Source organism: Ornithorhynchus anatinus, chromosome 2 (assembly GCF_004115215.2).
Source record: "Ornithorhynchus anatinus isolate Pmale09 chromosome 2, mOrnAna1.pri.v4, whole genome shotgun sequence".
NCBI classification, from domain to species: domain Eukaryota; kingdom Metazoa; phylum Chordata; class Mammalia; order Monotremata; family Ornithorhynchidae; genus Ornithorhynchus; species Ornithorhynchus anatinus.
Window position 1 is genome coordinate 90,955,813 of NC_041729.1, and position 72,089 is coordinate 91,027,901.

Genomic DNA, 72,089 nt, shown 5'->3' on the forward strand with positions numbered 1-72,089 from the left:
GAGTGAGGCCAATCTTTGTGTGCCACTCTGCTTGAGAGTTTGCCCTGATTTGCAGGCCCAAATAGAGTTTGGAAAAACTGAACTGCTATAGGGGAACTCCACCAAGAATTCTCATCCCTTTTCTCTTTCTCTGTTTTTTTCTTATCTGGAAATGAGGCAGTAAATTATTGCCTTTTCCCCTCAAGAAAATATCACCAGAAGAATTGTGAAAGCATTTGTTCATAGATAGAGCCATTTCATCTTACTAAGTTCAAGGAATATTATTATATGCTATTGTTATCAACATCAGCAGCAGCAGCAGAGTATTTACTGAGTGCTTGCTGTGTGCAAAGCACTGTACTAAGTTCTTGAGAGAGGACAATACAACAGAGTTGATAGACATGTTCCCTGCCCACAATGAGCTCATTGTCTAGAGGGAGACAGACATTAAATAGGTAATTTATAATACTGGCAATAACAGTGAGATTACTGAAATACAAGTTGCCCTATTTTGTTGAGGCCAAACACAGGCTGATAATGATGGGTCAGGGAACTGTACTGTACTAAGCACTGGGGAAAGTAAAATATAACAGAGTTGGTAGACATGTTCCCTGCCCACAAGGAGCTAACAGTCTAGAAGTAGATGGCCTGAAGGTACATTATAAAACTCACCTACTATCAGTCGAGAATTCCATAGTCCAGACAGTCTTTTTAGGCTAGTTGTGGTGATCATATCTGTTAAGCATGTACCGTATGCAGAGCACTGTGCTATGCACTGGGAAAGGAGAGATAGGTTGGAATTCAACACAGGTCTTGTCTCTTGGAGTGCTCAAGGACCCAAGAGAATGAAATATATATGTTGTGAAATAGTGTTACTGATAATCCATCAAACCCTTTACTAGCTTCATGGCGTCTGTTTTTGTTTTTGTTTTTTACTTAAAATTGGAGGGGACCCTTGTTGAGAAGCAGCGTGGCTCACTGGAAAGAGCCGGGGCTTTGGAGTCAGAGGTCATGGGTTCAAACCCCGGCTCTGCCACTTGTCAGCTGTGTGACTTTGGGCAAGTCACTTAACTTCTCGGTGCCTCAGTTCCCTCATCTGTAAAATGGGGATGAAGACTGTGAGCCCCATGTGGGACAAACTGATTCCCCTGTTTCTACCTCAGCGCTTAGAACAGTGCTCGGCACATAGTAAGCGCTTAATAAATACCAACATTAACATTATTGTTTATGAGAATATAATAAAAAACAACAAACAACCACCACAACTCCCCTCAAATCCATAGTCAGGGAAATCAGGAAAGTCTGTGGCCAACTGCCATTAACTCAGGATCCTCAACTCCAGGAAATAATGAGCAAAGATGACTCTATTTCTCAGCTCTCTGAAAGAATATGGGAAGATTCTAATGAGAGAAGAACGAATGAAGAAAGAGTGGACGCTTGGGCTTAGAAGAAAATATTCGGTGTGAGAATTCATCTCCAATTTCCTTTCCTTCTATTTGTCTTCAGTACTCATAAAGGACCTTATTTTCTGAATTCTCAAAGAACAACTAAGTAACAACTCTTAGAATTTAAAAGAGAAATACAAGCACTGAGGAATTGAATTTTTCACCCTCTCATTATATCACTTCCCCACCCAAAATGACTGGGGACTTTCAATCTTGGATTGCAAGAAAATATTTTAAGACTGTGGGTAGGTTACAGAGAGAGTTCCCTCTTTCAACTCACTCTTAATGGCAACCCCAGCTCTGGTCAATAAGAAGTGAATGTCAGATACATGAAATGGGCCCATGATTCAGCCCAGACCTCTACACAGGCGAAGCTGTGACTCAGAGAGGAAGGGGCTGTTGGATACATAGGTACTTCTTGCTCCTCAGCCGAATCAGACAGCCCCTGCAAGACATTTCGGGGAAATCGATTGTTTGGACCAGCCTGCGTGGGAGGCTCCAGGATGAAGCTCCCAGCTGATCCCTTTGATTACTCTCACATAAACAATGAAACCACCACATGGGGGAAATTATTGTAACTGCGAACATGCAATCAAAGGTTTCCTGGGCATGCCCGGCTCCGATGCTGGTTTCTTTATTCCTTCTATGGACTAAAAGAGAATGGCAGAGTCACTTGAATACAGTGAATGGACCTGAAAAAAACCCAGGCCGAGGGGCGTGAAGGGAGGAATTACTGACAAAGTCATCACCATCATGAATGAAAAGTGTCCCCCCTCCCCTTTATTTTTAAAAATATCCATTTTCAGTGTGAAATGAAAGACTTTTTGCAAGAGATGAAAGACCACTGGCATCTCAAAAATCGCCCATCACCCTCTGTCCCATCATGGTGGGAATCAAAACCTCCCTCAGACCGTTAACTAATTCCTTTCTCAAGGAGTAGTCTATGAAGGGTATTAGAGAAGCAGCATAGCTCAGTGGAAGAAAGATCACGAGCTTGGGAGTCAGAGGTCATGGGATCTAATCCCAGCTCCGCCACGTCAACTGTGTGACTTTGGGCAAGTCACTAAACTTCTCTGTGCCTTAATCTGTAAAACGGGGATTAAGACTGTGAGCCCCATGTGGGAAAATCTGATTACCTTGTATCCCCCCAGTGCTTAGAGCAGTGCTGGCACATAGTAAGCACTTAACAAATGCCATTATTATTATCATTATTATTCATGTATGATCTAATTTGCTTTACTTTGGCTGATCAAGCCAGAGTACCAGATGGAGCAGCGTGGACTAGGGGAAAAAGTATGGGCCTAGGAGTCAGAGGAAAGACCTGGCTTCTAATTTCTGTTCTGCCACTTGCCTGCTCTGTGAACTTGAGCAACTCAATATCTCTGTGCCTTAGTTACCTCATCTGTAAAATGGGGATTAAATCCTCTTCCCCCGATTTAGACTGTGAGCCCTATGTGGGATCAGGATTGTGTCCAACCTAGTTATCTTGGATCTACCTCAGCACTTAGTACAGTGCCTGACACATAGTAAGTGCTTAACAAGTACGAGTAAAAGAAAAAAGAAAAAGAAAGGACCTGGATTCTAATCCCAGCTCTTCCACTTGCCTGCTGTGTGACCCGGGGCAAGTCACTTTGTTTCTCTGTGTCTCATTTTCCTCAGCTATAAAATGGAGATTCAATACTTAGAGTGTGGGTCCCATATGGGAGAGGGACTGTATCCCACCTGATTGTCTTGTATCTATTCCAGAGCTTAGAACAGTGCTTGACGTATAGTAAGCACTTAACAAATACCATTGAAAAAAAAAGCCCCATTGCTTGACCAACTGAAGTATATCCCTTTTTCTTTGGGTATTTTCCAAATTTGACTATGCCCTGGGCCTTGCTGCTTCTGCTCGATATTCTTTGTACTTGGCCCTGGTATAGGAAGAGAAAGAGTAATATTTTGTGACTATTTTGTGACCTAATTTTTTTTTTTCTTAAAGGGTCATCCTGTAGCCTGGCAAGAAGAAATTATCCAGGCTTCTTTTCCCGTCCGACCCAAACTTTCCCATTCAGCAGTGTTGCACGAACCAGCGTGAGTAATCTACACTCAAGAGCAAAGTTAGGCCCTGCACCTATAGTAAATCAGGTGTTATCAAGCGACCCTCAAACATCTTTTGAAAGAGTAGAGACATCATTTCAGAAAGAGCATTTTAGTTTCTGAACATTTTGAAGCAGGAGGGAGCTATTTTTCTAATTGCCTTTCTGACATGTAGAGTCAGGCACACTGATTTGTGTAGTAAACACTTCTGCTGAGGAGAATGCCTTTAAATTTATGAGTTACAAAAATTATGTTTTGAGCCTTTTATCCTTATAGCAATAACTTTCATAAACTATGCAGTTTCAACTGAATATGCATTTTCCAGTGGTCCAAACACCAACCCCAGTGAATGCTCATTTTCATATTAAAGAAGGAAGACACTTGGTAGAAGATGTTTCCTAGCCAAAAGCAGAACTTTTGCTTTCAGAATAATGTAACTCCTGGAGGAGATTCATTTCTGCCTTTAGAAATGTCCTTTTAGGTTTGTGCAATCTACACTGCAAACTACTTCTTGAAAGTAAGTGATAGATGAATATCAAATTAACTTGCAATAACAACTTGATGCAATTTACTAAAAATATAGGTTACAACAATTTTATTGAGAAAAGTACTGAAGGAGAGATGATTAACAAAGATGGCTGATTATGCCACTGCCCTCTGAGAATACTAGTCTTGAGAGATATAGCTTTTCACAAAATTCAACTGGTAAACCCTGAAAAGAGCCATAAATCTCAAGATAGTTCAGTTCAAGCCATTCTAAATTCTAATTTCCCTTTGCTGTCTAGTGAGACAACAGTAAAATCAGAAAAAGCAGAGATTGACCTTTTCCTTTGTTTTTCTTTAAGATTTGCATAAAGAGAAAGCTATTAGTGTAATTAGCAACTGGCATTGTTGAGAAAGTTCATATTGTACTCTCCCAAGCTCTTAGTACAGTGATCTGCACACAGTAAGCACTCAGTAAATATGATTGAATATTGACCTGCAAATCCAGTCTACCTTTCTTCTTTCTGGCTATCAACTCTGCATTCATTCAATAGTATTTACTGAGTGCTTATTATGTGCAGAGCAATGTATTAAGCGCTTGGAATGTACAATTCTCATTTTAGTATTTAATAGGATTTTGTAGCCACCACTCTATAACCAAAGTCCAAAACAACTCCACAAATGACCTTGCCGTAGGTCTAATGGAATCAGTAAATGGTGAATGATCGCCCGTGGCATTTAGAAGTCTATAATTGCTTGGTGCCTTGCATTTTTGCATATGTTACAACTAACAGTGTGGTGTTGTCAACCCTGCGTAAGATCAACTGCATACTCATGATGCTTTCTCCTCCACATGTCTGCTGCATAACCATGGGTAAGTCACTTAACTTCCCTGTGCCTCAATTCCCCTCTTCTGTAAAACAGGGATTAAGACTGTGAGCCCCATGGGGGGTAGAGACTTGGTCTAACCTCATTTGCTTGTATCTGCCCCAGCACTTAGTACAGTGACTGGCACACAGGAAGTGCCTAACAAATACCACTATTATTATTATTATTTATGTGCCATGGATACGGGCTTTTGACATACAGCTGAAAATTATTTGCCTGTCAATGGGGCAACGTTGACCTATTGTCTCTTCCTTGCTGTCTACTTACTGACATTTCTCAATGGAAATGTCTGATTGCTGTCCCTCCATTTGCTTTGATGCTTCCTAGGATCCCACAGCCATGCTGTTCTTTGAAGTTGTGTTTCAATGTATTATGAAAAAAAGCATTTCTCCTTTCCTCTCTGTTTTCTGGTGCCTTGTTCAGTTGACCTCAAAGCACCTGCTGAGGTAGGCTTCTATCGTCTAGACTATAGGCTCCTAAGCGCTTAATACAGTGCACTCCACATGGTAAGCTCTTAATTGTCATCCACGCATTCCAGCTTTGTGTTACAGCAAGGAGTGTTTCTAAGCTAACTGGACATGTTAGCTGAGACTACTGATGGTGACCCAGTATATCTATCTATCAATCAATCAATGGTATTTGTTGAGCACTTACTATGTGCAGAACACTGTACTAAGTGCTTTGGAGTGTATAATACAACAGAATTAACAGACACATTCCCTGACCACAAGGAGTATATCGCCATAGTTCTTGGGAGTTTTTGAAGTTACTACCTTAAAATTTACTCCTCCAGCTGTATTCATAGATGAGAATGACCATCACTCTTTAGAACTCTAGTTTAGTATGGAGTTTGATGTCACATAAATAATGTACTCTGTCTTTCCATCTGTCAAAAAGCAACTGTCTGCCTTGATTTTGTTTTCAGTCTTAGTATGCTTCCTAGACAAAAGAATTCACCGGCAGATTCATTGCTGCAGCAACTTTGTTTGCCTAGATGGTTTCTCTAGTGCACTCAGGTACATAATCTTGGGCCTTCTTTAGCTTCTCTTCAGCTAGTAATGTGCTGATTCTCCATGTGCATTTGGCTGTATACACCTCCAGAGTCCAGTTCTCAGCCTACAGAAGCTCCTGGATAATTACATGAAGATCTCATGGCAATATGACAGGGAATGTTTCTACCAACTCTGTTATATTGTACTCTCCCAAGCACTTAGTACAGTGCTCTGCACACAGTAAGCTCTCAATAAATGCATATGATTGATATGCATGGTCTCTGGAGCTCATTTTCTTAGAATACCAGAAAAATAATTTTGCACCACTTTTCAGGTCCTAGTTTCTCCTTCAAGCATGGCTACATTAAATCAATCGCAGGAAACAGTATTTATTGCACCATCCTTTTATAAGCTCATTTGCTACTACTACTACTAATAATAATTTCTATTTGTTAAGCACATACTATGTGCCAAGAATTGTTCTAAGCACTGGAGAAGATACAAGGTAATTAGATCACAAAGGGTCCCTGTGCCACATGGAGATCACTGTCTAAATCCCCATTTTATAGATGAGGTATCTGAGGTAGAAAGAAGGGAAGTGACTTGTCCAAGGTCACACAGCAGACATGTGATGGAGCCAAGATTAGAACACAAGTCCTCTGACTCCTAGGCCCATACCCTTTCCACTAGACTGTGCTTTTCCACTAGGAGAAGGTGTCATCTACTCTGATCTTGCTAACCATCAGCAGTGAATACTGGTCCCAAAATGTGGTTACCTGGTTCAGGGTCACACTTTCCACCCTCTGTATGTGGGTGTGCATGCTCTCTTTCTCTCTCTCTCTCTCACACACACACACACATCCCTCCCCCAATCCTACCCACCCCCACAACTACTCTACATCACTCCTTACCCCCACAACCCTCCATTCCACCTCAACCAGACTGTAGTCCTGAAAATTCTTTCCATCGGCCCTATCCACCCCATCTTTTTCCAAGTCAATAATGCCTGTTCTATTCATCATCAATATGACTGACCAACCACGACATGAAAATGCAATGCAATTCAATTTATGTGAGTCAGTGACTCTAAACTGTAGAATGAACAGTCCTCTAGTCTATAAACTCGTTATAGGCAGGGAACATGACTACCAACTCTGTTATACTGTACTCTCTCAAGCACTTAGTACAGTGCTCTACTCACAGTAAGTGCTCAGTAAATATCACTGATTAATTGATTGACTGGGGCAGGCATATGCACATGCCACCGGAATTCTGCAGACTCATCTTGAGCAGCAAAACCTGAAAACCAGAGCAATCCTCTCCCCAGGGCTGCTTGTGTCAACAAGTACAAACACTTTCTAGGATGGTTACATTATTTAAATGAGCTCTAAGTAGAGAAAAAAATACAAGTATAGAATCTGGAAAATTTTCGCTAACGGGGCATTAATAGCAAACTTACAGAAACCACCACTTCTGATATTCCTAATAAAGGTAAAAATAATCATTATAGTAATCGTTAAGCACTTAATATGTAGCAGTGTACTAAATGCTGGGGTAGATACAAGTTGATACGGGTAGACACAGTCTCTGTCACACATGGGGCTCACAGTCTTAATCCTTATTTTACAGATGAGGTAACTGAGGCACAGAGAAGTTAAGTGACCTTCCCAAGGTCATTCTGCAGACATGTGGTGGAGTTGGAATTAGAACCCAGGTCCTTCTGACTCCCAGGCCTGGGCTCTATCCACTAAGCCACGTGGCTTCTCATTCCTCCGTGGATTCTGTACCATTGTTAACTAAACACCATTGAATGATTGATTGATTGTATTAACTTTAAAGCCAACAAGTTTGGCTACCAGTGGGATAATTTTTTTTTAATGGCACTTGCTAATTGCTTATTATATGCCAGGCACTGTTCTAAAAGCTGGGGTAGACTCAAGGAAATCAGGTTGGACACAATCCATGTCCCAAAAGGGGCTCACAGTCTTAACCCCCATTTAAAGATGAGGTAACTGAGACCCAGAGAAGTTAATTGATTTGCCCAAGATTATATAGCAGATAAGTGGAAGAGCTGGGATTAGAACACAGGTCTTTCTGACTCACAGGCCCATGCTCTAACCACTAGGTCACAATGCCTCTCTATTGGTGGCTGAATACTGCATGTGACAAGGGGACAAGGATGCTGCACCTTGAAATTTTCATGGACAAAATGTGCAAGTGTGCAAGATATTGTACCTTGTATATTCACAGTCATCAGTACAGTATTTTGGTCAACAGCATCTTCTTCAAAACATAAGATAATAATAATAATTATGGTATTTGTTAAGGGCTTACTATGTGCCAAGCACTGTTCTAAGTGATGGGTTACATACAAAGTAAGCAGGATGTCCCACGAGGGGCTTACAGTCTTAATCCCCATTTTACAGATAACTGAGGCCAAGAGATGTTAAGTGGCTTGTCCAAGGTCACAAAGCAGACAAGTGGCAGAGCTGGAATTAGAACCCACGACCTCTGACTCCCAAGCCCTTGTGCTTTCCACTAAGCCACGCTGCTTCTACAGAAACTCTTCAAAATGAATAGTCAAATTTGCTTAGATCATCACGGTTTCTGAGCATGGAAACAAAGATATTTGTAAAATTAATGAAAACAGTGAAGTAGTTTTGATGTACTTTCTTATCATTCTCCTGTTTCTCCTGCTGGCTGTATCACACTGCTACTGAAAGCTATCGTGAAATTCCAGGAGCATTTATTTGGCAGAGTTGTATTGCGTCCATGATCTTGCAGGGGCCTGAGAATGGTGAGATGCTTAAAATGGTTGCTACAGTCACTATTTCACTGCTCTGGATGGCTTGCCTCTTTTCTTGAAAAGAATGTTCAGTCCTTATCTCCCTGCTTCTCAAGAATCTTCAGTGGCTGCCTATCCACCTCCACATCAAACAAAAACTCCTTACCAGAGGCCTTAAAGCATTCAAAGAGGAGAGTCCTCCTCTCTTCTCCCATTTCCTTCCGCACCACTCATACTTGCAACTTCATTCATCCTCTCTCCATTTCCCATGGCGCATATGTATATATCTGTAATTTACTTATCTATTTATTTATATTGTCTATCTCCCCCTCTAGACTGTGAGCTCATTGTAGGCAGGGAATGTGTCTGTTTATTGTTATATTGAGTATATATATACTCTCCCAAATGCCTAGTACAGTGCTTTGCACACAGTAAGTGCTCAATAAATATGATTAATAATTCAATTAGCTCTCCCATCCTACCTCACCTCACTAATTCATTCATTCAATCAACAGTATTTATTGAGCGCTTACTATGTGCAGAGCACTGTACTAAGTGCTTGGAATGTACAAATCGGTAACAGATAGAGACAGTCCCTGCCCTTTGACGGGCTTACAGTCTAATCGTGGGAGACAGACAGACAAAAACAATAGCAATAAATAGAATCAAGGGGATGAACATCTCATTAAAACAGTAGCTAATAAACAGAATCAAGGCAATGTACATCTCATTAACAAAATAAATAGGGTAGTGAAAATATATACAGTTGAGTGGACGAGTACAGTGCTGAGGGGAGGGGAAGGGAGAGAGGGAGGAGCAGAGGGAAAGGGGGGAAAAGAAGGCTTAGCTGAGGGGAGGTGGGGAAGGGTAGAGGGGGAGCAGAGGGAGCAGAGGGAAAAGGTGGAGCTCAGTCTGGGAGTAATCTCCTATTACAGCCAAGCCTGCACACTCCACTCCTCTAGAGGCAGTTTACTTGCTGTGCTCCAATCTCATCTCTCACCACCAATCCCTTTTCCACATCCTCCCCCTAGCCTAGATCTGCCTCCCCTTCCAAACATGCCAGACCACCACTCTCTCCACCTTCAAAGCATTACTAAGGCCACATCTTCTCCAAGAGACCTTTCCCATTTAAGCCCTCTTTTCTTCAGCTCGCTCTCCCTTCTGCATCGTCTCCGCATTTGGATCTGTGACCTCTGGACTTTTGATATTCACCCCACCCCCCACCCTACAGCACTTATGTACATATCTTTAAATTATATATTATAGCTTATTCATATTAATTCCTGTTTCTACCTCTAGACTATAGGCTCATTTTGGGCGGGGGACGTGTCTGTTAATTCTGCTGCAAGTACTCCCCAAGCCTTTAGTACATTGCTCTGCACACAGCAAGCAATCAATAAATGCACTGATTGATTGACTGCCTCTACATAATTTCCTTAGTATTGCTTAAATGGAGGAAAAGTATCTAAGTGACTCCTCTCAGCTTGAAAATCACAACCACCACATTTGTCCAAGCACTTGTCATATGCTATAAACTGTGAGCCTTATGCGGGAGAGGGAATGTGTCTGACCTGATTATCTTGTTTCTACCCCAATGCATAGTGCAGTGTTTGGCACATAGTAAGTGCTTAACACATACCGTTCTCATCATTTCGATTATTGCTTCAGCCTCCTCACTGATCTCCCTGCCTCCAGCCTCCTCCTTGTCCAGCCTATAACTCAACAGTGTGGCTTACTGGAAAGAGCATGGGTTTGAGAGTCAGAGGATGTGGATTCAAATCCTGACTCTGCCACATGTGTCCTGTGCGACCTTGGGCAAGCCACTAAACTTCTCTGTGCCTCAGTTACCTCATCTGCAAAATGGGGATTAAGACTATGAGCCCCACTTGGGAAAACCAGCACTTAGAACAGTGCTTGGCACATGGTGAGTGCTTAACAAATACCATCATTATTCCAGCTCTTAGAACAGTGCTTGGCATATAGAAAGCATTTGACAAATACCATCATTATTATTGCTCCACTCTGCTGCCTGGGTCATTTTTCTAAAATAGCATTCTGAGCATGTTTCCCCACTACTCAATAAACCTCCAGGGATTGCCCATCCCTCTCCACATCAAAGTAGAAACTCTTTTCCATAGGCTTAAAGGAACTGGATCAACTGTCTTCCTCCTATCAATAATCACCCCCTTCCCACAACAACCCGGATTGTGTATTTTTCTCCTCTAACTTACTTTGCCTCATCTCCTCTTTTTTTCAGTCAACCTTTTGCTCACACCTTCCCTCCTAGCTGGAACTCCTTCCCTATTATCTGACAGACCACCACTCTCCCCATTTTTAAAGCCCTATTAAAATCATAACTTCTTATCTGTTGCCGAATTGTACATTCCAAGCGTTTAGTATAGTGTTCTGCACATAGTAAGCGCTCAATAAATACTATTGAATAAATGCATGAACTTCTCCTGGAAGCTTTCCCTGATGAATCTATCTTCCCACCTTATTCGCCCTACCTACTAAAACAGCTTTATATTTAAATCCACACCCTTAAGGACTTTGAAACTCACTCCATCCCCACCCCAAAAAGGGCTTATGTATATATTTTTTATCGTGCTGCTTCCCTTCATGTAATTTATTTTAATGTCTGTCTCTCCTGCTAGATTGCAAGGTCCTTGAGCCCAGAAATCATCACCCAAGCCCTAAATACAGTATTCTGTTCACAGGAAGTACTCAATAAAAGCCACTGAATGATTAATACATTCAGTTTTTGTCATAGTGCATGTTTCCACTATGAGTTTTTACTTTGGTCACTGATAGGGAAATAGGGAATATTCCTGATTGCACACATCTTCTTAGATTTATCCTGCCACAGTGTCAGAAGAAACAACCATATGTAATTAAGAGGAAAGGATGATCAGTACAGCATGAATTTTCCTTAAACTAATCTTCGCAAGAATGCAAAGCCATGTTATAGGAGAACTGGGTATACTGGAAAAAATGAATCCTCAGTTGCCTATGAAATCCTGAGAGATTCGCTTGCTTGGGTTTTTGGATTAGGTAGAGGCTAGAGGTGGAAGAGGTTCAGTTCCTATTGTAAATGATAAAACTTGAGTGAAAGACAATTTCCAAATAGCAGATAACCTGTGGGGAACCTGCCACTCAAGATACACAGATTCCTTCATCCCTAGGGTTGGTTAAAGAGGAGCAATTTCCACCTTTTCTGCTGAAAATCAGTTCTCTGATAGTCAGTGCACTGCAAAGAATGCATATTCTCTTCAGTACAGGACATATAAACCAAACATTCTTTCCTTCTGATTTTCCATGATGAATGTAGAAGTTAGAACTGTGATGCTTCACATGTATTAAGCCCCTTTAATACCTCCTACTGGCTCTGAAAATAAATTATGTTGATAAAGGATTCTGCCTCTGTGTCATTTGTGGTATATTCTTCCTTTCCTTTTTTTTATCAGAGGGATATTTGAATAGAAACCAGGTCCCATATCTGTTTGGAGACAGTTTTCTTTTGGTGGAGCCAGGGAAGGAGGGGGTGTGGGGGTGGAGGGAGGGGTTAAGAGTCCATGTCCTATTTTCAACTCCAAAGTCCTTCAAAGCTCTTTAACAGATCAGACAGGGAATTCGCAGGCAGACTCCAGGAAGAGCTTTCCCGTTGATGGAATGGCAAAACAATTGTTGAAGTACAATGGGATACAGAGGGGAGCAGTCTTCAAACAATAAGAAAAGGGAAGGTCAGCAGCCATGCTGAAGGAGAACCTGTGAAAGCTGATTTCCTAATGTCAAAACACCAGTACTGGGTTAAATGCAAAACTACCCCTTTAGTAGCTCTTCTACTAAAAATAAATACAAAGGTACAAAGTATATAGCAAATGAGTGACCCCGAATGAGAAAAAAAAAGAAACTAATAGCAGACATTTTAGTCATGCGGTTTATGGTCTCTTCTCCTGGTGTTCATCTGAGCATCAACAGAGCCAATCAAATACCTGAAGAAAGCTACAGGATGCCTGCATGTACCAGATTGTTACAATGTTTCAGGCCCTATTATTATATACACATTTAATCTCTGGGTCATCTCTGGGAGTGATACATGTATCTGATGAAACAGATCCCCATTTATTTAAAGTCTTTGAGATAGCAAAGGGAGAATTTCATGCTAGAATTTAGGGGAAGATAGAAATGGTTCTGAAATGCCAGAAAAAGGCCCTGTTGAGTTACGGCCTTCTTTGGATTCGCCCTGGGGGCACACCTCCAGATAGCAAAATCCACCAGTCTACCGTACTTATTGAGCACTTACTGTATGCAGGGAACTGTACTAAGCTCTTGGCAGATTGCAGTACAACAGAGTTGGTAGACATGTTCCTTGCCCACAGTGAGCTTACAGCCTAGGATAGTTATCATCTCCAATTACCTTTCCAGTGTTGCTGGCTGGTCTAGCAACTTGGGATGGGTCAGATGAAAAAAAGAGACCGGGCCTAGTTCTATTGGATGCTTCCAAGGGCCCAGAGCAGAGCTATGCCCTCAGTAGGAGCTCAACAAATACTGTTGATGATGCTGATGGGGATGACTGGGCTGGATGTCTTCTTGGGGCTGGACCACAACTGGTTTCGGGCCCTTGACCGCTCAAGGCAAGGAAAAATTCACTGTCCCCTCCTGTTTCATATCAGGTTGCACCACATACATATTCAAGAGTTTATATGATATCATCATATTAAACTGCATGAATACTCAGCATAATGAAATAATAATAATCGTGGCCTTTGTTAACCATTTACTATATGCTCAGCACTGTACTAAACACTTGGGTGGGTACAAGTAAATTGGGTTGTACACAGTCCCTTTCTCACTTGGGGCTCATAGCCTTAATCCCCATTTTATAGATGAGGTAACTGAGGCCCAGAGAACTGAAGTGATTTGCCCAAGGTCACTCATGATGAAATATAATAACATCATGTGGATGCCCACTCAAATCCCAAACCTAGAGAACCCCTGTGCCTGTCCTCCATTGCTCTTCTCTTCCAAGTCCCTCCTACTAGGTGTACACACTAATACTATATATATTAGTATATGCATCTAATATAAAATAAATGTATTTGTTTAATTTAGAAAAGTATATTAAGATAGTCTGCTTCATCTCTGCCAGCTATCCACTAATATTAGACATGAGACCTTATAGTAGACACAAGAAGAGGCATTGACTAATGGAAAAAGCCCGGGCCTGGGAGTAAGAAGACCTGGGTTTTAATCGTAGCTCTACCATGTTTATTGTGTGGCCTTGGGCAAATCACTTAACTTTTCTGTGCCTTATTTACCTCATCTGTAAAATGGGGATTGAGACTGTGAACCCTATGTGGGAAAGGGACTGTGTCCAAACCCATTATTTTGTATCTACCCCAGTGTTTAGAATAATTCCTTGCACAGAGTAAATGCTTAATAAATTCCAGCAGCGTGGCTTAGTGGAAAGAGCACAGGCTTGGGAGTCAGAGGTCATGGGTTCTAATCCTGGACTCTGACACTTCTCAGCTGTGTGACTTTGGGCAAGTCATTTAACTTTGCTGTGCCTCAGTTACCTCATGTGTAAAAAGGAGATTAAGACTGTGACTTCCACATGAGACAACCTGATTACCATAAATCTACCCCAGTGTTTAAAACAGTGCTTGGCACATAGTAAGTGCTTAACAAATACCACCATTATTATCATTATTATTATTATTACTGGGAAGGAGAGATTTGGGGTGTTTATTCTGTTTTGGATAACATCTTCCTTTTTCCTTTCTTTCCCCCCACTTTCATTTGCCTGATTTTTCATTCTCCATCAGTGTGCTAGCTGAGATATTTTTGCTCACTCCTTTCCTCTTCAAAGAAAGGGTGACAAATTAATGAAAGAACACATCCACACTACTTTACATCACAAATCTGAAACCTTCAATAAAAATACATGCAAAACTACCGGAAGAAATGATGCTTCAGTTGAAGAAATATGAATCCATACTCCATTTCCCTTATTAACTAAAAGTGAAGAGATAGGGGAGAGGGGGGCATATGGATATGCTGAGGTAATTACTCATTCATTTTTAATTAATAAAGGAGCATAGTATAGTTCATAAATGTAAGGAAAGCTATTTGGTTAGTTAAGATGGGTGAATAATCAATCCTTATCATAACTAAGTACAAATTAGGATTCCTCTTCCCCAAATATATCTTGGTCTAATCCTACCAGTGAGAAGAAGATGAAGGTCTCCCTTTTGAGAGGTGGTGTTATTCAGTCTTTGCCACCTATAGGGCCAGTTCAACGTTACTGGAAATGGAACTGATGCATTAAAGGGCAGTTCAGTTCCAAGTCCACAAGAAGTCACTGAAAGACATGACCTGTTTCATTCATCTCATGCTAGATATCACAAAAGCACTTTGTGCTCTACACACAGTAAGTGATCAATAAATACCATTTCTTGATTGGAAGGATCAGCAAATTTCTAGGAGCACATTAAAAATATAGCTGAAATGGACAAGTTTCCCATTGTTTTAAAGAATGTGGTATTTGTTAAGTGCTTGCTATGTACTAAGTACTATACTAAGCAATGGGGTAGATAAATGCAAGATAATCAGTTCCCACATAGGATTCACTATTTAAGTAGGAGGGAGAACAGGTACTGAATCCACATTTTACAGATGAGAGAACTGAGGCACAGAGAAGTTGTGACTTGCTCGAGGTTCAACAGCAGGCAAATAGAGTCAGGACTTGAACCCAGGTCCTCTCTCAGGCCCATGGTCTTTCCACTAGACCATGCTCCTTCTCAAGATGTAGGAAGACAAGTTAAGTCACATTATCACATATATTTCAAGTAGGTAGCTCAGAGCAACTCTAACCATATCAATAAATAAAAGTACTTTGATGTACCAGAGTTGCATTCTGGGTCTTTTGTTCGTTCATTTAAAATACAAGTTAGGGAACATTTATATTCATGCTTGTTGGAGATAACCTGAAGAATGTATATGAGGTCAGAAGCTTCCCAGAAAGTTTAGTCATTGTCAAAAGTTGAACTTTTTCTTAAACTCCTTTTCTAAGAACTGGATAAAAACCTGAATAGAATTTGTTTGGAAAAATGTTAATATTTTCATTTGAAAATCCTTTGAAATCTGAGGTGAACTTCATTTAACAACTGAAAAACACAATTACCGTTTGTGAAGGAATCATCTAGGCTACTGTTCTTTTTACTTGACTATGAAAGCGACCATGAAAAGCAAAAACATATTTCAGAAGTGCTCTGTGAAGGGAGAAATGGGCTCCTTGCAGGTGATGAGGACTTGATCAGGGAAGCAGTGTTTTCTAGTGGAAAGAGCACAAGTCGAGAAGTCAGAGAACCTGTATTCCATTTCCCACTCTGCCATTTGTCTGCTGTGTGACCTCGGGAAAGTCACTCAAGTTTTCAGTAATTCAGTTACCTCATCTGTAAAATGAGGATTAAGACTATGAGCCCCATGTGGCATATAGTTGATGTAACTGAGGCCCAGAGAAGTTAAGTAACTTGCCCAAGGTGACAGTGGCAAGTGGCAGAGCTGGGATGAGAATCCAGGTCCTTTGGACTACCAGGCCTGTGCTCCATCCACTAGGCCAAGCTGCTTCTCACACTGCTCTGCCTCCTGAAGTCACATAGATGTTTGGGAGTAACACTGATAGGGTGACGGGGGGGGTGTCATACATCTCCTGGGCTGGCAGGTCTGGAATGACCCTGCTTCCATTACTGAATTTTGACAAAGACATAGAGAAGCTACACTTGACCAAAAACCACATAATCCAAGTAGTGGCAAAAAGAAAGAGTGCAAGGAGAAACTAGAAAAGGCTGGCAGAACAGAGAGAGAGACAGAGAGAGGGGGAGGTGTGAGAGGCAGGAACAGAGACAGAAGCACAGTCACTCCAATCCAGATAAGCAAAGTCACCCAAATGGGGAGAAAGAGAGGGAGAGAAGAAAGACACACATACACACACACTCAATCTAGGAGGAGGAAAACAAATTATTCCAGCACAGCCACTGTTGCCAGTGGCTCTCTGGAATTCCCATTGCAACTGTGTGGGATAAAGTCCATATCCAGCTTTTTCCAGGGCCAGTGGAAAGGGAAATCCTGGGAGTTGGGAGTGAGATTATGCTTAATTACGGCTGCTGTTGCTTCTGTTACTGCTATACTTCCTCTTTCCTGTGATATTCTGCTCTGGGCTGGTTGGCCTCCATGGCCACATCACTGCCATATCCAGAGTAGGGATATGGGACAGAGACTGCATCCGACTTGATTATCTCATATCTTCACTAGCTCTTAATACAGTGCTTACCATATAGTAAGTGCTTAAAAAATGCCACTATTGTCATTATATTATTATTGTGAGCAGTTTTGCTGACTTTCTGGCAGACGGAGGGAACAGGGATCAAAAATGGTCATCACTTCACCTATACAATAATCAGACATACTTTTTGAGGTGAAAAGAACAAGAGCATTTAGAAATAGCCCACCTCTTGCCTTAGCTGTGACTTGTGAACTTGCAGAAGGTCATATGACAAATCCTCAGTGAGGTCAAAAATTATTTTAGTATGCATTGTGCTCTTCAAAATGGTCAGATTTTTAGACTGAACTTTGCAGAGGAAGACAGAGTAAAAAAAAAGAAGGCTAATTTGAGAACACCTCCAATGTATGTTCTAAAAAAGTGACTGCTGAATCAACTTTGAAACAACTGCTCTTCCTTTTTTGCCCATGGAGACATTGACATCTACTGAGTGAAATACTAACCAGGCAGATATTTATTACTGTATCAGCTTTGGTAGATGAGTTGGGGGACTTAGACACATGTACCATGTAATTGGATATTTCCTGTAGAAGGACTGCTTTGACTAAAATTAAACAATGGAATAATTATTATTTGCACTGGCTGCAAATTGTAGAATGGTATCTCCCCATCTTGAGTCTGATGGATTCTAATGGCCTATTGGCTTGAAAATGTTCCCATTAAGCAGTTTGACAATCTCTTCACCACAACCCCACATCACCCTTGAACACTTTGGTATTTGTCCCAGCCACAGCTCCACACACTTCTCTTCATATCCCTTAATTTCTTTTAATATCTGTCTCCCCCACTAGACTATAAGCTCCTTGAGGGCAGAAATCATGTCTACTAACACTATTTTTAATAGGGTATATGTAAAGTGCTTATTATCTGTCAGGCACTGTATTGAGCACTGAGGTAGATACAAGATAATCAGGTTGGACACAGTCCGTGTCCCACACAGGGATCAGAGTCTTAATTGCCATTTTACAGATGAAGTTACTGAGGAACATAAAAGTTAAGTAACTTGCCCAAAGTTACATAGCAGACAAGTGGAGGAGCCAGGATTAGAACCGAGATCTCTGACTCCCAGGCTGGTGCTTTTCCCCCTAGGCCATACTGCTTCTTACAATACAATACTTTATTGTATTGTACTATCCCAAGCACTTAGTACAGTACTCTAATAATAATAATAATGTTGGTATTTGTTAAGCGCTTACTATGTGCAGAGCACTGTTCTAAGCGCTAGGGTAGACACAGGGGAATACAGTAAGTGCTCAATACATATCAATCAATAGTATGCACTGAGTGCTTACTGTTTACAAAGCACTTTACTGAGCACATGGGAGAGTACAATGTAACAGAGTTGGTTGACACGGTCCCTGCCCACAAGGAGTTTTATCAAAATAACTTGCCACCTCCCTTTTTCCCTTCCTGACTTCCATCTTCAACTGTTCACTCTCCAGTGACTATAATCGCACTGCTTTTAAAGATAATCATGTCTCCCCTATCCTAAAATTACCCTCCCTTGGCCTCAACGCTCCCTCCAGTTAGCATGCTATCTCCCTCCTACCATTCCTCGCCACCTTCAAAACTTTATAAGAATCACATCTCCTCGAAGAGGCCTTCCCTGCCTAAGCCTCATTTCCCCTACTCCTTCTCCCTTCTGTAACCCTTTAACCTGTTTTTGTACCTTTATTTAACCCACCCTCAGCTGCGCAGAACTTACGTATGTGCCTGTAATTTATTTTGATGACTGTCTCATTCATTCAATTGTATTTATTGAGTGCTTATTCTGTTGACTATAAGTTCACTGTTGGCAGGGAACACAACTACCAACTCTGTTAAGTTGTACTCTCCCAAGTTCTTAGTACAGTGCTCTGCACAAAGTAAACACTCAATAAATATGAAGGATCAACTGATTAATTGACTGACCAAATCTAGACCATAACTCACTGTGGTCAATATCACTTGTGTTTTGAAGAGTTCATTCCCAGAAGTTGAATTTTTGATAATTTGGAATTACTCCATTATCTTGGGGAATTTTGGTCACTTATTTTAATCTTAAAATTGGAATGTGTCAGATAACACATGGTTGGAAGTAGCAGTGAAAACCCATTAAAAAGTAGACTGATTCTGATCCAGATTCTTTTTTGCTTCACTTTTGTCTACATTTTAATAAAGTTCAAGACCAGCTAATTATAAATCCATAAGATAAAATGTCAACAAACCCAGCAACCTGCTGAAATTGAATTCTAACCTAATACTTAGGACTTGAGGTAAAATGCAGAACTGATTTTTTCGTCTCTTTAATTACTTCAATTCAGTAACTTAAACTCATTAGCTGATTAGATTCTCATCCTGACCTGCTACTGTTCCCTCCAGAGAAGATTATTTTTATGACATTTTTGAACACTGAAGAGTAGCATCCTAGTTGAGATTATGATTCCATTAAATGATCAACACCCAGTGGGTGTACTACTAGCCTCTGACCTAGAAATACTTCAATAGGAAGTTTGTTAATATAATGAGTTCCACAAGGCATTGGCTTGTCTGCTGCCGTTATTCGAAGCTTCATGAAGGATCAACAGTCTACTTTCAAGTATTTTCCAGCATTAGTCATTTGTGTTTGGTCTTGGCTAGACACAGTTCCTTATTAAAATACTTTTGATTTTCCACTGCTTCTTGGGTATTCTCTCCACTGCTTTGTAACTGCATCAAGCAAGGGGAGCAGCAGCAAAACTGATATAGTGGAGATAGTTCTGTTGCTTTAGTAGATCCTATTTCCCTCATTTCAGCTGCAAGGGGCAGGGGCCTAGCTGTGCTTATGTTTGAAAATACTCCTGCTGGATTCTTCTCTCTTCAATGATCAAAAAGGCTAAATTCCCACTAGTCTTGCTCGTCTCCCTTTTCCCTTCCCCAATCACTACTGCTTTTTTCCCTTTAGGAAAATATATATATTAATAAGCACTTAAAGCATATTTCCATTTGATGGTATTTGTCCTCCCAGCTGGGTAAAGATTGCAATCTATTCTGGGTAAATTATAGCACAAGTCATGTGGAGAGCAAGAGGTCATGAGGTGGAGATAGCCAGTGGAGCACACAATCAAAAGGTCAAACAAAATATCATGTAACTACCTGCCTCGAGCTTTGAGAGCATTTATCAAGGGGTTGCTAATTGGGTTAAATCTTCAAAAGTAAGGTTCTCTCACAAAGAAAAAGATCACAATTCTAAAATGAGCCTGTATGAAATCACCTGCATACATGCATACGTTTCTTAAATAAAAATAGATGCCCTGACTGAATTCATGTTGTGCTCTTTATTTCATGGATGACAGATCAAATTCTAAACCAAATAGACTTTTCAGGGAGTAAAGGAGAACACCCGGTCTGCACAAACCCCTAAAGTCAGGCGATGGAGCTTCCAGCTAATGGCTATATGGTGAACTAAAGAATGGGGTACTGTAAGCAAAGAGAGCAAATTAAATAATTGGAAGATATGGTGACAGGCGATCTCAAACTAGACACCTTGAGACTGGGGTTGGGGGGAATAGAACAGCATTGATACGGCAGCAATTGGAATGAGGTAACGCTCTTTCGGAAGCTACTTGAGGAGGATCAAGTAGTTAATCCTCCTGAAAACACTTCTAGGCACTGTAAGTACAGCAAGGCAGTACTGAGCTATCTGTACCTGTCTGTGGTGCCACAGGGACTGCTCAAGGACACTGATGCTTTTTTAACCCCCATTTTACAGTTAGGTAACTGGGACATAGAGGCATTAAGGTGACTCGCCCAAGGTCACACAGCAGACAAGTTGCCGAGTTGGGATTAGAACTCGGGGTTCTTGGGACTCCCAGGCCCATGCTTATCCCAGTAGGTCAACTGCCTTCAGTCACCACTGCATGTATGGCTCAATCCTCCTTGACAGAAATTCCAGCTTTGCACAAGAAATGTGACTAGACCTGGTTGTGGGCTAGTCTAGTGTACAAGAGAATGGAGCTGGTGGCAAGGCTGTTTATTCATTCATTCAATTGTATTTATTGACTCTTACTTTTTGCTCTGGCACTGTACTAAATGCTCAGGAGAGTACAAAATAACAATAAACAGACACATTCCCAGCTCACAACAAGCCACATACAAAGGGCACACTCCCTTTCTGCCTTTCTGGGGGAAAGAAAAAGTCAACTTAATAACTCTCAGTCAGTAGCTCCTCGTGGACAGGCAACATGTCTATCAACTCGGTTGTATTCTCCCAAGTGTTTTGTACCGTGTTCTGTCCACACTGAACACTCAACAAATACCACTGATTGACTGACCGATCATGGCAGGAGAGCATATATCTTGGCTAGAAAAACCTTAGTGGAGGGATGATCCACTGTGCTCCTTTCATCACTCAAGAGCTGTTCAGAGACAACCAGCTTCAGTCTCATGGACAAACATTATCCAGGAATCTCATTTACCCATTCTTTCTCTTCCCCAGATCTCCCAGCTGGGTTTGCACCTGCAGAGCTCTACTTTATTATCCAGGAAACCTCAAAGAAGACTTGTCCTTTGTTCCTATTCACTGTCAACATGCCAGGATGAAAGAAAAAACAGAAGGAATGCATCACTCTCACGGACCTAAACATTTTATCAGTGAAAGTGGTTCTCAGTTGAGCACTTGCATAAAAGTGTCCCAGGATGTCCAGAGAGTGTTAGAACTTTCGGACTTTCAGGGATAGATGAAGAATGAGAAGGAGAAAGGAGGAGTTTAGGCGGGCCACCTGATTCTGGACAAGAATAAAGTCTGAAAAGGGCTAGAGATCCAGGTAAATCCTGGTTCATGTTGGTGCTGCTTTACCTATAGCTAGTCATCTCCCTACTTGCCCCTCTTCCCATTCTGCACCTCTTTTCCAATACAGTTTCTGAGCTAAACGTGGCTCAGTGGAATGAGCCCGGGCTTGGGAGTCAGAGGTCATGAGTTCGAATCCCAGCTCTGCTACTTGTCAGCTGTGTGACTGTGGGCAAGCACTTAACTTCTCTGTGCCTCAGTTACCTCACTATGACTGTGAGCCTCACGTGGGACAACCTGATTACCCTGTATCTACCCCAGAGCTTAGAACAGTGCTCTGCACATAATAAGAGCTTACAAATACCAACATTATTATCATTATTATTATTATTATACCTCATTTCTCATTTCCCTCCCTTTCCCTCCTCACTTAATCCCTAAGGATAGGAATTTCTCTGTGCTCTAGAAGTCAGAAGTGACTGTGCCTGAGATCAAAGGTTTTCCAGGCAAGAAACAGTAACAGCAAGTCAACATGTACAGTCTCTCTTTTGTACCCTGGCAACCAGAATCCCTTGGAAATGTGCCAGGGACAACCATGGTTTTCCAACATCTTCCAAAATGTCTTGTGAGGCCAAACAAGTTTCACTATGAAGACATTTCCACCAAAGATGACCAGTCATTCACTTTTACCCTGGGCAGTCTGGCTTTCAGCAAGTTGTTCCTTGTTCAGTTTAAATAGAGCACCACATATCACTATACCTCAGTTCTTGCTGCTGAATTCCACAGCTCAGAAGTGGTGCCATATATATAAGGACCTAAAAGGGGAACATAACAAAACAGTTCTGGAGCACTGGGGAAGTCAGGGATCCTTTCAAAAGAAACATTCTAGTAAGTCATCTTGTTAGGCTATTTGAATGGTGTCAGGTGCCTGACTGTGCATCTCAATGCCTGGAACTCTCAGTACTGTCAGTAGCCGTCCCTCTTCCCCAATCAACTGTGACCACAAAAATAGCAATGCTGGTGTCTGGCAGTTATGGCCCTATAATCCTCTTAATCTATTCTGTTTTTTAAAATGCCACATGACTAATAGTTTAGAAATTATTCTTTCCATACAGGGGACTGAGGATATCTACAATGGGGCTGCTCATACTTTACCTTGATACAGCTCATTTATTTCTGTGACCATCTAATGAAGTCACTTGATTGTTTTCCTCTGAAGTTGAACAGCAAAAAATAAGAAAATCAAAACCAACAACAAAAAACTATTATTTCACCATCAGCATTTGTATATCGGTGAAACAGTGCCCAAAACAACAGGACTAGCTTTTTGAAGAGTTGTTTGATGCTATGGAAAATGAATGCTAATTCTTCTTAGTTTTAATTTCTGAAAAATGAAACATGCAAGAACTTGACTCGCTGACCTAGAGGATTCTGTGTGGGGCCTATATTTCAATCACTGAGTGATATTTAATTTTCATTTGCTCTGGCAAGTACTTTTTTTCCTAGACTTCTATTTACCTGCATACCTTTGTATTGAGATATGCTTAATGCTTGCAGTGCCTTTTCTATTGCCTCTTTGTCTCTCTTTCCCTAGGAAGCTTTTGCTTGAAGAAAGTCACTCCCTTCTTGGTGGCAGTATGCCATGCCGATCTGTCCCCAGACACTGAATCCCAGTTTTCTGCTAGGATTCAAGACTGTAAAAGGCTTTGTTTTACCATATCTTTAACACATTTTCCACTGCCCTCTTTGTTTTTGGTTTCCAATTTCAGTTCTCTACACAGCAGCTGTTGCATATCCCTCTGTCACTCGTTCTCTTCACATGCCCCACCCAGCATAGCTGTGTAAAGGTAAGCAGAGCTCTGGTGCAGGGAGACTATGTTCCAGAACTTCATTGTTCGTGAACTTGTCTTGTCATTTGATACTGAGTTTGACATAAGAGATGCTGATGGAAATTGCCCAATGAGCTGAAGTGGCAGCTATGGGGGGCGGGGGTCCAAGTCTCACGACCACAGGGAAGGTGAGACAGAAACTTTAGCACTATAGACCTTTACTGTGGTCTGAAGCCTCATATCATGCTGCCATGACACTCTGAAAGTCTCCTAAATGAGCTCGGGCCTTCTTGATTTGCTTTTCTATCCCCTTGTCTAATAATAATGATAATCATAATTTTGGTATTTGTTAAATGCTTACTACATGCCAGGCACTATACCAAGAGCTGGGGTAGATACAAGTTCATTCATTCATTCATACAATAGTATTTATTGAGCCCTTACTATGTGCAGACCACTGTACTAAGCGCTTGGATTGTACAATTCGGCAACAGATAGAGACAATACCTTCCTTATAACGGGCTCACAGTCTAAATGGGGGAGACAGACAGCAAAGCAAAACAGAACAGAACAAAACAAGACATCATCACTAAGAAAAACAGAATCAAGGAGATATACACCTCATTAACAAAATAAATGGGATAAATAATATATACAAATGAGCACAGTGCTGAGGGGAGGGGAAGCGGTAAGAGCAGAGGGCTGGCGGGGAGGGTTAGTGGGGGAGGGGGATAATAATAATTATGGTATTTAAGTGCTTACTATGTGCCAAGCAATATTCCAAGTGCTGGGTAGATGCAAGGTAAACAGGTTGACCCACGTGGGGCTCACAGTCTCCATCCCCATTTTACTGATGAGGAAACTGAGGCACAGAGAAGTTAAGTACTTGCCCAAGGTCACACAACAAACAAGTGGCAGAGCCGGAATTAGCACCCATAACCTTCTGACTCCCAACCCTGTGCTCTTGCCACTAAGCCACGTGGGTTGGACACAGTCCATGTCCCACAGGGGGCTCACAGTCTCAATCCTCATTTTACAGATGAGGTAACTGAGGCACAGAGAAATGAAGTGACTTACCCAAGGTCACACAGCAGGCAAGTGGCAGAGCCAGAATTAGAACTCTGGTCCTCTGACTCCGAGGTCTGTGCTCTATTCATTAGGCCATGCTGCTTCTCATTATTCGGGTTGATCATTGTGCTAAGTAAAGAATTTTAAGCTCCCTGTGGGCAGAGAACGTGTTTCCAACTCTGTTATACTGTATATCGTAGGTGTAAAATACAATGCTCTTCTCACTGTAAACACTCAATTAATACAATTGATGGATCGACTGATCTGTTGCAAATATTACCTAAGCCTGTTACAATGTGCTTTCTGAGAGTGGAGGTTTCTCAAGGCTCAGTTCTTGGTTCACCTTCCATTCTCCACCTACTCCCATAATACTCTCCCACAACTTCAGCTACTCTCCCTTTGTGGATGATTCCCCAATCTACCTCTCCAGTCCTGACCTCTCTCCTTCACTAAAGTCTCACATTTCCTCCTGCCTTCAGTAAATCTCTACTTGGATGTCAGCCGACACCTCAAACTTAACATGTCCAAAAGATAACTCCTCATCTTCCCACCCAAACCCTTTCTATCCCCGACTTCCATTTGACCTTAGACAACACTGCCTTCTCCTTTGACTGACAAGCCTGTAACCTTGGCGTTTTCATCGACTCATCTCTTTCAGTCAAGCCATACATTTACCCTGTCATGAAATCCTGTCAGTTTTTTCTTCACAGCAGTGCTAAAAATCTAGCCTTTCCTCTCCAACTTAACTGCTACTACACAGATCTAAATACTTATAATTTCCCGTCATGACTACTGCATCAGTCTCCTCACTGACTTTCCTGCATTTCCCCTCTCCAGTCCATACTTCCCACTGGTTCCCAGATCGTTTTCTAAAAAAAAAATTCAGCCTACTGTTCCTTACTCCTTACTGTTCCTTGTTGCCGACTTGTTCATCCCAAGCGCTTAGTACAGTGCTCTGTACATAGTAAGCGCTCAATAAATACTATTGAATGAATGAATGAATACTCCTCAGAACCTCAGTGGTTGATCATTCACCTCTGCATCAAACAGAAACTTCTTACCACTAGCTTTAAGGCACTCAATCAGCTCTCCCTCATACCTTACGTCACTGATCTCCTACTACAACCCAACCTGCACACTTCACTCCTCCAACATCAACCTACTGTCTATACCCCGATCTCAAGCCCAGAACTCCCTCCCCTTCATATCCAACAGTCTACTACTCTCCCCACCTTCAAAAGCCTCCTAAAATTTAATTTCCTCCAACAGGCCTCGCCTGATTTACCCCTAGTTTCCCCTATCCATCCTCCCTACTGCATCACCTATGCATGTGGATTTGTACCCCTTAAGTACTTTGAGGCTCCCCCAAACCCAAAAGCAATTATGTACATATCTTTATACTCTACAATTTCCCCTATTTGTAATTCTTTTTAATGTCTATCTCTCCTTGTAGATTCTAAACTCCTTTTGGGCAGGGATCATGTCTACCAACTCTATCATACTGTACTATTGCTAGTAGCAGCAGGACATACTGGTAAAAGCGTGGGCCTAAGAGTCAGAGAACCTGAGTTAAAATCCTGCCTCCTTCACTTAACCGCTGTGTGACCTTGGGCAAGTCACTTAACTTCTCTGTCCTCAATTCCCTCATCTGCAAAATGGGTATTCAATACCTGTTCTTCCTCGTATTTAGATTGTGAGTCCTTTATGTGGGATTTGATTATCTTGTATTTACTTCAGTGCTTAGCAGAGTGCATGGCACATAGTAAGCACTCAACAAATACTATTATTATTATCATTATTTTATTATCATTATTACTTTCCCAAGTACTTAGTGCAGTGTTCTGCACAAAATAAGCACTCAATAAATACCAGTGATCGGTTGAATATAGAAATGAATATACATATGTACATAAGATAGAAATAAACTATGAAGGTGTTAACAGTGGTATATTGTATTGAAGAGAAAGGAGGGTTTTCAAATATTTTCCCTTTCTTCATTCTCAGTAACAGATTATGCAGTGATGTTTTTCTTATATATAAAATAAATATATTTTTATTTATATAAATTTTAAAGGCCCAGAATAGTTGACTTCTGGGTCTAAAACTGTGAGCCCAGGAATGGAGACTGTAAATAATAGTCCTCAATTATGTTGGTCTAGACCAACATTTTATAATCTTTCATTGTAGAAGAGCCAAACAAAATGAAACAGTTGAAAAGCTGGCATCCAAAGAGTAATACCAAGTCTGTTTCCCAGCCACCCCCATGTGACACATCAACTCATTAGGGAAAGGGGTGAGAAGAAGGAAAATGTCATGGAAGAATGGGAAGGAAAGAGGATAGAAAGGAAAAAGGGAAGTGAAGGACCGAGAAAAGGAGAGTGAGCAGGTAGGGAGGTCTGCAACAGATAGGCCACAACAGATAGGCCACCCAGGGTCCTCTGCTGGATGGGTAGGAGGGGATGATCCCTGAAAGCCATGGACTTGTTCTTTGTCCTTCTCCTGCCCCTCTGATAGGAAAATTGTATTCCAGATCCATCCAGTGTGGGAATATACTACTGTCACATTAGCTGGAAAGAAAATTCTCCCTGACCCTAGATGCTTCTGAGGACTCAGGTGGCTCTTTGGACAGATCTTGGCCCTGCCCTTCCTTCCACCCTGCCTGCAGCTCCCCACTTTCCCCCTTTCCATTTTGGTTCCTGTTGACTCGGAAAAGGGGAGAAAGCAGGCAGATACCATCACATCTTAGCTTCAATTCCTGCTCTTACTCTTGCTCTTCATCTGACTCCTGGCCCCTCATCTTGGGGACAATTAAAAGAGAATTCTCTACCTGCTTAGGGCTTGAAGAGGAAGCTGGGTGTGTCGAGAAGTTTGGTAGTACCAGGATAATCTTATCCTGCTACTGAGGGAGGGCACAAGGAGATGGAAAGGAGGAGGGAGGATGGGTTGGGGGGGGGGGAGAGGGGAGAGATAGAAAAAATTGAACTTACATCTCTCTGTTTTCTTTCTCCTCCTCCTCAGCCACCTCCTCCACTCTCACTGACAAAGATGCTGCTGCCGAACTTGACCACTCCCCGACCTGAAACACATTGTGGGGCCCATCAGTAGTGTTCATGACACCCGGAACAGCAGTTGAACTCGTCACCCGCCCTGGAACTTTCCTGTCCAGTGCATAGCCCACCCACTGACACTTTTAGTGTGCGTAACACCCAGCTCCAGACACAGTCTGCTCTGGGTCCCTGCGCATGGATAGGGTCAGCAACTTCCTTCCCTGTACAGCCTGGCTGGCTGCACTGCACTGCACTGCACAGCACTGCACTGCACTGCTGCCTCCTGTGGGTGGACACTGAGCCATGTTGGTCAGGGAAGAGGAAAGGGAAAGGAGATCAGAGCAGTTTGAGATCTCCCTGCCTTCCTGTGACAAATGGAGCTGCCATTTTGTTTCCCGCCTAGTTCCTTTCTGACTCAAAAGGGAGAGTGCCCAGTAACTTCCTGCCCAGCTTCCTGGACAGTTTTTTGTTATGGATGCAAAGCTAATTGCCCTTATGGAGCTAAATATTCTGGTAGGTACCTATGATCAAGAGCTACAGTTGATTCAAGAAGCGCTCTACGAGCCTCATGAGCCATAAGCTCCCAACCCGTGGTCTAGACAATAAACAAAATGATGCAAAAAACTTGGCATTTGAGAGGTGTGGTAAAATGGGAAGAGGAGAGGACAGAGTTCCTCTTTAAAAAATTTCTCACAACATTTATCCTTTCCCGCCTTTGATGTTTGAGGTCCTGCTTTTATCTATTTATTTAGCACCTGCAGGATGGAACTGAGTGAGATAAAACAAATGTCTGTTGGAAAATGAACTGCAAAAAAAATCACCTACTTTTCAGTGTGATGTTTATACTGTGTTTATTGTCACCAACCTAGTGACAGAAGGATTTCATGCAACTGGGCTGAGAATGTTCTAAGCTCAATAGATAGAGGTCCAGTTGATGGATTTGCTTGTCCTGAATGACTTCATCCACAAGTGTGATAATGATGATAACGATAATGGTGTCTTCCTTTTGGGGCAATGAATGAACCTCGGTCCTAAGCCTACAGGCCCAAGAACCTGAGCAGAGAAGTTGATTCAAGTGCTTGTGGCTTGTGACTGCATCATACGCAGTCTCTTAATCCTGTCAAACATGTTCCCGCTGGGGCACAGAATGCAATGAGCGTGTAGGTTGAAGTGCAACACTTTACAAATTGCCAATGCTCCCACATCATTCATTCATTCAATTGTATTTATTGACCGCTTACTGCGTGCAGAGCACTGTACTAAGAAGTTAATTTCTCTGAACAGGTTCCAGGCACTAGTCAGTCTTTGCCTCCCCCCCCAAAAAAAATCTCCTTAAATTCATCTTGGGTCTATTAGGCTTGTGTATTGCAGATTTTGATCAATCAATCATATTTCTTGAGTGCTTACTGTGTACAGAGCAGTGTACTAAGCGCTTGGGGGAGTACACTATAACAGAGTTGGTAGTCATATTCCCTGTCCACATCTTACTTACTGTCTAAATTTAATCAACTATATTTATTGAGCACTTACTACATGCAGAGCACTGTACTAAGTGCTTGGAAGAGTACAAAAGCGATTAGAGAGTACAATAGATAAGCAGCATGGTGTAGTGGAAAGGCCACAGGCCTGACTCGGAAGGACATGGATTCTAATCTTCGCTCTGCCACTTCTCTATTAAGTGACCTTGGACAAATCACTTCACTTCTCCATGCTTCAGTTACTGCATCTGTGAAATGGGAATTAAGACTGTGAGCCCCTGTGGACTGATTTCAAGCTAGTTAGCTTGTATCTATCCCAGTGCTTAGTACAGTGCCTGGCACATAAGCACCTAACAAATGCCACAGTTATTATTATTATTATTATTACAATATAACAATATAACAAAGTTGGTAGACAGGTTGCCTGGCTGCAGCAAGCTTATAGGCTAGGGTGACACAGTCTACAGTCAGAAGTCTAGAGAGATTTAAATTTTCCAGATTCAAAGAGTGCCCCAAACCACAAAGAGAAGGAGTTGAGACGGACCATACAATTTCAGTATTGTCCAAACTAAGCTGTGGCCCTTGGTCACCACTCCCCTGAACTGATGCAGTTTTACCCCTGAATTTCATCTCCCAAATTTCCCACAGTAGAGATTAATTCAATGTCTCTAATCATTTTTATGAAATTTCAGTCCAGTGACTCTACAAATATCTACCTAATGTAGTTGTGTTTTGTCAGGCTAAATTATTTCTGTCATTTTACCTGGATTTGAGAATCCCTTGTAAAGGGCTATACATTTAAAAATTGCAAAAATATTTATAAAATGCTGTACTCTCTACCTTAGAGGTGGAGGTGAGAAGTGCTCTCTGGGTATTTTTTATTCCTTCCTTTCTAGCCACTGTTTGCAATTATTGAGAACAGAACTTGTAACTCAAGAGTAAAACATACCACCTATAGAAGAGCAAAGCTGTTTGAGTGCAGTTTGCTATATCTGTTTGAGCTGTTCTGAGCATCCATAAGCTTTGCTAACTGCAGCAGGGGCCCATCTTCTAAGTCAGAAGTGACTTAGAATAGCCCTCAAAGTATTTGGAAGCTGCAAAACAACGTCCCTTGAGTCACAAGACCTTGTGTTGACTGAGTCAGACCTTTGAAAAGTCTATTTGGCCCTGGACTAATGCAAGAGGCATCTGCCAGAGCCAATCTGGCTCTGGGTAATGTTAGGTGGGTGTCTAACTATAAATATAGAAAAGCCTCAAAATCAGTGGCCAAAGTTTAAATTCTGGAAGCCACCTTACCCAAAGAAAGAGGCCCCTGTTAGCATTTTGTCCCTCCCCTTGAAGGAACCCAATGCCCAGATTTCTCCTGACTCAGACCACATCCTCCCCAGAACATACTGTGCCACTGCCCAGCTGCCAGAACATTCAGCTGGGCAGAGGATTTTTTTAATGGTATTTGTTAAGTGCCAGGCACTGTACTAAGTACTAAGCACTGGGGTAGATACAAGCTAATCAAGTTGGACATGGTCCCCGTCCTCCTTGGGGCTCATAGTTTTAATCCCCATTTTACAGATGAGGGAACTGAGACCCGGAGAAGTAAAGTGACTCACCCAAGGTCATACAGCAGACAAGTGGTGGAGCTGAAATTAGAACCCAGATCCTTCTGACTCCCAGGCCCATTCTTGGTCCACTAGGTGTTCTAAGCAAAATCCCATAGCAAGAGTATGGATGCTGTCAGAGGGCATACATGAAGGGGACAGAGAGAAAATGCGTGGGGATGATTTCCACAAACTCATTTATTTGGGTGTCCCTCTCTCCCTTCACTTTAATACTGCTTGGCCAGAATTTGTTCCCCTGAGGTGAATGGTCTCTGAAAGAGGTGTATTGATTGGGAACTTTTGAGAATCAGCTGGAATATGAAGGGTATTACTGCTGTTGTGGATTACTTTCTCCAAGGTCTCAGAGCTATTTTAAATTAGAAGGCTTAACGATATTTACTTAGTGCCTTCTTTGTATCACACACTGTACAAGATGCCAGGCACAGGACATGAGGTGCCAGATATTCTGTACTATGCCCACTGAATGATAGAAATGGTTTGTGAGTAACGGTACATAAATCATTCTTGTTTTAGAGGCAGAAACCCGAATGATTAAAAAACAGAACCGGCATTAAAAGAGGATCCAACTTTTGAAATGACTTAAGAAAAATCTTTAACTACTGTGTTCTGACATTTGTTGACTTTGAAAGGGAAGCATTCGGGGGTTCCATGATGGATTGGTTCACTTATGACAGACAAAATCCTTCAAGAGGATTCAATAAAGGAGAGCGAGGTCACCCAATCTTCTGACCAGGGGTCGGCACTGGGGAAGCGGGAGGTGGGATTTTCCATGAAGCTCGGGAGGAACAGACCCAAGGTGACTGAGTTGATGTGGATCTGGGGACAGGTACTGTCCCCAGGGAATGCTGGACTTGTGTCACCCCTCCAGGGAAAGAGAGGCTACTCCAGCAGGGCAGGGGAATCCAGGTCCTTCCCCCAACTCGTCAGTCCAGGTTTCAGAGATTGGAAGTCCTTCTTTTAATAATAATTAAGTTATTATGGTATTCATTAAATGCTTACTATGTGCCAGACACTGTACTAAGTGCTGGGGTGGATACAAGCAAATCAGGTTGAACGCAGTCTCCGTCCCTTATAGTGCTCACAGTCTTAATTCCCATTTTACAGATGAGGTAACTGAGGTACAAAGAAATAACGTAACTTGCCCAAGACCACACAGCAGAAAAGTGGTGGAGCCGGGATTAGAACTCCCAGGCCCGTGTTGTATCCACTATGCCACGATGCTTCCCATTCTTTTCCCTTCCCTCAAATCAGGAAAGCAACTCCTAGCCAGATCCCAAACCCTCTGGGCCTGGCCTCAGGGCGACTGGAGGAGATGCAGGGTCTGGGTTTGCCTGCCTGAGTCCTGGTAAGGGACAAAATGCAAAACCTCATCTTCATTTTCTTTTTATTGAAAAAACTGACCAAAAATAAATATGTGTATGACTTTTTTCACCATATTTGTTAAGTTCTTGGATAGATACATCAGGTTGGACACAGTCCCTGTCTCCCATGGGGCTCACAGTCTTAATCCCCATTTTAGAGATGAGGGAACCAAGGCACAGGGAAGTGAAGTGACTTGTCCAGGGTCACACAGCAGAGAAGTGGTAGTGCAGGATCTAGAACCCAGGGTCTTCTGACTCCCAGGCCCATGCTCCATTGACTAGGCCACGCTGCTTTTCATGACTTTATTTTTCCCCTTACTAAATGGGTCCATGGAGGCCACTCCAGCCCCATAAAAACTACTCGCCCCTGCAGTTGGGCTATCTGATTAGACTGTAAGTCCATCAATGGGCAGGGATTGTCTCTATCTGTTGCTGATTTGTAGATTCCAAGTGCTTAGTACAGTGCTCTGCACATAGTAAGCGCTCAATAAATACTCTTGAATGAATGGGGCAGAGAAGACCCTCTCAAGCTGGGGAGTGCTGCAACCGCTGTCCAGCCCAACAGGGGTAGGTGGCCCATTCCCCGGTCCTGGCTAGCCTTGACTGTGCCCACATCGAGCTAGAACTGGCCCAGCCCCTTGGGGTCTTATGGCACAGGCAGGCACCCCGATATCCACATCTGTCCCACTCCAGGCCTCCACCGCAGCTGCATGGACCTGCCTAGGGGACAGGGCCCCAGCTGACAACAGACTGAATCTTATACCACCACATATTCACCATCATCAGCTATGGCATTTACTCAGTGCTTATTGTGTGCAGATCACAGGGAAGGTGGCACCATGTTGGGTATGCTGTAGTGGATAGAGCACAGGCCTGGGCGTCAGAAGGTCATGGGTTCATTCATTCATTCAATCGTATTTAATGATAATGTTGGTATTTAAGCGCTTACTATGTGCAGAGTTCTAAGCTCTGGGGTAGATACAGGGTAATCAGATTGTCCCTCACAAGGCTCACAGTCTTAATCCCCATTTTACAGATGAGGTAACTGAGGTGCAGAGAAGTTAAGTGACTTGCCCACAGTCACACAGCTGACAAGTGGCAGAGCCGAGGTTCGAACCCATGACCTCTGACTCCCAAGCCCGGGCTCTTTCCACTGAGCCATGCTGCTTCCCACATAATAATAATGTTGGTATTTGGTAAGCATTTACTATGCAGAGGGGAAGCAGCGTGGCTCAGTGGGAAGAGCCTGGGCTTCGGAGTCAGAGGTCATGGGTTCGATTCCCGGCTCTGCCACTTGTCAGCTGTGTGACTGTGGGCAAGTCACTTAACTTCTCTATGCCTCAGTTACTTCATCTGTAAAATGGGGATTAACTGTGAGCCTCACGTGGGACAACCTGATTACCCTGTATCTACTCCAGTGCTTAGAACAGTGCTCAGCACATAGTAAGTGTTTAACAAATACCAACATTATTATTATTATGTGCCGAGCACTGTTCTAAGCATTGGGGTTGATAAATGGTAATCAGGTTGTCCCACGTGAGGCTCACAGTCTTAATCCCCATTTTAAAGATGAAGTAACTGAGGCATTGAGAAGTGACTTGCCCAAAGTCACACAGCTGACAGGTGGCGGAGCCGGGATTAGAACTCATTACCTCTAACTCCTGAGCCTGTGCTTTTTCCACTGAGCCACATATTTATTGAGCGCTTACTATGTGCAGAGCACTATTCTAACTCTGGTTTCACCACTTGTCTGCTAAGTGACCTTGGGTGAGTGACTTAACTTCTCTGTGCCTCAGTTACCTCATCTGTAAAATGGGGATTGAGACTGTGAGCCCCACATGGGACAGAGACTGTGTGCAATATGATTTGCTTATATCCACCACAGCGCTTAGAACAGTGCCTGGCACATAGTAAGTGCTTAACAAAATACCACAATTAATTAGTACTTCACCCCTTTCTACTTGGGATTGGTAGTTTTCTAGACTGTAAGCTCATTTTGGAAAAGGAATTTGTCTGTTATAGTGGATTCTCCCAAGCACAGTGGGAGTAAGCACTCAAAAAATACAATTGACTGACTGATTTGTTAGGATTCTTAGTGTGGAACTTAAACTATGCAATGCCTTGTGAACAAATTGCTCCCCTTTCACAACACGCATATTCAGTACACTAAAAGTCTCCTGGTATCTCAGAGTGCCTATCCAGTCTCCTACCTATCTACCTGCAAGTGAGAAGCATCATGGCCTAGTCTTGAAGAAAAGAAGACTCTAGAGAAGCAGCATGGCTCAGTGGAAAGAGCACGGGCTTGAGAGTCAGAGGTCATGGGTTCGAATCCCAGCTCCGCCACTTGTTAGCTGGGTGACTGTGGGCAAATCACTCAACTTCCTGTGCCTCAGTTACCTCATCTGTAAAATGAGGATTAAAACTGTGAGCCCCGCGTGGGACAACCTGATCACCCTGTATCTACCCCAGCGCTTAGAACAATGCTCTGCAAATAGTAAGCGCTTAACAAATATCAACATCATTATTATTATTATTAGTGGGAAGCAGTATGGCCCTGTGAAAAAAGTCTGGGACTGGAAATCAAAGGATCTGGGTTCTACCACTTGCCTGCAGTGTAACCTTGGAAAAGTCACTTAACTTCTCTGTGCCTTGGCTTCCTCATCTGAGAAATGGGGATGAAATATCTGTTCTCCCTCCTGTTTAGACTGTGAGCCCTAAGTGGGACAAGGACTGTGTCCAACCTGATTAACTTTTATTTATTTCAGCCAACAGTGCTTGGCACATAGTAAGTGTTTTACAGATACCAATAAAAAAGTAATTAGACCCCAAAGACAAAGAGACCCTAGATTTATGACAAGGATGTATTTATGATGCTTCGTCATGGGATTCAAGGTTAGTACTACAGGCTTAATTCAGTGATACCAAATCCTCTTAATTCAACCTTCACAACATCCCTAGAATTCACTCTTTCCTCTCCAGCCAAACTGCTACCACATTGATCCAAGCACTTATCCTATCCTGCCTTGACTACTGAATCTGCCTCCTTGCTGATCTCCCTGCCTCTTGTCTCTTCTCACTCCAGTCCATACTTCACTCTGCTGCCCAGATCATTTTTCTACAGACAGTCCATGTTTACCCACTCTTTAAGACCCTCTATTGGTTGCCCATCCATCAAACAGAAACTCAGCTTTTAGGCATTCGATCACCTTGCCCCCTCCTTCCTTCATTTGCTACTTTCCTACTACAACCCATCCCACTCATCACTGTACCTCGGTCTTGTTGATCTTGCTGTCAATCCCTCGCCCACATCCTGCTTCTGTCCTGGAATGCCCTCCCTCTTCATATTCGATAGCCGATCACTTTTCCCACCTTCAAAACTTATTAAAAGCACATCTCTGAGAAGCCGTCCCTAAGATCTTATTTCCTCTTCTCCCACATCCTTCTATGTCACCTGTGCTCTTGGATTTGGACCCTTTATTCACCTCTTCCTCAGCCCCACAGCACTGATGTACATATCCACAATTTATTTATTTATATTAACGTCTGTAACATGGAAGGCAGAGGATGGGATAACTTTATAAATCTGGCTATAAAGCTTTATAGTCAAAGACCTAGCTAGATAAGGCACATATTAATATGCAAGACCAGCATCATCATTAACATGAATGAGAGCCTATTGTGGGCAGATTATGGTGCTAGGGGATGAGGAACATATGTTAGAAGTTAAAGGAGCAGTCTTGGCACCAGGGATTTTAACAATCTAATAGAGGAGACAAGTGGAGAAAAATTATGACAAAAGTGATGGCAAAATTCCCCACAAATCTAATAGCCTTTCATTTTTCCATACAGAAGAGGCTATGTACTGACATTTCAAGACAATTACAACAAAACAGCCTTCTTGCCTGGCAGCGGTGGACTCATTGCCTTTTATACTCATCCTGGTATGGTGACCAATTAGTTTTCCCTCTGGGGACACTGGAACAGCCAATCAGACATATCTTGTAATTACAGCCTCTCAAAGAATGTAAATAATTGTTTTGTAAAACTTTCTGCACTGGAAAGTTTCCCCCAGCTGTTTATTCATTGGCTTGGTTTAGCATGCATCAGGTCTCAGCTCCAGTGAGGTTATCACAGGAAGGTTTAACTGCTCTGAATCTTTTTGTTCCTTTCTTCCTTAGGACACCAGGTGACAATCTTGAGAATTTTTACCCTGGTTTTGGAGACAGTGGCAGCAGATTTCCAAGGTAGCAAGATTAATCCTTGTATAAGAGCAATTTAACATTAGTAATGCCTAATCAATCATCAATCGATGGCACCCACTGTTTTCAGAGCACTGTACTAAGCAATCGGGAGAGTATTATTATTATTATGGTATTTGTGAAGCATTTACCCTGAGGTCAAGCATTGTTCTAAGTGCTGGGGTAGATACAAATTTGAATTGGATTAGACATACATAATCCTTGTCTCACATGAGGCTCTCAGTCTAAGTAAGAATACATTATAATAAAGTTGGTAGATATGATCCCTGCTCATAACAAGCTTACAGGTCTAGCAGGGGTAGGGGGAGAGGAGAGACAGACATTTAAATAAATTATAGATAGAGGAAATGGAGAATATACAGATATGCCACTTCTGTACTATAGGATTGAGGGTGAGGCAAGAATCAAAGAGTTTAAGGGTACACACCCAAGGGTTTAGATGATAGGGTGGGGAAGTGAGGGTTTAGTCAGGGAAGACCTCTGGTAGGAGATAGGATTTAACTAGGACTTTGAAGATGGGGAGAGTAGTAAACTACTGAATATGAAGGGGAAGGGAGTTCCAAGCCAGAGAGAGGACCAGAGCAAGGAGTCAGCAGTAAAACAGATGAGACTGAGGAAGAGTGAGTACACTGGCATTGGAAGAGCAAAGTATGTGGGCTGGGTTGTAGTAGGAGAAGAGGGAGGTAAGGTAGGAGGGGGAGAGCTGATTGATTCTTCAAAGGAATCATATTAACAGACAAAGAGCTGCAAGAAATAGGAATCTAGTTATTTCTATGAAAGTGTTAAGAGAGTAGGTGGGAGAGAAACAACCACAGGAAAGCATTGTAATTCCCAAAATGTTATCATACTGTGGTGATGGTGAGCAGGGAGGTGGTTGAGGGGTGACAAGGATCAGACTGTAGGAGGAGGTATTGCCCCAGAGTGGCAACCTGACCTTAGATTGACAGCTCCTGATGCAGAGTGCTCTTCAGCCTGAGAGCCCGCCAGCAGTGGCACAAAGCTCTTCACATGACTGGCAACCACCAGCTGCACTCCTAACCTGAAGAAACTAACTCAAAGGTTTGGTGAGGCCACTTGAATAATAATAATAATAATTGTTGGATTTGGTAAGCACTTACTCTGTGCCAAGAACTGTTCTAAGCGCTGAGGTAGATACAAGGTAATCAGGTCGGAGACAGTCCGTGTCCCACATGGAGCTCATAGTTTTAATTCCCATTTTACAAATAAGGTAAATGACGCATAGAGAAGCAAATAATAAAAATAATAATCATGGTATTTAAGTGCTTACTATGTGCCAGGCACTGTACTAAGCGCTGGGGGGGGGGTACAAGCAAGCAAACTATGTCAGGTTGGACACAGTCCGTGTCCCACATGGGGCTCACAGTCTGAATCCTCATTTTACAGATGAGGTAAATGAAGCACAGAGAAGTGAAGTGACTTGCCCAAGGTCACACAAGAGACTTGCACAAGGTCACAGAGCAGACAAGTGGTGGATCTGGAATTAGAACTCACGTCCTCTGACTTCCAGGTCTGTGCTCTTTTCACTAGGTCATGCTGCTTTTGGGACTTGGTTTTTCTACTGATTTTGTAATACAACCCAGCTGGTTTCTGAAATACTTTATTGGATCCCCAGTAAGCAGCTCAACTGTCCAATAGCCAAGGTAATAATAATCATAATAATGGTATTTGTTAAGCGCTTCTTACATGCCAGGCATTGTTCTAAGCTCTGGGGTAGATACAAGGTAATTGGGTTGGAGACAGTCCCTGTCCCACACGGGGCTTACAGTCTTAATCTCCATTTTACATATGAGGGAACTGAGGCCCAGAGATAATAATTTTGGTATTTGTTAAGCACTTACTATGGGCAGAGCACCATTCTAAGCGCTGGGGGAGATACAGGGTCATCAGGTGGTCCCACGTGAGATAGAGATGTGAAGTGATTTGCCCAAGGTCGCACAGCGGACAAGTGGCAGAGCTATGGTTAGAACTCATGACTTTCTAACTCCCAGGCCCAGGCTTTATCACTACGGCATGCTGCTTCTCATATAACAGGAAGCTGGAGACTTCATGAACAGGTGGCGGGGACAACTTGGTACTTGACAGGACTTAACCTTCTCAGGTTTAGATGCAGGGAAGAGAATTTTTAAAATATAGACATTGACCATCTTTGATGAAAGGGAGGCTTTGAACTTGGTGAAAAGTAGTTAAGCAAGTTCCTAGACTCAGCCAATCCATTATCAAAACCATTCTTAGCATGCACATTTACCCCAGTAATGAAGCCTAAAGAACATGTTCTCTCTGCATTTTAGGGAGCCCTGTGCAACAAGTGAGAGAGAAACTGACTGCCATTTCTTAGATTTGGCAAGAAAAAGGTTATTGATGACCTAACTGCTTCTACTCCCTCCTAATCCACCTCAACCTTTCTGCTGCCTTCAGCACTGTGGACCACCCTCTCCTTGAAACATTACCCAACCTTGGCTTCACTGACATTGTCCTCTCCTGGGTCTCCTCCTCTCTCTCTGACTACTCCTTCTCACTCTCTTTGGAAGGCTCTTCCTCTGCCTCCCACCCTCTGACACTCAGGGCTCCTCACAAGGCTCAATTCCAGGCACCCCAGTATTCTCCATCTTCATCCACTCCCTTGGAGAACTCGTTTGCTCCCTCAGCTTCAGCTACCATCTTTACACAATTTCCATCTCTCTCATTCAATATACATATTCAATGTCATTAAATTATTTTGATTCTACCTTGATAGCATCACTGCCACTGCACTTATCCAAACACTTTTCACATCCCTCCTTAACTACTACATCTGCCTCCTCACTGGCCCCCCCGCCTCCTGTTTCTCCCCACTCCAGTCCATACTTCACTCTGGTTGCCAAATCATTTTTATAAAAAAAGTTCAGTCCACTGTTCCCCACTCAAGAACCTCCAGTGGTTGCCCATCCACCTCCACAGCAAAAAGAAACTCCTTATCATCTGCATTTAAAGGACTCATTCAGCTCACTCACTCTGACCTCAAACATCTTCTTCCTCCAATTACATCAGACCCCTTTAAATCCCCACCTTTAAATCCTATTAAAGGGACATCATCTTCTAGAGGCCTTCCCTGATTAAGTCCTCTTTTCCCTGACCTTCTCTCCCATCTGTATCTCTTATGCATGCGGATCTATATCCTTTGGACACTTGATATTCACCTTACCCTCAATCCCATACACTTACACATAAGTCTGCAATTCATTTGTATTAATGTCTGCCTCTCCCTTTATATTGCAAGCTTGTGGTGGGCAGGGAGCATGCCTATCAACTCTGTTGTATTGGAATAATAATAATAATAATTCTGGTATTTTTAAGTGCTTACTTCATGCCAGGCACTGTACTAAGCACTGCAGTGGTTACCAGCAAATCAAGTTGGACACAGTCCCTATCCCACATGGGGCTCACAGTATCAATCCCCATTTTTACAGATAAAGAAATGGAAGACCAGTGAAGTGACTTGCCCAAGGTCACAGAGCAGATAAGTGGCGGAGCCAGGATTAGAACCCATGACCTCTGATTCTCAGGCCCGGGTGCTCAATAAATACTACAGATTGATTTTTATTCTTAGGGTCTTGAGCCTTAGCTGACACTCTGATGGTAAAGGCAAGATTGATTTTGGCAGCAATTGGATTTTCTCAAATACTTTTCAGAGACGATGCTTATTTTGCCCTTGTATTGCCTGCTTTTGGACACTAAGGACAATTTCCAAGAGTCACTTTACTTGCACTGGCCAAATTAAAATCAGAAGTGTTCATTAGCCAAAAAAATGAAGGACTGGGACTAGGTAACTCCCTTCTTTTAGGTCTTTCACCAGTTACTCTGAATGGCAAGCTAAAAAAGTGCTGTATGAGCGGGTACAAGGGTTTTTTTGTGAGTGTTTCCTTAAAAAGAAACTTTGTCCAGGGTGTAAATTTTCACTGCTCTTTGGTTCAAGTGCTTATTGACTGTTAGGGAGAATCTGCAAGGTATATAAGAGCCTGCTCAAAGTCTTCTCATTTCTGATGGGAGAAGACAAAAGATACTTTCTTGATGACTTTTGAGGAAATGACCAAGATACTATGAACAGTGAATCCTTTCTGTGGCTTTTAAAATCTAAAAAATTGTTTTAACAAATAATATGGAAAAAAAGCATGACTTAGAATCAGGAGACCAATGTTCTAATCCCAGTCTGATGTGGAATTTGGGAAATAAGTCAATTGTGTTCACTGAACATTTGCTCTTTGCAGAGCTCTGTTCTAAGTGCTTGGGAGAGCACAATATAACAGAGTTGGTAGAGTCCCTCCAACACAAGAAGCTTACAGACTAGAATGGGAAAGTAACTTGATTTCTCTGTTTCTCAGTTCTCCCATCTGTAACTCTAAGACTGGGAATCTTATGTGGATCAGGGACAATCTGATCCAGTGATTAGAACAGTGCTTGACACTTAGTAAGCACTTAACAAATGCCATAATCATCTGATTATCTTGTATCTAACCCAATATTTGGTACTCTGCTTGACCTCCAAATAAGAGCTTAGAAAAGTCATAATTTTAAAAATTGAACAGCATGAGCTATTCATATAATAAAAGGAGTTTCATGACTGAGGTAGACAACAGTATCTTGAGTAATTTGAACTATTTTAGCCTGTTGTTGTTTTTCACTTTGTCTTTATCATGCATTCTGAGATTATTCCCTCTCTTGCAAAGGCTTTCGAAAACATAAGGCTGTGATTGTTAAGAGGCTATAAATGAAACCATTCTCCACATCCTCAATTTTTCCCCTCTGTCACGCAACAAAAGCCTAAGAGGTTTTTTCAACTGTGAACAGTTGCATCAATTTAAGTAGAAAGTCAAGGTGTCTGACTTTGTCATAGATGCTCTGATGGCAAATTCCAGAAAACATCTTCCACTAATATGTATTGTGATGTTCTTATCTGAGTCTCTTACACATTTCATATAAAGGTTCTCTCTCTCTATATGAATATTTAGGTATATGAAAAGAGACAGGAAACTCTCCTGAAGATGACATCCTCTCCAGATACATGGATATAGATGAAAAGACCCATGTGCAACTGACATGGAATTCCACACTGTCTACAGGGAAAGACTGACCTCTGCCATGCTAGCCTGATCATCATCTAAGCCACTGTCACTGCTCTAACTCACACTGTTGGTCATTCAACCAATGGTACTTACTGCGTGCTTACTGAGTGTAGGGCACTGAACTTTCAGTCCCAACCTTCCCATTCTCAAGAAACTTCAGTGGTTGCCCATCTAACTCGGCCTCAAACAGAAACTCTTTATTGGGTTTAAAGCATTCAATCAGCTCCCCTTTTCCTAGCTTGCCTCACTGATATCCTACTACAGCCTAGCCCACACACTTTGTTCTTTTAAAGCCAGCTTGCACGGTGCATCAATCTCATCTATCTCACCGCCAACCCCTTTCCCACATCCTCCCTCTGAGCTGGAGCTCATTCCCCCTTCATACAAGACAGGCCATGATTATCTCCATCTTCAAAGCCTTATTAAAATCATATCTCCTGCAAGAGGCCTTCCCCAGTTAAGCCCTCTTTTCCCCAGCTCCCTCTCCCTTCTGGGTCATTTAGATCCATACCTTTAAGCACTTGATATTCACCCCACCCTAAGCCCCACAGCCTTCATGTACATATTCATTACTAATTTATATTAATGTCTATCTCCTCTTCTAGACTCTAAGCTCCCTGTGGGGTGAGAACATGTCTACCAACTCTGTTGTAGTGGGTAGAGGAACTGATGATCGTGCTAGTGACTTGCTTTGTGCCACTTACACATTCTCACCCCTGCTAGGTGTGCTCCCACTGAGGCACAGAGTGCAAAGAGTGAGTATACTGGTAAAAGTGTGTCCCACTGAGAAATGGGTGTGCGGTCATCACCTTTGGTAGCCAGCTACAGTTAGAACCAGAACTAGAACTCAGGTTTCTTGATTCCCTGAGCAGTGTGCTTTCTATTGGACCATTAGATTGCAAACTCCTCGAGGGCATGGGTTGTATCTATCAACTCTGTTATATTGTACTGTCCCCAGCTTTCAGTACAGTGCTCTGCAAACAGTAAGCACTCCTTATATACTGCTGATTGATTAGACTAAGCTCTTGGAGAGTACAGTGAAAGAGAGTAGGTAAACACTACCCATGCCCTCAAGGAGTTTACAATCTAGTGGTCCAGTAGAAAGCACGCCCTTCAGGAAATCAAACAACCTGAGTCCTAGTTCCATTTCTACCTGTGTGAGGACCGCACACAGATTTCTCCAAGGGCTGCACCCCTACAAGACTACTCACTCATTTCACTCTGGACTTCAGCGGGAGCATACCTAGCAGGGATGAGCATGTGTGAGTGGCACAGGGCAAGCCACTAGCATGATCATCAATTCCTCTGAATAAGCTCCAAATCTGGAGACCTCAAGGGTTGAGGCTCACTTGATGTTCCTGACAGCAGTCTGCATCATCACCACTGTTCTCAAGTTTGCTCCTTGGTTTCTGGTCTTCCTGAAGTCTCTGCTTAAAAGTAGCAGTGTTGTCTCGTGGATAGAACACCAGCCTGGGAGTCAAAAGGACCTGGATTCTAATCCCAGCTCTGACACTTGCTAGCTACTTGACCTCGGGAAAGTCACTTAACTTTTCTATGCCTCAATTCCCTCATCTGTATAATGGGGATTAAAATCATGAGCCCCATGTGAGAGGGATTAAGTCCAACCTTACTAGCTTGCATCTACCCCAGTACCTAGTACTGTCCCTGGCACATAGTGAGTGCTTAACAAATACCATTAAAAAAAAGGAAAGTGGTCCCTCTCCAGTTGGCTGCATTCTGCTCTTCCTTCTGGGGTGTTACCTTCCAAAGCTCCACTGCTCCACCATACTATTTGAGCTCTTGCTCCATTATGTCTCTAAAGCATCTATTTCACCTCCCTGGCTTGTGGAAGACCCATTCCAGCTTGTCACAGGTGCTGAAATAAACCAAAACATCTGAAGCATCCTCAGACTCCGAAGCGTCAGCCTATCCTTTTAAAATTCCACAGGCTCTGACGTTCGCCTGACGTTCCGTTCCTTCATTTCAGCAATCAGGATAACAGAGCTCATTTGGCAACTCTTCAGGTAAATGAAGCTTTTGAACTCCAGACAGCATGGGTGATGGTGGCAAGAAAAAAAGGTTATGGAATGAGAAGAGAAGGCTGCATTCATGAAGGCTATATTCAACCTCTCCACTAAGTTGAAATGTTACTAATTAGATTCATTTTATTGTTTTGTTGGTTTCTTAGGGGGTTTTGTTTTGCTTTCATGGTAATTGTTAAGGCACTGAACAAAGTTCTGGAGTAGATACAAGCTAATCAATTTGGACACAGTCTTTGTCCCACATGGGGCTCACAGACTTAATCCCCATTATACAGATGAGGTAACTGAGTCACAAAGAAGTGAAGTGACTTGCCCAAGGTCACACAACAGACAAGTGGTGGAGTTGGGATTAGAACCCATGTCTTTCTGACTCCCAGGCCCCTGCTCTATCCACATGACTATGCTGCTTCATACTGTCATACTGAACAGGCAGGGTGGGCAAAGAGTCTCTGACTTTTCCAGAATTTTTCCCCATTTTTCCCTTTTTTATCTGTTCTTTTTAAAAATGGGAAGGACTCCTTCTTCTTGAAGGGAAGCTAAATGGCAGAATGATGTGCTGAGAGGTCTTATGACATCAAAGTGTCTTTCAGTAGAGGGAAGGAGAGGGATGAGAGCAGCATATGGCAATTTAATTAATCTCATTAGATCTCTTGATTTTCAGACTTCAGTGAATCACCTGCCCTAGCCTATCCTTGACTAGAAAGCCCTCTCCAAACCTGTCTCTTGATATTTAATTCCTCTCCCTGGGATATTCTGTTCTTTCCCTTTCAGTTGTATCTTGTCCCCTCTCAACTTTGTCTGTACTCAGACTTTGCTTCATTCTAATGTCTAGGAGGAGATGAAACACTTAAATGCTGGAGGTTGTTTGCCTTTAACTGGGATCGCTATGTGCAGGCTCAGCCAGCATCTCTGCCAGGGAATTTCAAGCAAAGGAACATCAACAGTGGTAAGTATGCAACTTAATAAAGTTTGTATGCCATGGGTCCTTCAGTGGTTTGGATTTTGCAGGCATCACTTAATCCCGTTCTGCTGAACAACTTCTCTTTCTAAGCTACTTGATCGGCATGCAGCTTTAAAACAAATATTTAGGACATTGGAACTTGAGTCTGCTTATCCCTGTCCATACACTGGGTGATTGGAAGATACTTCAGGCATCTGAAACAAAGACTCTAAAATTTGCCATCCATTTGTTGTTTTAGATATTGCTTTTAAGGATACACTTCAGTCACATTCATAAGATTACCACTGGAAAGTGGAACAGCCATTTATGGTTGAGCCTCGAGCTGAAAGTGTTCTTTCCTTTCTAATCACTAAAAGCAGTAATTGAGCAGATTAGTTAGCCCCAGTGATAAAGATTTTTCCCTCAGTTCCAATGAGAAATATTTTTCCTTCAGAGCTGGGGGCCGGAGGTGGCGGGTGGGGGGGAGGTTTTTCCCTTACCCTATATTTACAACTGAAATCAATCCTTTTTTGTGAAGGATAAGGAAGGTCAAAACACACACACACACACACACACAAACACACACACATATCCAACAACAACAAATTCATTACTCAAAATGGAGGCAAAATAAGAAAGCTGAAATTTTCTGCCATCAGGTTTAAAGGCTAAAGACTGCATTCCGGTTTGCCTTACTCAGGTATACAGCAGTCTCAGAATGAGTTTGTACAATGGCAAAGGTGTCTTAATCTTCCATAACTGGTGAGCTGCAGGTTGTTTTACCAGCTTTTAATAAAATGAGCCCTCTTCTTGATTCACGGAACAGTAATAAATACGCAAAGCAGGGGAGAGTAAAGGGACAGTATTTGAATTGGTGTGTATGATCGTTGTTTTCTATTATTAGGAGGTAGTTGAAAATCCTTGAGCTATCTTTTCATGTGATCTATCTCGTGGAGACTGGTTTCGTTTCTTCCTTAGAAGTGTCAGAATAGGGCAGATAGCCTCACTTCTGACTGGCTGCTCTTTTAGGCTCATTATTACATAGGGTGAAGTTGTGAAATGAAATTAGGGTTGGCCTAGAGTCAGAGATGAATCTGAAAGCCCAGAAGAAACACAAGTTATGCATAGGTGTACTAAGCCTTTGCACAGCCAAATGTAAATGTATATGATTCACTGTAAGAGGGAATTCTCCCAGGATAAGATAGAATGATATTCCTAGGAAGCCACAGGGAAAGGAAATATGCCATTCCCTGAAAGAAAAGATTAAACCACTAAGGCTTTCTCCAGAAATTAAAAAATATATTTCTGTCAGTGTTCATTCTACAAGATGACTAGTGCATGTTCTCAGAAGTTAACCTTGCAGATATGGAAAGCCAGAGACTTGTTGGTGTGGTGGCATTTACCCTGAGGTACAGGCTGTAGCTTTTCCACGGCACTTATTTAAAAATATATAATTTTTTAATTTAAATAAATGTATTTCTCCCCCTGTAAATTTGTTGTGGATCCTAAGTTGAGAGAGCGGATGCAGACAACTTCCCAAGGAGTTTGGAGAGCAATGGTAGGAGAGAGATGGGCCAGGGCCAGGGGGAGGGAGGGAGATAATTGGAGGGAGTCAAGGAGTTAAAGGAGGGGATTTTTTAGCATAGGGAGAGATTAGCATGTTTGATAGCAGGGCGGAAGAAGCCAATGGAGAGTGAAGAGTTGAAAATGGCAGTCAGGAAGGGAAGAAGGGAGGGGGCAATTGTTTTGATATGTGTCAAAGGGATGGGGTCAGATATGCAGGAGGAGAGAGTGGATTTTGAGAGAAGGCAGGCAGGAGATCTCTTGAGTTACAGCTGAGAAGGATGGGAGAGTTGAAGAAGGGCAAGAGGAATGAAGAACTGGAGACGAGCAGGGGAGATTTTAGGGTGATATCATCTGGTAGATTCAGTTTTCTCAATAAAGTAGTAGCTAGGTCACTGGGGGCAAGAGTTGGAAGTGGCCAGGGGGGCAGGGTGTTTGAGGAGGGAGTTAAAAGTTTGTAACAACTGGAAAGGGCAAGGGGCATGGGTGTCAATAAGGAGGGAGAAACAATTTTACCAGAGTTAAAAGCATGTAAGAATGAACTTGAGGTGGGTGAGGTCAGCCTGATATCTAGATTTCCACCAACAACACTCTGCAGCTCATGCACATCTCTACAATATCGCCAAGATCCGCCCTTTCCTCTCCACCCAAACGGCTACCTTACTGTTACGGGCTCTCGTTATATCCCGGCTAGACTACTGTGTCAGCCTTCTCTCTGACCTCCCTTCCTCCTCTCTCGCCCCGCTCCGGTCTATTCTTCACTCCGCTGCCCGGCTCATCTTCCTGCAGAAACGATCTGGGCATGTCACTCCCCTTCTTAAGCAACTCCAGTGGTTGCCTATCGACCTCCGCTCCAAACAAAAACTCCTCACTCTAGGCTTCAAGGCTCTCCGTCACCTTGCCCCTTCCTACCTCTCCTCCCTTCTCTCTTTCTACCGCCCACCTCGCACGCTCCGCTCCTCTGCCGCCCACCTCCTCACCGTCCCTTGGTCTCGCCTATCCCGCCGTTGACCCCGGGTCACGTCCTCCCACGGTCCTGGAACGCCCTCCCTCCTCACCTCCGCCAAACTGATTCTCTTTCCCTCTTCAAAACCCTACTTAAAAATCACCTCCTCCAAGAGGCGTTCCCAGACTGAGCTCCTCTTCCCCCTCTACTCCCTCTGCCATCCCCCCTTTACCTCTCCGCAGCTAAAGCCTCATTTTCCCCTTTTCCCTCTGCTCCTCCACCTCTCCCTTCCCATCCCCACAGCACTGTACTCGTCTGCTCAACTGTATATATTTTCGTTACCCTATTTATTTTGTTAATGAATTGTACATCGCCTCGATTCTATTTAGTTGCCATTGTTTTTACGAGATGTTCTTCCCCTTGACGCTGTTTATTGCCATTGTTCTCATCTGTCCGTCTCCCCCGATTAGACTGTAAGCCCGTCAAACGGCAGGGACTGTCTCTATCTGTTGCCGACTTGTTCATCCCAAGCGCTTAGTACAGTGCTCTGCACATAGTAAGCGCTCAATAAATACTATTGAATGAATGAATCAACAGGAATGAAGGAAGTAGAGGTGGAGGTGATCCAGGCCTATGGATTAGTGGTATGAGACTGATGAAGGGATAGGGGAATGAGAGTTGAGTTCAGTGGAGAGGGTGGTGTTGAAGGCATCCATTTGGTCATCAAGGGAAGGTAATTTGGGTATGGAGGCTAAATTGGGCATGATGATTTGAGAAAATTGGATGGGGTCAAAAGATTGGAGGTCTCTATGAGGTAACAGGACAGGTTTGTGGGGAGGGGGTATGTGGGAGAGAAGGCAGGTGAAGAAGCTGCAGTCAGAGAGATTTCAGACTTGGTGAGAGTAGAGATAATACAGTGACTAGAGATGATGAGATCAAGTGTGGGTCCAGATTGATGAGTGGATGAGCTGGGATGGAGCAGGAGGTCAGTGGAGTTGAGGAGTGATAGAAAGCCGGCAGCAGAAGGGTCGACAGGAACATCAACGTGGGTATTGAAGTCTCCGAGGATTGATGGAGAAAGAAAGAAGGAATGTTAGAACAGGATCAAAATGGTTTAAAAAGTTGGAGGTGGAGCCTGGGGAGGCGATAGATAATTGTGATTGATATCTGGAATGGGTGCTAGAGGTGGATGATATGGGCTTCAAAGGAAGGGAAAGAGAAGGATGGGGGATGTGGAACGGTGTGAAAGCAGCATTGGGGAGCAAGGAGGAACCCAACTCCTTCCCCTTTACCTGAGGGTCTTGGAGAGTGGGAGAAGATGAAGGCCGCTCTAGAGAGAGCAGCAAGGGAAACCGTGTCATCTGGGGAAAACCAGGTTTCAGTGATGGCAAGGAACAGTGACTGGGTCAGGATCAGGACAAGGATGAAGGGAAGCTTTCCTATGATAGAAAGGGGGCTCCACAGGCTGCTGTTGACAGACGCTTTGGGGGCAGTTCTGGGGAAGGGGGCTGTGCAAGGAGGGGGGAGTGTTTGGATGGGATTCATCTGATGGGGCCAATGATGGGAAAGAGGGATGAGTGGTGGTCCTGGGACAGGATAACAGGGATGGAGTGGGGAAGTGGAGTAGGGGTGGAAGAAGTGTGGCTCAGTGGAAAGAGCATGGGCTTGGGAGTCAGAGGTCATGGGTTCGAATCCCAGCTCCGCTACATGTCAGATGTGTGACTGTGGGCAAGTCACTTAACTTCTCTGTGCCTCAGTTCATCTGTAAAATGGGGATGAAGACTGTGAGCCTCACGTGGGACAACCTGATTACCCTGTAACTACCCCAGCACTTAGAACAGTGCTCTGTACATAGTAAGCGCTTAACAAGTACCAACATTATTATTATTATTAGGGGTGCCACAAGGGATTGGGAGGGATTAGTTGGAAGTGGAGGAGGGGTATGCTGGGAAGTGGGACAAGGATGGGCTGACTGGAGGGCAGGGATTGAGGGGTCATGGTGAGATTACGGATGTCTAAGGATCCTAGGTGAGGTTATTGACAGCAATAACTGTTTACTCTGGTGATTTCCTGAGTAAACTGTTGAAATGTATACAGGTCCTTGGATCCTTAAGAGTGAAGAGCTGAGTTTAGGAGTAAACAGAAGGCTGGATTGATGTGAAAGCAGGCAGCTGCTATGTAAAAATCCAGGCCTTTGTCACCTGGATGTCAGACAGTCACAACTGTTCTGTGTCCTCCGTAATGTGGTCTGTCAGCAGAGAGATCTCTCCTTGACATCTCTACCTCACCACTTTCCTACTACATCCCAGCCCTCACACCTCCCTCCTCCAATGCCAATTTACTCACTGTACCTCTATCTCATCGCCAAACTCTCCCCATATCCTGCCTCTGGCCCAGAGCAACATCCCTCTTCATATCCAACAGAAAATAACTCTCCCCTGCTTCAAAGCCTTATTGAAGGCACATCTTCTCCAAGAGGCCTTTCCTCACTAAGCCCTCATTCCCTCTCCATTCTGAGTCACCCTGACTTGCTCCCTTTATTCACACCCCCATTCCCACAGCACGTATATACATATCCATAATTTATTTATATCAATGTCTGTTCCTGCCTTTAGACTGTAAGCTTGTTGTGGGCAGGGAATGGATCTGTTGCATTGTGGTGTTGTACTCTCCCAAGCACTTATTACAATCCTCTGCACACAGTAAGCACTCAATAAATACCTTTGACTGATTGACTGATTGATTGATAAGGGACATGTCTGCCAATTCTGGCTGTAATGTACTCTTCCAATTGTTTAGTCCAGCACTATGCACAGAGTCAGTGTTCAACTGACTCAATGTGTACCATTGATTGATTGATTTCAATAATAGAATCTGAAACCTATTTAACCCTCTTAGTGAATTTGGAAACTGGCTTGTGTTCATTGACTTGGATTTTTTTCTAAGACTGTTTGTTACACTTGATTTTTGAGGTGAGATCAGGAAGAGCATTTGCATAATTTTCCTTAAGTGGTGTTGAACCTATTTTGAAGTCTTTGAAAGGTGAGTTGACTTGTGAATACTGATAGCAGCATTATTTTGCTGCTATAGCCATTTTTTTTTTTTTTACTTTTGTTTTGTCTTCAAAGGTTAGAGAAAAACCTGCTTTCCCTGGAAGGGAGTGACAAGAGATTGTTCCCATCCTGCCTATAATGCCTAAAGAATTCTATAGAGTGGCAAAAATTTCAGTTGTGTCCAACAAAGGGGGCAACAGAATCCTTGGAATGAGTTCAGCTTTCCAGGAAACATTTTGTTACCATGCAGTCCTGGGTCAAACCATTTCACAACTGCCTGACTAAGGGTTCAAGTACTGAATGTTTTGCCAGGCTAAATTTTGCTAACCCTTCCTAGGTTGTTTTTTTTATGATATGTTGTTAGGCGCTTTACTATGTGTCAGGCACTGTACTAAGTGCCGGGGGAGATACAAGCTATTCAGGTTGGACACAGACCATGTCCCACATGAGGCTCACAGTTTCAGTTCCCATTTTGCAGATGAGGTAACTGAGGCACATAGAAGTTAAGTGACTTGCCCAGTGTCATATGGCAGACAAGTGACAGACTGGGGATTAAAAACCAAATCCTTCTGACTCTGAGTTCCATGCTCTAACCACTACAATATGCGGCTTCTCTTGATTGACTGACTGATGGTTGGCTGTGTTCCTATACAAAAACCTTCATACTATCTGTGATTGAGATTGCACAGGACAAGTGTATTTTCTGAGATCTCACTGTGGGCAGAAAAAGGGTCTGTTATAATGCTTAGTTATACTTTCATTCATTCATTCAATAGTATTTATTGAGCACTTACTATGTGCAGAGCACTGTACTAAGCGCTTGGGATGAACAAGTCGGCAACAGATAGAGACAGTCCCTGCCGTTTGATGGGCTTACAGTCTAATCGGGGGAGATTATACTTCCCAAGTACTTAGTACTTTGCAAGAATAAGTACTCGATAAATGATTGATTGATTGATTGATTGAGAGGATTCCTTTTTTTTGATGGGAATTTGCCATTCCATTTTTGTGGGCCATTGGGATTCTCCTATTTCCCCCAGTTACTATACCCTGAATACACAGAGTGCTCTAAGAAGGTTGCTCAATAGCTATACACAGTGGGCTGGACGCCTGCCTTCTGTGGCCTGGCCAAATCTAATATACTATTCTGACCCAGAAAAGTGAAGGCAGTGTGGAGACATCTCATTTGACTATTTTCTAACCTAATAAGCGACTGCAATTTATACCTCTCCGCTGTTACTGCCTTTTGATTTTAATCTCTTCACTTTTCCGCATCTCAGCACTGCATGTCCTTTCAGTTCACCTTATACCAATAACCCATAATCAAATTTTGAAATGTCAAACATGAGGAAAAAAGTGCAGAGTTATTTTGCAGCCTGTCACTCTTGAGACCCAAACTCGTTAGACACTTAAGCTGTGTCTAAAATACCTAACCATTGGCTTCAAGCCTCTCCACCAGCTGTTTTTCACTTACTAAGTTGATATATTTTTTGGCATCCCATCACAACTTTTCACCCAAGCTAAACTTCAAACTTTACTGTACTTGCAGCTGTGAATCTCTGATATATGCTTCATGCCTTCTCTAGACATAGAACTCCATCCCCCTGATGTTCTCCAAACTATATCCTTTTCTACTTTCATAGCCCTTGTAAACTAGAAGTATTCCTTGATAATAATAATGATGGTATTTGTTAAGTGCTTATTATGTGCCAAGCACTATTCTAAGCGCTGGGGTAGATACAAGCTAATGTGAGGCTCACAGTCAATCCCCATTTTACAGATGAGGTAACTGAGGCACAGAGAAGTTAAGTAACTTGCCCAAAGTCACACAGCTGAGAGGTGGCAGAGCTGGAATTAGAACCCATGACCTCTGACTCCCCAGCCCATGTTCTTCCCACTAAACCACACAACTTTTCCTTCTCCTCTTGATGAATCTCCCACCATCCTATCCAGAGTACTATTAGTATCTGTAGCTTTAAATCAATGACATTTATTGAGAATTTACTATGCACAAAGCACACTACTAAGCACTTGGGAGAGTACAATACAGCAGAGTTGGTAGATATGTTCCCTGCCCACAATAGGTTTACAGTCTAAAGGACTGTATACGGAATGGATATATGTTCATTATTTATTTCATCATTTAATCACCTACTCTTCTTATCATTTTTATCTATGCTCAGAGTTCATGTCTGCTTGTTAAGATCCTCAAGGGCAGGAACCATGTCTTTTATTTCTGTTTCATTACCTAAGTGTCCAATACAGTGCTCAGCACACAATAGACATAAATAATGCTGTTGGCCGTGATGGTGATAGTGGAGTAGAAAAGATGTATTAGTTCACCCTTTCTTATTTTTACTGGTATCAGTTAAGTGCTTACTATGTGCCAGGCACTGTACTAAGTGTCAGAGTAGATACAAAATAATCAGGTTGGACATAGTCCAATGTCCCACATGGGGCTGGCAGTCTTAATCCCCATTTTACAGATGAGATAACTGAGGCACAGAGAAGCTAAGTGACTTCCCAAGGTCAGCAGACATGTAGTGGAGCCATGATTAGTTCACACTAATAAATAATCAGTCTAGCAAAAAAAAATCAGAAAGAAGAGTATAGACTGTTGCTATAGGCTTCATTTGGATGAAGATTTAAGCACTGGTTACTAGAAGTCACCTTCTTTAGCCAAAAGTGATTACCTTTGAGAGGACTCCAAGTTTATATTGAGCAAATCCAACAGGCCATTTATGTTATTTTCAGTCTCTTTTTACTAGTCTTAAAAAGAGTTCTATGAAGCAGTTTGGCCTAGTGGATTAAGCACAGGCCTGAGGGCCAGAGGACCTGGGTTCTAATTCCAGAACCACCATTTGCCCGCTGTGTGACATTGGACAAGTCACTTAACTTCTCTGTGCCTCAGTTTTCTCAACTGCAAAATGGGGGTGCAATACCCTTTCTCCCTCCTACTTAGACTGTGTTTGCCATAGGGGACATGGACTATATCTGGCCTGATTAACCTGCATCTACCCCAGCACTAAGAATAGTGCTTTACACATAATGTAAGTCCCATGTGGGACAGGGACTGTGATCAACTCAATTTTCTTGTACCTGCCCCAGCTCTTAGTACAGTGTCTGGCACATAGTAAGTGATTGACAAATACCACAATTATTATTATTACTATTAAATGCTTAACAAATACCATTTAAAAATACACCAATTTATTTACTTAGATTACTGTCTTTCCCCCGTCTAGACTATAAGCTTGTTGTGGGCAGGGAATGTGTCTGTTTATTGTTACATAATAATAATAATAATAATGTTGGTATTTGTTAAGCGTTTACTATGTGCAGAGCACTGTTCTAAGCACTGGGGTAGATTCAGGGTAATCAGGTTGTCCCACGTGAGGCTCACAGTCTTAATCCCGATTTTACAGATGAGGTAACTGAGGCACAGAAAAGTTAAGTGACTTGCCCACAGTCACACAGCTGACTCAGCGCTCATTATAGAGCTCTGCACACAGTGAGTACTCAATAAATACGATTGAATGAATGAACAATAGAAATCAATAGACTAAGTAAAGGTACATCATTTCCCTTTCCTCAAAAGAAATACTTTAAACAAGTACTGAACACCTGAAAAGCCCGGAAAAAATCTTATAATTATTCCTGAAGTGCGGAATCCTAGACTGCATGCATGGTCTTCAAAGACCAGCTGTTCATCTTGACAAACTATCTCACAAGATAGCCTTTTAAAAATACAAATAAAGAAACTGGTCCATGCATATTATGCCACGATGTCAGAGAAATGTAGATTTGCTGGTTTGGGATTTCTGAGGGGTTTTTTTCCTTTTGCCTGTCATTCTTTTTCAAATCATACCACCTATCTTTTCCCAGAGAGCCAGTTTTTGTTGGGGGTCCCAAAGTGACCTTGTCAGCAGGACATCTTGACAGGGTGACTATTCCCTGCTTCTTCCTGGAAGCTCTGCAGAGAGCCTGACGCCAGATATCCACCCCATGTTCATTTGTCTTTTCGGAATCTTCATTTTGAGTAAACAGTGGAAACCCATTATTTATAGACTCCAGGACGTTGTAAACATCTGGGGCTGAAACGTGCCTGGACTGAGCATCCATGTCATTAAGGGTGAGCCAGAGAGAAAGGAAGGAAGGACCAGCCCAGCAAGGAGAATGGTAGGAGTGTGGGGAAGTGGAAACCAATTGTACCAACTTGCTCGTTTCAAATAAAGAGGATTGTAAACGAGTCCATCTGGGAGAATTGAGATGGTCAAGTTTTAGTGTGTGTGCAACTGATACGATCAGCTAGATGGTTTGATTGGCTTTTACAGTGGATAATAATTCTCCCCGAACTACACATACTGGTCTGAGTGCTGTGAGTATACGTGAATTAGCTTCATACACTTATACACAATCTTTTATACATGGTACCATATCCAAACATCCACTATGAAAAAAAAATCATTATTTCTTAGGCAGCATGGTCTAGTGGAAAGAGAACAAACCTGGGAGTCAGCAGACTTGGATTCTAATCCTGCCTCCACCACTTACCTGCTGGGTGACTTTGAAAAAGTCACTTAGCTTCTCTGTGCCTCAGTTACCTCATCTGTAAAATAGAGGTTCAATTCTTCCCTAACCTAGAATGTGAGCCCCATGTGGGACAGGGACTGTGTCTAATCTGATAATCTTGTAACAATAATAACTATGGTATTTGTTAAGCTTTGTTTGGTATTTGTTAAGCACTTACTATGTGCCAAGCACTGTTCTAAGTGCTGGGGTAGATACAGGCTAATCAGGTTGTGCCACGTGGGGCTCACACTCTTAATCCCCATTTTATAGATGAGATAACTGAGGCCCAGAGAAGTTAAGTGACTTGTCCACGGTCACATAGCTGACAAGTGCGAAGGAGGGATTAGAACCCACATCCTCTGACTCCCAAGCCCGTGCTCTTTCCATAAGGCCATGCTGCTTCTCTTGTATCTACCCCAGTGCTCAGTACAGTGCCTGGCATGTAATAAGTGGTTCACAAATACCATTAAAAAATAAAAGAAGTCACATGGACTTGCAGAAATTTAATTTTGATTTCTAGGATGGTGTATGTGAATATTTGACTATGGATCCAAGATGATCCATTTTGGCAGGGGCGGCAGCAGCAACCTTCACCTGTGCAGAGCTGCTTCTGACTGGGCTCCCAGTGAAGGTGTTTCAGTAAGAAGCCAATCCATGGCAGAAGCAGATGAGAAGAGAAACCAATGATGCCACTGCTGCAGCTGTCGACTCGGCTAGTTCCCAGAGTTTGAGCCTCCATAGCCAAATTTATCAGGGCTAATGGACAACAAGAGCAAAAGCATTTTCTCTTCTCATCCACTTGATTTGCTGCTTGCCCTGCTAAACCAAAAAGAAGCCAGATTGGCTCAAGGTTGGGGGTGGCGGGGAGCGGTGAAGAGAGAGAGAGATAGAGAATGAAGGAAGTGGATGGAGATGGAAGTTTTGTGAGGATAAGTGGGCGTGTGGAGGTGGTAGAGGAATGGAATGGGTGAAATGAAAGGAGAGGCATTTATTATTAACAACAACAATAATAATGGTATTATTTAATAAGTGCTTACTATGTGGCAGGTACTGTACTAAGCACAGGGTTAGATACAAATTTATCAGGTTGGACACCATCCCTGTCCCTCATGGGGCTCACAGTCTCAATCCCCATTTCATAGATGAGGTAACTTGGGCACAGGGAAGTGAAGTGACTTGCCCAAGGTCACACAACAGACAAGTGGCAGATCTGGGATTAGAACCCATGACCTTCGGATTCCCAGGCCCATGCTCTATCCACTATGCATGCTACTTCCACTTTTCAGATGAAACCATGAGACTATAGATGTACAGTTTGTAATTTCTGGTTCTCTGAAGACAATATTTAGGTTAGGGCTCATCTCCCCTATTGACCTGGCCCCCTCATCCTCCTGAAGACTGCTAATCTTCCCAAATTTACCTGTATTCCCTCCTTAGCTGCATGCACAGAGACACATTTCTCCAAAATGCTTGTGTTCGTGTTGGCCGGGGAATAAATTGAACGTTGTGAGGAGGTACCAATCCAGCTGCCTCTCATTAATCCTCATTTTGCCAGCAGTTACAGGAAGAAAAGCATCCTCTAATGGCATGACAACCTTCAAATCTGGCTTGTGACAGGACCCATTTCCAGATTTCCCCCCCTAAATTCAGGGTCACTTGAGGCTAGTGAGTTGTTCACAAGGCCAGACTAGTTATCTCTGTTACTTGCTCTTCCTAAATGACCAGATTTCCATGGGTTGTTTGTCATTCTTTAAGTTAAATATTTACTTTTTCAGCAGTTTGGGTCTTTCTAAATTCTGCAATGACCTTATTTGTAGGGAGTGGTCCACAGAGGGTCTCCAAGAAATCCTTTCCAAATGCCTATTTCTCTCTTTTTTTAAATGTATCTGTTAAGTGTTTACTATGTGCTAAGCACTGTTCTAAGCATTGGAATAGATACAAATTAATCACTTCAGATACAGTCCCTGTCCCATATGGGGCTCACAGACTAAACAGGAGGGAGAACTGGTACTGAATCCCCATTTTGCAGTTTAGGAAACTGAGACACAGACAAGTTAAGTGACTTGCCCAAGTACACACAGCAGGCAAGTGGCAGAGCTGGGATTAGAACCCATATTCTCAGGCTCACAGGCCCATGCTCTATTCACTAAACCATGTTGCTTCCCACACTGTTCTTAAAAATAATGCCCAATGAAAACACATATGTTGACCTGAGAGGGATAATGAAGATAAGCCCACTGAATCACAGGCTCAGTATCATTCAGAGTCCTGAAAGGAAATGGTTCTAATCACCAGCATCGACAGTACTGATGGAGAACCTTCTTCGTGCACCCCACTCTACTTGCCACTAAAGAGAAATATAGATGTGGAAGACAAGGAGTATATGATTTAATAAGGCAAGAGAGCAAAAATAAAATAAAATAATAAAATGAAATATTGAATTTACAATAAAGTGAGCAAAAATAAATAATAAAATATGGACTTTACTAATTCATAATACGAATTATGGCATTAACAACAGAAATAACTGAACTTGTAGGAATGCAAAAAAGGACTGAAGAAATGGTAGCAAATGACCATGTAATTTCCTGAAGGAGATGATATTTCAAATAGGTTTTAAAACAGAAGCAGCATGCTCTAGTGGATAGAGCCGGGGCCTGGTGTCAGAAGGATGGGAGTTCTAATCCTGACTCCCCCACTTGTCTGCTATGTGACTTTGGGCAAATCACTTACCTTCTTGTGGAGAGCAAGACTGACTCCATCTGTGTGACCTTGAGCAAGTCACTTTAATTCTCTGTCTCTCATTACCGCAGCTGTAAAATGGGATTAAGACTGCTAGCCCTAGGTGGGACAGGGACTGTAAGGGCCTGAATAACTTGTAGACCCCAGTACTTAATACAGTGCTTGGCACATAGTAAGGGATTAACAAGATACCAACTCAAGGAGGGTGAGAAATGGGGCTTGGTGGAGTGAGGAGGGCATTTTACATAGGGGGAGTAAAGCAACAAAGGCAGGATAATTGAGTTCTGGAGGAGATTTGAGTAGGCAGAGTGGAAGTCCCAACTGTAAGTTGAGTGTAGAGAGAAAACTCAAGCAGCTCTTGGGGAGCCAGCCGGTAACCACCTTGAACCCTAGTGTCAAGAATTTAAGTCACACGTAGGTGGGGCATAGGGCATAGGCTCTCCATCACCTTGCCCCTTCCTACCTCTCCTCCCTTCTCTCTTTCTACCGCCCACCCCCGCACGCTCCGCTCCTCTGCCGCCCACCTCCTCACCGTCCCTCGGTCTCGCCTATCCCGCCGTCGACCCCTGGGTCACGTCCTCCCGCGGTCCCGGAACTCCCTCCCTCCTCACCTCCGCCAAACTGATTCTCTTCCCTTCTTCAAAACCCTATTTAAAACTCACCTCCTTCAAGAGGCCTTCCCAGACTGAGCTCCTCTTCTCCCTCTACTCCCTCTGCCATCCCCCCTTTACCTCTCCGCAGATAAACCCTCATTTTCCCCTTTTCCCTCTGCTCCTCCACCTCTCCCTTCCCATCCCCACAGCACTGTACTCGTCTGCTCAACTGTATATATTTTTGTCACCCTATTTATTTTGTTAATGAATTGTACATCGCCTCGATTCTATTTAGTTGCCATTGTTTTTACGAGATGTTCTTCCCCTTGACTCTGTTTATTGCCATTGTTCTCGTCTGTCCGTCTCCCCCGATTAGACTGTAAGCCCGTCAAACGGCAGGGACCGTCTCTATCTGTTGCCGACTTGCTCATCCCAAGCGCTTAGTACAGTGCTCTGCACATAGTAAGCGCTCAATAAATAAATACTATTGAATGATTTGCCAGGGGCTTCTGAGGAGGGGAACTCCTGTGATCCAGATCACCCTTTCTGAGGGGTGAATTATGCTGCTGCATATAGGATGGCTGAGAGAGAGGGTAGGCCAGAAGCACAGGGACTATGCCTTGGCTGTTTTGTACACTGTGTTTCTTTTTCACTCAACCTTGAACCTCAGTTGACCTCAGAGCAATAAGTATGTGGAAGAGGTTATTTACAGCTTTAGCTATGAATAAATCAAGTTTATGCAGGAGACCTTGGAAAATTGATATCTGCAGAAGAAACACAGATCTTTTCCCCTTTAACTACCTCCTAGTAGTTAAAATAGTGGAAGCATAGCTTGACTAATAAAGAGTAAATTAAGCACTTACTACGTGGCACACAGTATCCTAAGCATTGAGGAACATACAAGCTAATCAAGTCCAATTCATGTCCCACATGAGACTCACTGTCTTAAACCCTATTATTGTTATAATAATTATAACAATCTCCAAGGGCTCAATCTCCAAGGGCTCCTTCCCCTCTGCCTTCAAACATGCCCACGTCTCCCCCATCCTAAAAAAACCCGCTCTTGACCCCACTTCCCCCTCCAGTTATCGCCCTATCTCCCTACTACCCTTCCTTTCCAAAATCCTAGAACGAGTCGTCTACAATCGATGCCTAGAATTCCTTAACTCCCATTCTCTCCTAGACCCCCTCCAATCTGGCTTCCGTCCCCTCCACTCTACCGAGACTGCTCTCTCTAAGGTCACCCGTGACCTACTTCTTGCCAAATCCAATGGCTCCTACTCCATTCTGATCCTCCTTGACCTCTCTGCTGCCTTTGACACCGTCGACCATCCCCTCCTCCTCCATACCTTATCTCACCTTGGCTTCACGGACTCCGTCCTCTCCTGGTTCTCCTCTTACCTCTCTGGCCGATCATTCTCGGTCTCCTACGCTGGAGCCTCCTCCCCCTCCCATCCTTTAACTGTTGGAGTTCCTCAAGGGTCAGTTCTTGGCCCTCTTCTGTTCTCCATTTACACTCACTCCCTCAGTGAACTCATCCGCTCTCACGGCTTTGACTACCATCTCTACGCAGATGACACGCAGATCTACATCTCCGCCCTGTCCTCTCCCCCTCCCTTCAGGCTCGCATCTCCTCCTGCCTCCGGGACGTCTCCACCTGGATGTCGGCCCGCCACCTAAAACTCAACATGAGCAAGACTGAGCTCCTCATCTTCCCTCCCAAACCCAGTCCGCTCCCAGACTTCTCTATCACCGTGGATGGCACGACCATCCTTCCCGTCCCGCAGGCCCGCAATCTCGGTGTCATCCTTGACTCGTCCCTCTCGTTCACCCCACACATCCTATCCGTTACCAAGACCTGCCGGTTTCACCTCTACAATATCGCCAAGATCCGCCCTTTCCTCTCCACCCAAATGGCTACCTTACTGTTACGGGCTCTCGTTATATCCCGGCTAGACTACTGTGTCAGCCTTCTCTCTGACCTCCCTTCCTCCTCTCTCGCCCCGCTCCGGTCTATTCTTCACTCCGCTGCCCGGCTCATCTTCCTGCAGAAACGATCTGGGCATGTCACTCCCCTTCTTAAACAACTCCAGTGGTTGCCTATCGACCTCCGCTCCAAACAAAAACTCCTCACTCTAGGCTTCGAGGCTCTCCATCACCTTGCCCCTTCCTACCTCTCCTCCCTTCTCTCTTTCTACCGCCCACCCTGCACGCTCCGCTCCTCTGCCGCCCACCTCCTCACCGTCCCTCGGTCTCGCCTATCCCGCCGTCGACCCCCGGGTCACGTCCTCCCGCGGTCCTGGAACGCCCTCCCTCCTCACCTCCGCCAAACTGATTCTCTTTCCCTCTTCAAAACCTTACTTAAAAATCACCTCCTCCAAGAGGCGTTCCCAGACTGAGCTCCTCTTCCCCCTCTACTCCCTCTGCCATCCCCCCTTTACCTCTCTGCAGCTAAAGCCTCATTTTCCCCTTTTCCCTCTGCTCCTCCACCTCTCCCTTCCCATCCCCACAGCACTGTACTCGTCCGCTCAACTGTATATATTTTCGTTACCCTATTTATTTTGTTAATGAATTGTACATCGCCTTGATTCTATTTAGTTGCCATTGTTTTTACGAGATGTTCTTCCCCTTGAGGCTGTTTAGTGCCATTGTTCTTGTCTGTCCGTCTCCCCCGATTAGACTGTAAGCCCGTCAAACGGCAGGGACTGTCTCTATCTGTTGCCGACTTGTTCATCCCAAGCGCTTAGTACAGTGCTCTGCACATAGTAAGCGCTCAATAAATACTATTGAATGAATGAACAATAATAATAATAATTGCAACATTTGTTAAGCGCTTACTATGAGCCAGACACTGTACCTTATGCTGGGGTAGATACACGCTAATTAGGTTGGACACAGTCCCCGTCCCACATGGGGCTCACAACCTTAATCCCCAATTTACAGATGAGGAAACTGAGGTACAGAGAAGTTTAGTGACTTCCCCAAAGTCACCCAGCGGAAAGGAGGTGAAACCAGGATTAGAACACTGGTTCTCTGACTCTCAGGATTATGCTCTGTCCACTAGGCCATGCTCCTTTTCATCTCAACATTGTTTTAAGATTCACCTCCTCTAGTCCTTGTTCATCCTAAAGATGCAACTCTCAGCCAGTCATAAAATATCAACCAGGCAGCAGGTGGAGAAAGAAGGGAGGTGTCTGAGCAATCCATAAATTAGATAACTCAGGTACTGTATTGTAAAATGTATATTACTGGAGGGATGGGATGTGACTAGTCATTTTTATATTTACTGGGGGAAAAAACCTATCATCCGGTAGGATATTTCATTTTAAAATCAAAGTATTTATTGAGTACCTACTGTATGCACAGCACTATTTTAAGTGCATGGCAGATAGAATTAATAATCAGAAACTCTACCCTGGAGGAACTTACACTGTAGTGAGGGAGACAGACATTGACATAACTTTCAGAGAGGAGGAAGCAATTAAGTATAAGGACAGAGACATAAATACTATGATCAGGTGGAAGTACCCAAGTGATTAGGTTGTGTGGAAGTGCTAAAGTGGCCATTGTAAAGATATAAGGTTGGGGTATGAGAAATTAATGATGGAAGGTCTAGTTGAGGAGGTATGATTTCAGAAGGGCCTTGAGAATGGGGAGAGCAGTGTTGACCAGCTGAGAAGCAGGAGGGAGTTCCAGGCTAGAGGGAGGGCATGACCAAGAGTTTGTCCATCTGAAAGACAAGAACAAGGAGCAGTGAGTAGGTTGACTTGAGAGGAATGAAATGTGCAAATTGGGGTGTAGTGAGAGAAGAGCGAGAATATGTAGAAGAGAGAAAACTGATTCAGTTCCTTCAAGCTGATGGTCAGGAATTTCTACTGGATGTGGAGAGGAATAGGGAAGGAATGGAGGTTTTTGAGGAGTGGGGAGATGGATAGATGAATCTGGGTTCTAATCCCAGCTCCACCACCTGTCTGCAGTGTGACCTTGGGTGAGTCACTTCACTTCTCCGTTACCTCATCTGTAAAATGGGGATTAAGATTGTGAGTCTCACGAGGGCATGAACTGTCCATCCTGATTAGTTTGTATCTAACCCGAGCTTACTACAGTGCCTGGCACATAGTAAGTGCTTAACAAATATTCCTTCTCTCCCTCCCACCCCTGCAAAAAAAAAATTGATAAGCTGAATATAAAATTGGAAAGAAGGTACACAGTCAAGTATAATGAACTTGATACACGAGGATGATGGTTTTGCCAACTATGATGAGGATGATAGGTGGAAGGTAGGACTTGGGAGGGAAGATGAGGAGTCCTTTTTAGTACATAGTAAGCTTGAGGTGTCAGCAGGACATCCATGCAGGAATATTCTGGAGACAAGAGGAAATGAAAGTTTGAGGAGGAGAAAGATCAGACAGAAGAGTTAGCTATGGGAGTTACTTACATAGAGGTGGGAGTGGATGAGTTTCTCAAAATAGTGAGTATAGATTAAGAGAACAGTACCCAGGACAAAGCCTTGAATGACACCCATAGTTTGGGAATGGCAGGTAGAGGGAAAGCCTGCAAAACAGATTGAGAAAGATTGGCCATAGAGGTAAGAGTAGAATAAGGAAAGGATGTTTTAAAGACTTGGTAAAATAAAGCCTCAGAAAATGCTACTTCTCAGCTGAAAACTGGACAACAATTGCTGAGGACAGACCTGTATAGCCCCCTGCCATCCAGAAGAGAGTGGCTCTCTGAGTAAAAGTTTCTTATGAAAAGAGATAAAGAGGCAAAAGAGAAGACAATGTCAGGAGCTGTAAACATTAACTACTGGAAATCCATTGGAATCTCAATCAAGCCCTCATTTCTTCTTCTCCCACTCCCCCTATGTCACCTGTGCACTTTGATTTGCCTTCATTTTACTCAACCCTCTCTCAGCTTCACAGCACTTATGTACATATCTGTAATTTATCTATTTATATTAATGTCTGTCTCCCCCTCCATTCATTCAATCACATTTATTAAGGGCTTACTGTGTGCAGAGCACTGCACTAAGCACTTAGCACTATATTAGACTGTAAACGCAATGTGAGCAGGGAAAGTGGCTATGGACTCTGTGGAACTGTATTCTCCCAAACTCTTAGTACTGTGCTTTGCACACAGTAACTACTCAATAAATATAATTGGTTGACTGATTGATTGAACTACAACCTTTTTATGGGCCCAATGTGACTGGGACTGATCCCCTATTGGCCTTTCCAACCACACAAGTACTCACTGTTGAACTTCACTGCCAGTGGTGTCTTCAAATATGAAAGACAAATTTATATTCTCCCCAGTTTACACTCTTCATTCCACCTGACTCTTGTGCCTACATCCCCTTGTATAATTCTGTTTCCCTGGCCTGGAAACCTCCTAACCTTTGACAGCAAATCAGCCAGACCATAGCTCTCGCTTTCTTCCAAGCCCTCCTAAAAGCCCACCTCCTACAGGAAGCCTTTCCTTATTAATTCACAATGTCTTTGCTGTGTCTACCCCACAGTTCCCCAACACTGTGTAGTTGAGTCCATCTTCAAAACTTATGTATAACTTTTTTTTGTATTTTCCCCTCTATAATCAGTAACTTATTCTGCTACTTCATCCTCACATACTTGAACCTCTCCCTGTGATATCCTTCTATGGCAAGGATTTGAAAACAATTTTGGTCTGTGTGCCTCTTCCTGTAGAGTATGAGCTCCTTGAGAGCAGGCAATGTTTATTTTCCTCCTGTTGTATTTTTCCAAGAACTTAGAATAATGCTTTGCCCTCAGTGGGTGTGCAGGAAAAACATTGATGGATGGATAGAGAAGCAGCATGGATCAGTGGAAAGAGCACAGGCTTGGAGGTCAGAGGTCATGGGTTCTAATCCTGACTCTGTCACTTATCAGCTGTGTGACTTTGCGCAAGTCACTTAACTTCTCTGTGCCTCAGTTACCTCATCTGTGAAATGGGGATTAAGACTGTGAGCCCCATGTGGGACAACTTGATTACCTTGTATCTACCCAGCGCTTAGAACAGTGTTTGGCACAAAGTACTTAACAAATACCAACAAATACCAAAATTATTATTACTATTGATTAAGCAAATAGATTATTATCAGTGGTATTTGTTGAGCAATTACTCAACAATTTACACTTACAGTGCAGCGCACTATATTAAGTGCTTGAGAGAGTACAACAGAGTTGGTAGACACTTTCCCTGTATACAACGAGCTTATATATAAACTGTCTTGTGAAATTAGAAATACTGTCCTAAAACTTTTCCTACATGTTTAGAAATCTGTCAGGTATTAAAGTTGACAAGCATTGCAACCTTGGTTACAAGATTTGACAGAATGAGGTTAAATGGTACACGTTCCTTATTGTGATCTGATACTTGGAACAGAGAAGTAAGCACTTAGGTGAACATCATAACAATATATTTAATTCAGTCTTTAAGCCAGTCATAACTGTTTTTCACCTAAGTACTGTACCCTTTACTGCGTTAGGTATATTTTTATATCCTGCTTCTTTTAAAGTGCTTCTAGTAATAATAATTATAATTTTGGGATTTGTTAAGTGCTTACTATGTGCGAAGCAGAGTGGCGAAGGGACTTTGCCCAACTTGAGTATCTTGTATCTACTTCAGCATGTAGCAACAGCTTAACAAGCATCATAAAAAGCACAATATTAAGTGCTGAGGTAGATTCAAGATAGATTGGACACAGTTCCTGCCCCAAATGGGGCTCATAGTCTAAGTAGGAGTGAAAAGAGACACTGAGCTCCACTGTTACAGATGAGGAAACTGAAGCACAGAGAATTGACATGCTAAGGTCTCAGTACAGGCATGTACCAAAGTTTTATGGGAGTAGGAAACTATACAAATAGAAGATAAGGGAGCAGAAACAGGCTCAGAAGCAATATAGTAGAATTATAGATAGATATGTATGTATATATTATATATGTATGGATATAGATGTGGATATATATGTATATGTACACATATTGGATTGTACTTGCCCAAATGCTAAGTACAGTACTCTGCATACAGTATGTGCTTAATAAATACAGTTAAATGAATATATATAAACATAAATACTCATATATATATAAATGCTGTGGGGTAGGTAGGAGAGCAAATGGAGTGAGTTGAGGTGACATGGAAGGGAGGGGGAGCTGAGGAAAAGGGGGCTTGTCTGGGTAGGCCTCTTGGAGGAGGTGTGCCTTCAGCTGGGTTTTTTTGAGGTGGGAAGAGTGATTGTTTGGTGGATTTGAGGATGGAGTGCACTCCAGGCCAGAGATAGGGCTTTGAAGTGGGGGGGGGGGGGGGTGAAGATTGATTGTTTGGTGGATTTGAAGAGAGAAGATATTCCAGGCCAGAGATACAACGTGGGCTAGGGGTCAGTAGCAAGACAGGTGAGATCAAGGCACAGTGAGAAGATTAGCAGCAAAGGAGCAGAGTGTGCAGGCTGGGATGTAGAAGGAGAGAAGGGAGGTGAGGTAAGAAAGGGCAAGGTGGTGGAGAGCTTTCAAGCCAGTAGTGAGCAGTTTTTGTTTGATATGGAGGTTGAAAGGCAACCACTGGAGATTTTTGAGGAGGGGGGCGGTGACATGCCCTGAACCTTTCTGTAGAAAAATAATCCAGGCAGTAGAGTGAAGTATGGACTGAAGTGGAGAGAGACAGGAGGTTGGGAAATTAGAAAGGAGGCTGAAGCAGTAATCCAGTCAGATTAGGATGAGTGACTGTACTAATATGGGAGTGGTTTGGTTAGAGAAGAAAGGGCAGATCTTGGTCATGTTGTGAAAGTAAGACCGGCAGGATTTGGTGATGGATTGGATATGTGGGTTGAATGAGAGAGCGGATTCAAGGATGACACCAAGGTTGTGGGCTTCTGAGACAGTAAGGATGGCTGTGCTGTCCACAGTGACGGGAAAGTTCAGGGGAGGACAGGGTTTGGGAGAGATTATAAGGAGTTCTGTCTTGGACATGTTGAGTTTTAGGCGGTGGGAGGACATCCAAGTAGAGATGTCCTGAAGGCAGGAGGAGATGTGAGCCTGGAGAGAGGGAGAGAAAACAGGGGAGGAGATGTAGATTTGGGTGTCATTGCCTTAGAGATGATAGTTGAAGCCATGGGAGTGTAGATGGAGAATAGAAGGAGACCAAGAACTGAAGCTTTCGGGACCCTACAGTTAGGGGATGGAAGGGGGAGGAGGAGCCCGCGAAGGAGACTGAGAATGAACAGCCAGAGAGATAAGAGGAGAATTAGGAGAGGACAGTCAGTGAAGCCAAGTTTGGATAATACATTGAGGAGAAGGGCATGGTCCACAGTGTCAAAGGCAGCTGAAAGGTCAAGCAGGACTGGGATGGAGTAGGAACCATTGGATTTGGCAAGAAGGAGATCTTTGGTGACCTTTAAGAGGGCGTTTCAGTGGCGTGAAGGGGGCAGAAGACAGATTGGAGGGGGTCCAGGAGAGAGTTGGAGGAGAGGAATTTGAGGCAGCAAGTGTAGATGACTTGCTCAAGGAGTTTGGAGAGGATGGGTAGGAGGGAGATGGAGCGATAACTGGATAGGACTGTGGAGTCAAGGGGAGTTTTTTTTAGGATGGGGAGACCTGAGCATATTTGAAGGCAGTGGGACAAAGGCCATTGGAGAGTGAGCGATTGAAGATGGAAGTTAAGGAGGGAAAGAGGGAAGGGGTGAGAGTTTCTATAAGGTGCAAAGGAATGGGGTCCGATGCACACATGGAGGGGTTGGTACTTGAGGAGAAGGAGATCTCCTCTGAAGATACTGATGGGACAGATGGGAAAGTTGAAAAAAGGGCCGAGAGGAAGGGGGATGGAGAGGGGGAGGGGTGATTTTGAGGAGCTCAGACTTGATGGTGTTAATTTTCTTAATGAAGTAGATGGCCTGATAGTTGAGGGCGAGGGAAGAGGGTGGAGGGAGGGGGAGGGGGACAGGGGACCTGAGAAGGGAGTTAAATGTCCAGAACAAGTGACAAGAGTGATGGGCACGGGTGTCAATAAGGGAAGAGAAATAGTTTTGCCAGTCAGAGGAGAGGACAGAGATAAGGCAAGAAACAAAAACCATTACACTAGATATTGTAACACTTTCTTTTTTTCTGAAGTAATAATAGGAGAAAGAAGAAGGTGTGGTAACAAGCACTACTTTCTCATCTTGGGAAAATAAAAATCACCACCACCTGAGGGATTTGTATGATAAACTATAGAGAATACAGTGTGGACTAGTGGAAAGAGTGTAGAACAAGAAGCCAGAAGACCGGGATGATAGTCCACACTCTGCCACTTGCCTGTTGTGACCTGGGGCAAGTGACTTGACTTCTCTGTAGCCCAGGTTCTTCATATGTAAAATGTTCTGCCTCCCCATTAAACTGTGATATGCCCAATCTGATTAACTCATGACTACCCCAGGGCTCAGCACAGTGTTTGGCACATAATGGGCGCTTGACAAATATTGCAATTATTATATTACCATTATCATTATTATTCCTCCAAGTATTTTTTCTTCACTTTGAACAAAGAATTTTACAAAGGAAAATCCATAAGATGTTGTGCAGTAACTTGCAAGCATGATAAACCTTGGACATTGTTAGTAGATACAATTGAAAGGCTCATTTTTATTTTTTATGACATTTGTTTAGGGCTTTCTATATATCAAAAACTATTCTAAGTGCTGTGGTAGGTGCAAATTAATTACGTCAGACACCGTCCCTGGCCCTCGTGACGTTCACAGTCTAAGTAGGAGGGAGAATGAGTATTTAAACCCCATTTTATAGTTGAGGAAAGTGAAGTGCAGAAAAGTTAAATGACTTGCCCAAGCTCACATAGCAAGCAGTTGGCAGAGTCAGAATTAGCATGGCCCAGTGGATAGAGGACAGGCATGAGAGTCAGAAGAAACAGGGTTCTAATCCCGGCTCCATCACTTGTCTGCTGTGTGTCCTTGGGCAAGTCACTTAACTTCTTGTGGTGAGGAAGAGTGACTCCATCTTGTAATTCAGGAGCCATTCTATTCTCTGATGCCGTGGGGAACAAGGTCAAAGGAAGAATTGGAGGAGAAACTGTACTATCTTGCTGAGAAGTGTTGCACGGGACTTGAATGGCTGGGGAGAAACAGAATTATTCTGCAGAGGGGCTTGAAGAGGGGCTAAATTGCTCCTCTGGGTAGAAAAAAAGACTGCTGGATGGGGCTGTACCCATGAGGGAGAAGTACAGGGGGTGGGAGTTGGTAAGGGGTCGCTGTGCCCACTGGCTTACCCAAGAACGAGCTGAAGACAGCAGGCAAACCTGAGCAGTCCCTGCTCCTGAGCCCCCCAAAACAGCTGATAAAAGGGAGACAGAACTGGTCCCAGCCTGCTCCCTGCGCAGCAAAACCACCTAAACTAAGACACCTACAACGGGGCCACGGCATCACCATGTAAACCATGCCCTGAGACACCAACTGTAGCCGCAGCCAAACCACCTAAGATTTAAACCAGGACGACAAGCTGCAGGATGCTGGAATCACTGAACTACTCCAAGATGGGATTCATTCATTCATTCAGTTGTATTTATTGAGCACTTACTGTGTGCAGAGCACTGTACTAAGTGCTTGGAAAGTACAATTCAGCAACAATCCCTACCCAACGAGATCACATCATCTTCACAGGAAAGGACTTAGGGAAAACTAGTTAGATGGGTAACTATTCTGTGTCTCTGTGTGCGTGTATGTGTCTACCCCCTGTTTTTGGTAGGTTAAGTATGAAATAAAGCTTTCTGTTTTACACAGTGGTGATTTGGTTGCACTTTTGGAATTTGTCACTGAGGGCCTGAATTTAGAGGGGAGACAATCCCCAGGGAAGGGCTCAAAAATTGAGGGCCTGAATTTGGAGACAGTCAAATCCCTGGTGAAGGGCCCTTAGGTTGAGCACCTGAAGCTAATGGGGGATCAATCCCCGGTGATGGGCACATGACACTTCTCTCTGCCTCAGTTATCTCATCTGCAAAATGGGGATTAAGGCTGTGAGCCCCATGTGGGACAGGGACCACGTTCAACCTGATCATTTTATATCTACCCCAGTGCTTAAAACAGTGTTTGGGACATAGTAAGTGCTTAAGAAATAACATCACTATTAGTATTAGTATCATAATTAACCCAGGTCCTCTGAATCCCATGTCCATTAGATGAATCTGCCAGGCTGACTCTGAGAGTGAGCAGTAGATCTGGGAGAGAGAATGGTCTGACTAACAAAGACGCGGTGCTATCTAAGGGGAAACAAGGCTGACTGCTTCTTTGCTTAATTTAGTACAAAAGGAGTTTGATGGTGACTCAGACCATATTGCTGGATAGGTAATTTTCTATTACAGCCAGGCTGTTCATGAGCAGGATTGGAGTTGCAGGCCGTCTCTTTTGGTATTTTTTTTTTTTGGAAAACTGCAGAAGTCCGGGGGCTAATGCTATCAGATCAGACCTATATCACAGGGATACTGTGAGAGCAAGTGAGATAATCAGTGGGGAGACTGGTTCAGTGCAGATCTCCCCACTCCTCAAGAACTTCTCATGGTTGCCCATCCACTACCGTATCCAACTGAAACTCCTTCCCATCAGCTTTAAAGCATTCAATCAGCTTAACCCCTCCTACTTTACTCATCTCCCTGATCTATTTCAGCCCAGCCTGCATGCTTTGCTTCTTTTGGGCCAACTTCCTCACTGTACCCCAATCTCATCCATATCGCTGCCGACCCCCTGGAAATCCCTCTCCACCCACAGAAAACAGACCACGACTCTCTCTACTTTCAAAGCCTTATTAAGGCCACATCTCCTCCCGGAAGCTTTCCCTGATTAAACCCTCTTTTCCCCTACTCCCTTTCCCTTCTGTGTCACCTCTGCACTTGGATCTGTACCCTTTAAGGATTGATATTCACCCCACTCTTAACCCCAGAGCACATATCTTTAGACTCCCTCTCTAGACAGTGAGCTCGTTGTGAGCAGGAATATGTCTGTTGTTACACTGTACTCTCCCAAGCACTTAGTACGGTGCTTGGAACACAGTAAGTGCTCAATAATTATGATTGAATGAATATCTGTAATTTATTTATTTATAAAATTGTCTTCTCCAGACTGTAAGCTCATTATGGGCAGCGACCTGTCACTCAAGACTGTTGTATTGTGTTCTCCCTCCCAAGTGCTTAGTACAGTGCTCTGCATATAAGCACTCTATAATTCAGTTATTCAGTGCTTAATGTAGGAAAAAAAATAATTATTAACCCTGATACATTATTCTTTTTATTAAAGTATCATGGCTTTCAAATCCAGTCATTTCACTGGAAAGTGGCTATAAACTTTGGTGGAGTAATTTTTGACCTGCCGAGAGTTCTTGATTTTGTTTTAAATGTCTGTAAGGCTCTCCTTCTGAGATACACTTTTGTTGATTAATAAAAGTAAAGCAGCACTAACCAGCATGACAGAGTGGAAAGAGCATAGAACTGGGAGTCAGGAGAACTGGGTTTAAATACCAGTTCTGCCCCGGCACGCTGTGTGACCTTGGGCACAACAGCGTGGCTCAGTGGAAAGAGTCCGGGCTTGGGAGTCAGAGGTCTTGGGTTCTAATCCTGAATCCTCCCCTTGACAGCTGTATGACTTTGGGCAAGTCACTTAACTTCTCTGTGCCTCAGTTACCTCATCTGTAAAATGGGGATTAAAACTGTGAGCCCCACGTGGGACAACCTGATCACCTTGTATCCGCCAGCGCTTAGAATTGTGATTTGCACATAGTAAGTGCTTAACAAATACCACTATTTTTTTTATTTTTAAATCACTCTAGGTTAAATAACTTAACTTTTCTGTGTCTCCATTTCCTTATCTACAAAATGGGGATAAAATCCCAGCTTTCCTCTTAGACTGTGAGTCCATATGGGACAGGGAAGGGTCTGATCTGATGATCTCTTATCTACTCCACGGCTTAACAAATAGTAAGTGCTTAAATATTATTATTTTATTAGAAATGGAGCAAAGGATTAATGGCATGGAACAGAAACAAGGGGTTGAGAATAGGTGGCTTTCAATTTCTGTCCAGCAATTATTCTGCTCTCCTGATGAGAGAGTCACTCGCATACACCCATCAGCTGACAAGTTAGAGTCATTTGGCAAATAATGTTATTCCTATATAATGAGACACCTTATTGGCATGACTAGCTGAATTATAAGTACTATAATTAAAATAAAACTGAAATAAAATCTGGATTTAATCCAATTTGGCATTAAAATAAAATAAACTTTTTCATTGTTTTCATCTAAACCAATGGTTCCTTTTATGCAAAAAAAAACCCCAAACTGTTTAATTTTGAGGCTAAGCATGGCTGAAATCTAGGGTGGGGTAAGTTCCACAAGAACTCTGATTCTGGGTACTGAGATGGGGGCAAGATGGACCCAACAACTGTTGGGTGATGGCAAGGCTGGAGCTCCTGGAAAAAAAAATATATCTCCTCCATTCAATGTTTCGTCTTAGCCTTGGGGTTTACCTTCAGAGGGCTTTTCCCTTCTTCTGTGACAAGAGGTGGATATGAAAAACTAAACAAAAGTACTGTGTAAAATCATAATGCAGCTCAAATTTGAGACAGGATTTTTCGGAGCCATCAAATCTGAAGAATTGTTGGGACATTTTTTTGCCAGTCTGCTGTAATTCTTCAATTAATTATAACTTGCTGCAACCATATGAAGGATCCACAAAAATGTTTGGTCATTTTCTCTTCTTTTCATTTCTCCCCTTCTTATCCTATTCTCCTCACTTTCAAGTGGATCCTTTGTTTTCCTGTTTCCTCTCAGTGGAGAGGAACATAGCCTAGTCGAAAGAACCCAGACTTCGGAGTGAGAGCACCTGGGTTCTAATCCCTGCTCTGCCAAATGCTATGTCACTTTGGGCAAGTTACTTAACTTTTCTGTGCCTCAATTCCATCAGCTATAAAATGGGAATTAAATACCTTTTTTACCTCCTACTTAGACTGTGAGCTTCATGCGGGACAGGGACTGTATCCAACCTAATTAAGTTGTACCTACTGCAGTGCTCAGAACAGTGTTTGACACATAGTTTGACATATAGGCCTATATGTCAGAAGATGTGGGTTCTAATCTTG